We start from the raw sequence: 72,089 nt of genomic DNA, 5'->3' as shown, positions 1-72,089 counted from the left end.
TGCTTCTCCCTCTGCCTATATCTTTGCCTCTCTCTCTGTGTCTCTCATGAATAAATAATAAAATCTTTAAAAACAAAAACAAAACAAAACCACAAAGCAGTTGTAATTAAAACAGTATGGTGACAGCATAAAAATAGAAGCATAGATCAATGGAATAGAATAAAAAACACAGAAATAAGACCACAATTATATGGTCAATCAATCTTCCACAAAGGAGGAATGAATATCCAATGGGAAAAATGTGTCCCTTCAACAAAATGTGCTAGGAAAACTGGAAAGCTACATGCAAAATAATGAAACTAGACCACTTTCTTTTACCATACACAAAAACAGATTCAAAACAGATGAAAGACCTAAATGTAAGACAGGAATCTATCAAAATCCTTGAAGAGAGCACAGGCAGTAATCTCTTTGACATCGGCTGTAACAACATTTTTCTAGATTGTCTCCTGAGGCAAGGGAAATAAAAGCAAAAATAAACTGTTGGATGTGCATCAAAATAAAAAACTTCTGCACATCAAAGGAAACAATCAACAAAACTGAAAGGCAACCTACAGAATGGGAGAAGATATTTGCTAATGATGTATGTAATAAAGGGTTAGGATCCCAAATGTATAAAGAACTTATATGATTCAACACTCAAAACACAATTCAATAAAAAAAATAGAAGACATGAACAAACATTTCTCCAAAGAAGACATACCGATGGCCAATAGATGCATGAAAAGATGCTCATCATCACTTATCACCAGGGAAATGCAAATCACAAATTCAATGAAATATCACCTCACACCTGTCAGAATGGCTAAAATAAAAAACACAAGAAACAACAGGTGTTGGTGAGGATGTGGAAAAAGGGGAACAGGGATCCCTGGGTGGCGCAGCGGTTTGGTGCCTGCCTTTGGCCCAGGGCGCGATCCTGGAGACCTGGGATCGAATCCCACATCAGGCTCCCGGTGCATGGAGCCTGCTTCTCCCTCCGCCTGTGTCTCTGCCTCTCTCTCTCTCTCTGTGACTATCATAAATAAAAAAAAAAAAAAATTAAAAAGGGGAACACTGTTGCACTGTTCATGGAATGCAAACTGGTGTAGTAACTCTGGAAAATAGCATGGGGGTTCCTCAAAAATTAAAAATAGAACTACCCTATGATCCAGGAATCACACGCACCAAAAGAATACAGAATATCCAAAGAATACAAAAATACTAATTCAAAGGGATATATGCACTTCTATATTAATTTTTTTGGTTTTTTTTTTAATTATAGAGATAGTGGGAGCGGGAAGAAGCAGAGGAAGAAGTACAGGTAGATTCCATGCTGAGAGCAGAGCCCAACATGGGGCTCGATCCCACAAACCTGAGATCATGACCTGAGCCGAAATCAAGAGCCAGACACTCAACAGATTGAGTCACCCAGGTACCCCCTTGTACTCCATGTTTACTGAAGCATTACTTACAATAACCAAATTATGGAAGCAGCCCAAATGTCTATTTATGAATGGATAAAGAGAAGTGATATATACATATACGTATATATTAAAAATAATGAAATATTTGAAATATATATTGAAATATATGAAACAAAAATATATATATATGAAATACATAATAATGAAATCTTGCCATTTGTAACAACATGGATAGAGCTAGAGAGTATAATCATAAGCAAAATAAGTCAAAGATGAATATCATATGATGTTACTCATATGTGGAATTTAAGAAACAAATCAAATGAGCCAAGGAAAAACAAATAAAGAGAGACAAACCAAGAAACAGACTCTTAACTACAAAGAATGAACTGATGGTTACCAGAGGGAAAGGGGGGTGGGGCATATAGGAGAACTAGGGGAGGAGGATTAAAGAGTACACTTTCTTTAAAGATCGTATTCATTTATTCATGAGAGACACACAGAGAGAGAGAAAGAGAGAGAGAGGCAGAGACAAAGGCAGAGGGAGAAGCAGGCTTCATGCAGGAAGCCCGATGGGGGACTTAATCCTGGGACTCCAGGATTATGCCCTGAGCCAAAGGCAGATGCTCAACCACTGAGCCACGCAGGTGTCTCGGATTAAAGAGTACACTTATAGTAAAGGGGAAAAACAAAAAAAAACAAAAAACAAAAAACAAACAAAAAAACCCTAAAAATTTAAAACAAAATAAAAAACAAAACAAAACTTGTCTCATACCAATCTGGGATGACCTGCCTCTTTCTTTGGTCTCTCCTTGCCCTTCCCATACAAGAACTAGTGGTTGCAAACCAACAATGTTCCTAGTCATCTGCAAAGGGGCCCAACCTGACACATTATTCTCTTGGAAGCACAGCTTTTTCTGAGATATCAAGTGTCATTGACCTTAAATATGCATGTTTTGCTACAGCTTAAAAAAATTTTTACTAAGTGTGTACAATATTCCACTAATGTTCTCTTTTGCTATGATGTTCCACTATTCTTTTCAAGACAATTACTTGATATCCTACTACTTACATCTATTAAGTTAGTTCCATTTTCTTCTACCACAGTTGTGGCTTGGAATATTTTTTTAGAACTAAGCCATTATTTCCTTTTCTATCCTTTGCCCTCTGAATAACATATTGTTTTTGCTCTCTAACATATTTGTCTAGACTTTGTCTTAGGATCTCTCAGAGTATGAGAGCTATTAAATTGTAAAATCCTAATTGACCCAAAATCAAGAATGATTTTTTTTTAAACTCCCATCTACATTCCCCTTCTTCAGCTGGATAATACTGCCCAGGAATTTTTCCTATCAGATTAATAGATAAACCAGGTCTGGCTTCAATATGATCTTGTCACCAATCTGATCTGACCTAAAATCTAACCTCATTTTAACTTAAATAATGATTTCTTGATCATATTCCTTTAAAGCACAAGAAATATTTGGTGTTTATCTTATAAAAATGTGTCCGAATCTTAGCCAATAACTCTTTGAATATATTCTATAAATATTACTGTATTTCTTCTCAGATATGTCCAGATTACTTAAATACTACCAAGTGTTTACGGTAAACTCTAAAGTCAAAATATCAAATCATCTTGAAAATTAAAGTTCAAAAGTTCCAAGAGGACATCCCACCTCCTCTTACTATAGAATCCCATGTGCAGCATTAATAATATTTTAGAGTTTGGTTTATTATATGGATCAAGCATATAGTTAACAGTCAAGTCTACCTTGTAGAGCTCTTGACTGGGGGAGAGTAAGGTAAGTTGGTAAATTTCCTACTTATGGGAATCAAAGTCATATATCTAATTGTTATACGACTCAGTTAAGTGTAGTTTTCTTGGTAAATGCAGCGTGTACCCACTGGTATCATCGATGATGTCCTTCACTAGCCTTCTAGATATAATTGAACATATTTGTCTTCATTGCCTTTGTGAATTTTGAACGTCTATCAGAGCAACTATAGTAAGTTATTACCCTTGTTTATTTTCATCCCTTTTAACTAGCATTTTTGTTAAAAATATCTAAAGGTTAGTATCAGATAGTATTAGAGGAGTTCTTACTAATTCACTTTTACAAACAGCAAAATAATCTAAACCTATGTTGAGTCAATAATTGATATTTGATAATATGTTTATAAAATATAATATTAATATTCAATATTGTATAGTCATATATTATATATTCTCAACATTATATGGTAATAAAATAATATGCATTATTGTTATTATATCAACATGTTAATATAATTATATGATAATGTATTTTATATTTTATATGTATTTGAGGTCTGAGTTTTTAAGTAGGTTTTAGGTTAAAAGAAAACATAAGCATTATAATGTATCCTTGATTTCAGTGGAAAATCTTCAACTGTTATGCTAGTGTCAAAATTGGTCTTTTCTGGATAAATACCCAGAAGTGCAATTGCTGGATATAATGGTAGTTCTATTTTTAATTTTTTGAGGAACCTCCATGTTGTTTCCATAGTGACTGCACCAGTTTACAATCCCATCAACAGTGCATAAGGGTTCCCTTTCTTCCACATGCTTGCCAACACTTGTTATTTCTAGTTTTTATGATAACAGCCCTCATGGTTTTTTTAATTTTTTAAAAATCGATTTTTATATATTTATTTTTAAATAATTTTTAAATTCCAGTACAATTAACACACTTACTGTGGTTTTGATTTGCATTTCCCTGGTGATTAATAATGTAAAGCATCTTTTCATTTATCTATTGGCCACCTATATGTCTGTTTTGAAAAAATGTCTATTCACATTTCATTTTTTGGTCTGATCATTTTCTTTTTTTCCACTGAGTTGTTTAAGTTTTTTATATCTTTTGGATATCACCCCCTCATCTGATACATGATTTACAAGTACTGTCCTACATTCAGTTGGTTGCCTTTTCATTTTGTTGATAGCTTCCTTTACCATGCAGAAGCTTTTTAACTTGATATAGTCCTATTCGTTTGTCTTTGCTTTTGGTGTCAGATTAAACAAAATCATCATCAAGATATATGTCAAGGCCTTTACTGCTTTTGTATAGAGGTTCCTCAAAAAGCTAAAAATAGATTTACCATATGATCCAGCAATTTCACTTCTAGGTATTTATCTGAACAAAACAAACATACTAACTTGGAAAGGTACATGCATCCCCATGTTTACTGCAGCATTATCTACAATAGCCAAGATACAGAAACAGCCTAAGTGGATGTTAGATAAATAAATAAACAAATTGTGGTATACATATATAATGGAATATTATTTAGTCATAAAAATAATGAAATCTGGCCATTTGCAGTGACATGGATGGACATCAAGTGCATATGCCAAATGAAATAAGACAGACTGAGAAAGACAATGCCTTATGATTTCTCTTATATGTGGAATCCAAAAAATAAAATTTAAAGAATAAACTTATGGACAGAGAGAATAGAGAACACACTAATGGTTACTAGAGATGGAAGGGTACAGGGGGGACAAATGGGTGAACTGCTTTTCTTTCATCTTGTTTAAATAAACTGTATTAAAAACAAAACAAGGGGATCCCTGGATGGCTCAGGGGTTTAGTGCATGCCTTCACTCCAGGGCATGATACTGGAGTCCTGGGATCGAGTCCCACATCTGGCTCCTTGCATGGAGCCTGCTTCTCCCTCTGCTTCTCTCTCTCTCTCTCTCCCTCTCTCTTTCTCTCTCCCTCTCTCTCTCTGTGTCTCTCATTAATAGATAAATAAAATCTTTAAAAAAAAAGAAAGAAAGTCAAATCAAACAACCACCATTACCACCAGAACAAAGACACTAGCCCCTTGCAGTAAATACCTGAAAGAAGGAAATAGACTGATGACTTTCACATTTTTTTAAAATTTTTTATTTATTTATGATAGTCACAGAGAGAGAGAGAGAGAGGCAGAGACACAGGCAGAGGGAGAAGCAGGCTCCATGCACCGGGAGCCCGACGTGGGATTCGATCCCGGGTCTCCAGGATCGCGCCCTGGGCCAAAGGCAGGCGCCAAACCGCTGCGCCACCCAGGGATCCCGACTTTCACATTTTGTACGTCATTCTTCCTGACTGCAGGCCACAGACAGTACCTTACAGGGGATTTAAAACTCATAAAGAAATCTGCACTCTTTTGAGTTTGAATAATAACACATAAAAAAGAATGAGGATAGCCTATCTAGAATGGCTAATGTTGGCTAACTGCAGACTCAATTCCAGAAGTTTTCCTGGCCAAGGCTGGTAACATCAACGCACAATAGTCAAGGGGGCTGAGAGTAGTTCTTGGCAATGTATGGTGGAATCAAGAGCTCTGAGGAGGAAATGGCATGTGTCTTGCCAACCTTGTTTCCAAAGCGACAGAATTTTCTCCTCATTGTTCTGGTCTCTGGCCACAGTTCCTCCTTTAAAAGACCAGTAGCCCAGAAAGGCAATAATCCTATTTAATTTTGTTGCTTACTGAAATAATTCATTTTAGTTACTATGTCTCGTATGCAAGAGACATGAAGCAATACAGCTTTTGTCTTCATGCTGGCTTAATACAAATCCATGACCTTTGATTTAAAACCCAAGCCCTGTAGCCATATTAATCCCCAAAGCAACTTGATCACCTGCTCTTGAGTCTTTCCTTTTTTATAGGTGGAAGTTGCTAATAACTACTACGCATTGGACCTGTCTTGTCGACTCTGACATCTTTTTATTTACAGAGAAATCAGGAACTCATTATATTTTCCTCAATGGTGATAACCAAAAACAAAACATTTACAATTGTCTCTTTTTTTTAAAAAAAATTATTTATTCATGAGAGACAGAGAGAGAGAGAGGTAGAGATACAGGCAGAAAGAGAAGCAGGCTCCATGCAGGGAGCCCGATGTGGGACTCCATCCCGGGTCTCCAGGATCACGCCGTGGGCGGATAAACCGCTGAACCTCCTGGGCTGCCCTGATCATCACTTTTCATATTTACGGGAAGAGTTGCTGGTTTGTGTAACTGGACCATAATATTTCAATACATAATCATTAGGTTATTATGCACTCTCTTCATTGGTATATATTAGCACCTGCAAAGTATTAGCATTTGCAAATCTATAAGCAACAAAGCTGAGATCTTGATAACAATCTACATCTAATCACATGGTCCCCAGTATTAATCCATCTTGGTGTCCCATGTTCTAAATTAAGCATTGCCTGGAATACTTTGCTATCATGGTTATAAAGTTATATATATATATATAACTGTATACATATTTATATATTATAAATTGTTATAAAGTTATATATAAAGTTATATATATAACTTTATATATATTTATATATTTATAACATATAAATATATAAATATATTTATAAAATATTTATGTTTATATAATATATTATAATAAGTAAATAGTATGTTTATACTCTTTTCAAATACAATTTAAATAATATAAATATATATATTTTAAGCATGTTTATATATTTATATTATTTATATATTTAACTATCATTATATATGATATATAAATTTATTTATTTATTTATTATTTATTTATTTATTTATTTATTTCAGTTAATACTGTATTGCTAAGATTTAGGAGTATTATGTGAGTCTTTGTGGTTTATTCATTTTGAGTGTCACATTATATTCGCATTATATTCGACACAAGCATTCAAGCTCGAGAGCAACAGCATTCTGACTGCTTGAATATACTATAGTTAATTTACTTATTCTCCCTTTGATAGCCATTTAAATTGTGTGATAGACTTTAAGTTCGTCCCTATGGTGCCTATACCATGTATCTAAATATGAGAATGAACTTATTTTTAATAAATAAAATATGGTAAAAATGATCCTCTGTCAGCCCCAAAAGTAGGTTATAAAAAGATTATGACTTTTGTCTTGCCCTGTTTTTCAAAGCCTTCATTCTGGGGAAGGCAACCTGTCGTACTGGGAGTACCCCAATGAAAGATTCACCTGGTAAAAACCTAATATTTTGGGATCCCTGGGTGGCTCAGCGGTTTAGCGCCTGCCTTTGGCCCAGGGCGCGATCCTGGAGACCGGGGATGGAGTCCCACGTAGGGCTCCCGGTGCATGGAGCCTGCTTCTCCCTCTGCCTATGTCTCTGCCTCTCTCTCTCTCTCTGTGACTATCATAAATAAATAAAAATTAAAAAAAAACTAATATTTTAAGCAAACGATTGAGGACCTAAGAATTGCCGAAGTTCATATAACAGACACTGAAAACAGTCCCTTATTTAAGCCTTTAAATGACCGTAGCTCTGACCATCATCTTGATTTCAGTCTTTTGAGTGACCCTGAGCACAAGCATTCTGACTCAATCATAGAAAAAATACCACATAATTTCTAAAGAAATACACAAATTTATACACTTCCTAAAAAATGTAAAACACAATACGGATAACATATTTTCCCATGCCATGTATGTCAAATTATATCTCTTTATTGTCTTGATTTGTATTTCTTGGCTATGGATAATATTTAATATCTGGCCTTATATTTATAAGTATATTTGCTTCCTCTTCTGTTAAATGTTTATTTATGTTTCTTACCCATTTTTCTATTAGTTACATGAGTTTTTCTTATTAATATAGGACTTGTGAATAATTTCTTGGTAGCCAATCCTTTGCTAATTATGGGTATCAAAACCATATTTTCTGATTCTTGTTATAGTTCTACTTTCTTTGAAGGGGCCCTTAGGTAAACAAGAATGGTGAACTTCTGTTGTTTTCTTTATATTCAGTACTTTTGGGTCATATTTAAGAAATCATTGCATACTCCAGATTGTAAAATATATTAACCTACATTCTCTAATGAGAGTATTCAAGTTTAATTTTAACAATGAATTCCTTAATTTTCTGAGGAAGATATTGTCATATTATTTCAATATAAATAATCGTTATAACTATTTTATTGAAAAAAAGCCCTTCCCCTCACTACTTTTACATAACCCTTTTGTCCATTTACCAAAATTCAAATCCTGTACAGCCCTGTTTTGAGGCACTTATTCTAATCCACTTACCAATTTGGTGGTTGATATACTAACATCACACTTAATATGTCTTAATAAACACAACTTTTTGATATATCTGGTAGATAAAGTCTTGCTTTTCTTCTTCAGATTTTTGACAATAAGTTGGGCTTTTAAAAAATATATAGAATTACGTAATCAAGTTCCATAAAAAATCTACTGGGGATATTACTGAAATTATTTTGAATCTCTTAAAAAAAAAAAAGATTTTATTTATTTGTTCCTGAGAGACACACAGAGAGAGAGGCAGACACAGGCAAAGGGAGAAGCAGACTCCCTGCAGGGAGCCGGATGTGGGACTCGATCCTCAGACCCTGGGATCACGCCCTGAGCTGAAGGCAGACACTCAACCACTAAACCACCCAGGCGTCCCTATATTGAATCTCTTTATCAATTTGACATTAAATAGCCACTTTATAATGTGACTTTTCATTACTAAACACTGTATATCTTTTCCATTAATTAAAATTGCTAATGTTATTTAAATTCTATACTTTCTGGGGACCCCTGGTTGCTTCAGTGGTTGAGTGTCTGCCTTTAGCTCAGGCCATGATCCCAGGGTCCTGGGATCCAGTTCCACGTTGGGCCCCCCGCAGGGAGCCTGCTTCTCCTTCTACTACAGAGGAAATGACTCTAGAAGTCTAACATGTGACTCAGAATAAATGGCTATTCTCTCCCTCCCTCTCTTTCTCCCCAAACCTGTGATGGGCACTGTGCTTGGCCCTGCCAGTGCTTATTAATACAGCCAGTGCCCAACCTAAAATCAGACCCTGGAAATAATAGCCTTAAACTGGGGGAAGGTACTTGTTATTTAGGTGAGATTGGCTGGAAAAGATCATAATTGTTGAAATTAGAAACTTGACCCCATCAATAATGGCAATCTTGTATGCTACAGCCAGAACTGTCAGTCATAGCCTTTGAGAGCTTTCACCAATGCAGTGATCAGAATGCTGAGTAGTAAACCAAGAGAGAACAGATACCAACAATTACAAAAGAAGAAGAAAAAATGATCTTTTGACAGTACATGTATAACATATCCAATATTGTTTCAGTGATATTGCTGCTGAAAAACATTGGACCTGTCTTGTCGACTCTGACATCTTTTTATTTACAGAGAAATCAGGAACTCATTATATTTTCCTCAATGGTGATAACCAAAAACAAAACATTTACAATTGTCTCTTTTTTTTTTTTTTTTTTTTTTTTTTTTTTTTTTTGTTGCTTACTGAAATAATTCATTTTAGTTACTATGTCTCGTATGCAAGAGACATGAAGCAATACAGCTTTTGTCTTCATGCTGGCTTAATACAAATCCATGACCTTTGATTTAAAACCCAAGCCCTGTAGCCATATTAATCCCCAAAGCAACTTGATCACCTGCTCTTGAGTCTTTCCTTTTTTATAGGTGGAAGTTGCTAATAACTACTACGCATTGGACCTGTCTTGTCGACTCTGACATCTTTTTATTTACAGAGAAATCAGGAACTCATTATATTTTCCTCAATGGTGATAACCAAAAACAAAACATTTACAATTGTCTCTTTTTTTAAAAAAAAATTATTTATTCATGAGAGACTAAAAAATTCCATGTGTTTAATAACCTAGAACAATAAATGTCATCCACTGCTATTATTTGCTATTATTATTGTTGTTATCATGATCATTATTATTATCATATCAGTGATATGTGGTAAGACAATAAGAGACTACAACTGACTTATTCTGTCTGATGCAAATATATTAAATCCAAAGGGTTTTACATAAAATGGGCTTTTAAGGAGGCATGGAGTCCAGGTAAATCATATTCTACATTAAGTAAACATGAAATGGTAGTTTTAAGAAAAAAAAATCTGTTTAAAAAGCAGGTTAAGGAGTTAATAATTTAATATCAATTACTTTTTATACATCACTATGGACTTTGTACTTTTTTTCTTTATAACAACTCTTAGACTGCAAAACTGTTATCCTCAAATAAGTGTGCAAAGAACACTGATACTAGTGAAAGATACTTACTTGCTGAAATGCATAACAAATCACAGGTGATGGACTCAAAGTAAAACTAAAAATTGATATAAAAACTAAAATTGGACTCAAAAACTAATACTGGACTCATAGTAGTAAAACTACTATGCCTAGAAACAAAACCAGTACTTTTGACAGACTATATTGTTGGGAATGATAGGGGCTTCAGTTGACTTTACTGTGATTATTAAATGGCATGAGCCCTTGGTAGCCGTTCTTCTCCCTAAAATCTAAGTCACTGCTCAGATTCTTAGGCATGGCTTTGGCTCATATTTACAAGTTTAAAACAATAATTAAAAGGGGATGGACAAAATGGGTAAAGGGGAGTGGAGTTACAGGCTTTCAGCTATGGAATGGATAGTAAAAGGTACAGCATAGGTAATATAGTCAACAATACTATAATAGTGTTGTTTGGTGACAGATGCTAGCTACACTTGTGAGTATAGCACAACATATAGAGTTGTCGAATCATTATGTTGTACACCTGAAACTAATGTAGTATTTATTGTGTGTCAACTATATTTCAATTTTTTAAAAAGGGTCACATTATATTTATCACCATATGTATTCTATATTTTAACTACAGGGCAGTGTTACACTTGGGCCAAAATTTATCACGTGTGTGTATTTAATTTTAACTATTTCTATGCATTCATCAGAAGGAAATTATGATTTTGGGGCTAAAATATTTTCTCTTTAAAAACTTAGTTTTTAAAAAATTGTCCAGTTATGCAGTATGAAAAATTGAAATAATCATTGGGGCACATAAAGCTTTACTTTGGATGATTTAAACCTGGCAAAGCAATATGTCTTCATTTGAAAATTAAATACATACCTGCAAAATGGAACTTCTGGAGATGAGAAATTTGATTGGGTTGAAATTATTCTGCATACATAAGGTATGCATCGTCATTATTATCATCGTTATTATTATTTTGAATATAAGACAAGTTTTTTTCAGCCATAGTTCACCTAAATTAATTAGAGCTCATTTTATTTGGTAGAAGATATACTTTCTACCTAAATAGCTATTAATCAGAATTTATAGACTTGATATAAATATTATGCAAGTCATGCAATAAACATAATTAAACTAGTAATAATAAAGAGTGAAATATTTGCACATATTGTCTTTTCCTTGAAAATATTTTATACTTTCAAAAGTATAACTTCAGCTTCTTGGGATGCCTGAGCTCAACGGTTGAGGGTCTGCCTTTGGCTCAGGGCATGATCCCAGGATCCAGGATCAAGTCCCACATTGGGCTCCCTGCATGAAGCCTGCTTCTCCCTTTGCCTGTGTCTCTGCCCTCTCTCTCTGTCTCTCATGAATAAATAAATAAAATCTTTTAAAAAACACGAAATTATAGCTTCAGCTTCTTAGCATGATTCCAGGAAGGGAGGCTATAATAATAACAAGACTCACCAATGCTTACCAGTAAAAAGAAAAATCATTGAGTCCTTAAAGCCTCCTCTCTGCCCTTCCCTGAACCATAAATATTAGACTTAATCTTTCAGATGTAATTTATTAGATTAATTCAGAAACTTAATTAAAATTCCTATTAGATTATTTGCATATAATAATGACATTAATTTGTCGTATGTGGGTTGTATCTTCATGTTATGATATTTATATTTATGAAATACAAATATTATTCTTTTTAAAAGATATCACAGCTTAACTCTAGTCTACTGGAGCTCTTTGTCTATGTTTCTCTTTTTACTATTAGTATTATCAACAGAGAAATATCATAACACTCATATCTGAACAATTTAAAAGAAATATAATCTCTTCCTAAGAAAAGGTAATATATGTACAAAATAATAAAAACAAAAATAAATAAAAAGCCATTTCCCTGAAACTTGTTCCCATCATCCCGCAAGATTCAGATGATGTGGGAGGGAGAGAAACATAGCATTTCTGTTTAGCTCTACATAATGCAAAATCAATGCCAAAGTTACAAAACTTCTCTTTCTACTAATCGAGCATTTTCCCAGTGGATTATTTTATATATTGGGTTGACCTTGAATAATTTTCAGGGGTAAATATAGAAAATTTATATTGGCTTTAGGGAAGATCTTGATATGTATATGAATTTTTTATTAGTAAGATATAAATTGTGTATATAATAAACATTTTTAAATTTGAACATTTTGATTATATAGTGAGACCTGTAACCTTCTATACTCTGTTTACTATCTACATCAACAGCATTTTATTCTTCAGCCTTCTTCACTAATAGGATTCTACAGTCTTCACCAATACAACTTTACTATTCCAGGACATTCCTGTCTAGCAAAAGGTCATAAATAACATTCCTGTTTGTCTCAGAGACTTTCTGAATAATCCACTTGAAAATATATAAGATTGTTCACCTTTTCAGTAGATAACGTGAAACAACTGTTTACTCTCTAGAAAGCTTCTGAAATGAATGCCTTGCTATTGTAGCTATCAAATCTAAAATATAGTATCATGTTCCTTATTCAATCTTAATCTAACTCCTTCATTGAAACAGCTACTTTGAGCTAGACTCCCAAACCTTATAAATATCTCCCCAATGATACTGAAACTCTGTCAAGGTACAAGTCTCCCTTACTGCAGCATTCCATGAACCCAGCTTTGACCTGTCAACACGTTGCCTTGGTGGTATTTCTGAGAAGTGACATTTGACAGAAGATTGTTCTCTTGTAATTTCTCTTACTATATGTATAACATGTATTTGAAAGTAAACAAAAAATTTATTTTGAATAATTTTGAAAGAGAATCTATTAACAGGATTTCAGTGTGATGCTTCTCCCAAGACTGATGTCTACAAACAATGTCTATAAATTATTATTAATTTTCTGTATAATAGTTTGACTTCTATGTTAAACACCAAATCAGGAAAATCATATTAGTTAGGGAATATTTTATTGTCGCATTATCTTCATATTGTAATGAAGAAGGCTGATCCTAGGCAATAGATATTTTTTTTCCCAAGGTTACAAATCAAGCAAATCAAAAACAAGGACTTAAACCCAGGTGTTTGGACAACTGTATCAGTTGTAGTCTATCTTGAACAGGTGGTAGACATTATTTCCATCTGTGGAATTAGTCACCCATGAAATTACTTTTGTCCATTTAAAACATTTAATCATCAAAAAGATAGACTCATGTGTTACACATATAAATTAAAGAATCCTCATTTTTAGATGAAAACATCTGATCCAAGGGCACTGTATCACTTCAGGGATTTGAAACTGTCTCAACTGACTTCACCTCTCCATTACATATTTAAAAATAAGAGTAGTAAAACCATGTGCTTTATTGATTTAATTTCCTGTTTGAGGAAATTCTGTTATTTGTTGCTGGATTCCTCTTAATTGAAAACACATTGCAAAGTAATGTTAAGCTCAGTCAAGCTTGACTGTATCATTTATTCATAACAGGTCATGCTGTTTAATATTTGCTAAAATTAATTTTTTAGGAAATCATAATTTTTGGTTAAGAAAAAAAGCCCTACCAACTATCTTGTTAGAAAAAAGCAAAAAACCTTTATCTTAAATTATGAATTATAGCAGTGTGCCTGGCACATGTCATGAAAACTTACAGCAGTTAATTTTTGGTAATTGTTAAATGAAGGGTGAATAAATCTGGTTGTAGCTCTTTATAATACTAAATCTACTTTTTGAATTATTAAAACCAATAAGATAATGATTAATCTTGACAAGGCAAGATGGAATAATGAATTGGGCATACAGGTGAACCAATTAGAGAAGAGGAAGAATTAAAATGGGTACTTCAATATTAATTTTTTTCTTTATATTATTCATGTCAAGAACATTCCTGCTTGGGCAACCCAGGTGGCTCAGCGGTTGAGTGCCTGCCTTCGGCCCAGTACATCATTCTGGAAATCCCGGATGGAGTCCCACATCGGGCTCCCTGCATGGAGCCTGCTTCTCCCTCTGCCTGTGTCTCTGCCTCTCTCTCTCTCTCTCTCTCTTCTCTCTCTCTCTCTGTCTCTCAAGAATAAATAAATAAAATATTAAAAAAAAGAACATTCCTGCTTGTATTTGAATTTCTTAAAAGTGGTTACAAAGGCGCTGAGGCTTGATGACAACTTAAAATGCAGCTACTCAGGCTAGAAAATTATTCAACTCAAGATATCTCTGGCAAATGCGTGCACTATCAAGGCTGAGTTAATTAAAATTATTTGTATTATTGAATGAGGTTCTAAAGAAATTATAATACCTGTTAGATTAATTAGTAGGGCAATGAAAGAAACTGAAGATAAATTACAAGTCAGAAAAAGATGTATTTAGTGACAGTAGCCAGTAAGGTAAAAAGTTACTTTGAAGAAACCCAAACATTTTTAAGTATTTCCTCTACTAAACCAAAATAAGAGTACTTTGAAGAATTGCATTCTTTAAATGATGTGCTCCTAAACTTTGAACAATTCTTCAGTGTGTTCATATTGTAAAGATGAAACACATTTGAAACAAACAAAAAAATTTTTCCCTCCAGCTTTTTCTCACTGTGGCTGTAAAACATCACAACATATGAAGTAATAATTAGGCTAAGATATATTCCAATTCTGAAATCAGCTTATGCACCTATTTTTCCCCAGCACAGCATTTTTTTTCTATCTTCGAAAAAGAAGAGATAGCTCTTCTGTGGCTAATATAACAGACTACTAATGAGCGACACAAGTCATACAGGGGGGAGAAAAAATATCACAAGATGGAGAATGACAGGGAGTGAAAATCCAGGGCTGAGGACTTAGGAAACCAAAATGTGCCTGTGTTTGTCATAGTTATTGATTGTAAGCATTAAAAACTATTCTGGTTATCTTAAACTTAAAAAAAAACAAAAAAAACAAAAAAACAGATGTAGACAGCCTATCAGGTTCTCCCAGAATGGGTAGTTGCCTAGAGAACCAGAGTTGGGAAATAGGTGGGAAGAAAGGTAACTCTGGAAGATCATGAAACATAAAACTCTATAACTATCTCACATGTGAAATAAAACATTTATGCAATCCTACAGACACAGACATAAACAGACACATGGACCTAAACAGACACATGGACACTTGTGTATGTGAATATGGACATACACCTGAGCTTATTTTTTACTGATTATTTTATGTAAAGGAATACTATATAACCTTTATTATAGTTTTCTCTCTCATCATGCCTTGTTATAATTCCTTCCTGCCCAGTCTGATTAATGCTTTCTTTTTCCAATGGCTACATAATATTCCATGTATCATAATCTATTTATTTCCTTTATGGGTATTCATATTTTTCAACTGTCCTAAATTGATGTAATAAATATCTTTGCTCATGTTTTTATGAATTGGCTCTTTTATTTCTATAAAATAGATCCCCAATAACAGAATCATTAGAATTAATATTATATATTTTAAGTTTTAAACATTCACTATGTTAGTTTCTGAAACTTGTTAACACTTTATATGCCTACCAAAAATTTACAAAAATATAAACATATGCTTTACTCAATTCCCTCCCCTCTCTTGCCCCTTGAGCACCAGAATCTCCCTGATTAAAGTAAACACTTTCTTTTTGTTTCTTATCACCTAGCGTTCCAGAGTCAGTGTCTTGACTGTATCAGGCACCTGACTCCTCTGTGCTTGTAGAATGGGGACAGGAAGCATTTTTCTATCTCAGCTTTCTTATTTTATAGCAGGCATTGAATCTCATCAACACCTATAATATATAATAAATGATGTAACAGATAGGAAGCTAATTTAAGTTCACCAATAAGATGTATAGCCAGGCATAATTAGTTTAGAAATTTCAAATTTCCTAGAATTCGAAACGCTATGTACCTATACCTAAACACCTCAGTCCAAAGGACACTGCTTTCCCTAGTGGAATGTCAGACTTTGACTTTTGAACTAAGCAGCTTAAAAAGATTTGAAGGAAATGAGGATATTCAAATCCTGAGTATGGCATGATCTTGAAGTTTAGTAAAAGCTGAAGCCAGCCACTGAGACAGTTGTGCTATTAAAAATAGCAAAATTTAGTTTAATTAGCTGACCCTATCTCAGCACTACAGACATTTTATTTTTATAATTTTTTTAAAGATTATTTATTTATTTATTCATGAGAGACACACACAGAGAAAGGCAGAGACACAGGCAGAGGGAGAAGCAGGCTCCATGCAGGGAGCCCTTTGTGGGACCTGATCCCGGGTCTCCAGGATCATGCCCTGGGCTGAAGGCAGCACTAAACTGCTGAGCCAACTGGGCTGCCACTACAGACATTTTAATAGCATAATTCTTCATCTGATGGAAGTCCTGTGTATTATGAAATATTTAACAGCAGCCCTGGCCTTTACCCTCTAGATAACAATGGCTGTCCCTACAAAATTGTTGCAAACTAAAAGGTCCCCCAACATTGCAAAACATCCCCTGGGGAACAGAATTTTTCCCTAGCGAAGTCATACTGCTTATTCTAAATAAAAAGAGAAGATTAGAGTTTGAAAATTTGTCCTATTAGGCCAATCTAGCTCACAATGTATAGTAATTCAGTTATGAATATTGTTAAATTTTGAGTTAGGGAGTACAGCTTGTTAAGTGAAAATCTACAACACTGCATTATTCTTTAAACAGACAAGCGAAACAAACAATAATATTGCTTTAGTTTTGTAAGGATTTTTATTTCCAACCGTTTTCTTATTTCTCTACAAGGCATTTGTAGGAAAGATTAAATTTTAAAGCAACATCACAAGCACTAATAATTTGAGCAGCTTTGGCTTGAAAGATGGCCAAATCTGAAGGATTTATAGTTAAGAAAGTCAGAAGAGTAGTAACTCTAAAGTCTATCGTCAGCAGAATTTTATTAAAACTTGGCAATGCATCTTGCCAAATACCTTGAAGGTCTCCATTCTGTTGTAAGATGAAGACTCTATGGACAAAGATTTATACAATAAAAAATTGATGATGAAGGCTGGGTATAAATGAGAGTAGTTTATCCCATAGTTTATTCTTTTATATTTAAAGACATACAAAAACAAATTTTAGTATATATATACAATTAATCAATAGTTATTTACTGAAAACCGTGTAAGTGCAGGTCAATATGATAGCTACTGTTGTTGTGGGGTCTGAGTAAGAAGATATAAGAAGATCTAAAATATCATATACTAGAATGTTCCCAAAGTACATATACAATGTCAAGGTGATGGCAAATGTATCTAAAGATAATGAATATATACTGGCCTTTACCATTAACTCAGATAAATGTCATCCAAAATTCTTAAAGGTAGCAGATATAGACTCCTTTGCAATTTCTTAGAAGTAAATATTTATTTTTATTTAAATTTTATCTCAGAAATAAATATTATTAAGAAAATAAATGGATTAAAACCATTGCATATGATATATAATCTGTTTATGTATCAAAAATTTTAATTTTGTTATCCCTAAGACACTTGACTTACAAAGTTTAAGTATCCTTTTATAATTATATTCTGCAACATAAATGCAAGGCAACTGGTAAATTTATATATGTTTATGCATATATATTTGGTAAAATTATATATGTATATATGTAAAATATACATAATACCTACATGTATATAAATGTATTGCTATTAATTTTCTGGTTTCCTATATGCAGAGTAAATTGCTAACTGCATAGAGCTAAGCTCTTAATAATACCACCCTTTTAATGAATTCAGTTAAATAGTTTGTTCATGGGACGCCTGCCTTTGGCTCAGGTCATGATCCCAAGATCCAGGATCGAGTCCCACATCATGCTCCTTGCAGAGACCCTAAATCTCCCTCTGCCTATGTTTCTGTCTCTAGAATAAATAAATAAAATCTTAAAGAAAAAAAAAAAAGGAAACACAGTCTTAACTTAGGCCCATGGACCTGAAATTGATTCCTGGACCAACTGGCTTTTGGCCACCAGAAAACCATCTCCTTTATCTCCTCATAAATATAGCTCAGTGAGACAGATCTGTATCTGGAAAGCTGTAGGAAAGGGTGTGTATGGGTCCATTTAGGACTGCAGATGTATCACAATCTGTGTAGTATAATTTTTACAATTGCCACAAGCCAGAAAGGAAGCATAATGAGAATTTTGGCAAAGAATTAGTGACATTAATTATTGATTTATTTATGTGTTCAGAGTTAAGCAGTAGAAGTCTATATTTCAAACCAACGAAATTACATTAGATCAAAAACAGCTACAGGAACTTGGAACTGGCAAAAAGTCATTAAATATATGCCTTTCATCTCTCTAGATCTAATAAAGAGATCTGATCAGTACTTACTAATCAGAGTTACGCCAAGGGCAATAATCAAACCCTATTTATAAGCAAAATTGATGCAGAGGGTTCATCTTACTGAATATGAAGAAACACAAAATAACCTAACAATATAAGGCTTATTAAAAATCAATACAGATTGAGGAAAAAAAGCATGTCATCATATACTAAGCAGAAGCAGATAACTAAAATAATTCACTACAAAAACAAACAAACAAACAAAAGACATGTAAAGGCATCATCTTTGTAGAAAATCACAAGTTGGAAACAAGAGAAAAAGTCAATTAGGTGAAATTAAAAGATAAGAATGGCAAGAAATTATAAACACCAAAATCAAAATAAAAAAGTCTCAACACAAATCAAGAGTTAACTTGTAGCTATCACTTAGTAATGGAATCTTGACTTAAAGAAAGTCTCATTTTTTGAAGATTTTCTCCAGAAAATCATCAGAGTATGCTTGATATGGTAAAAAAGAAATGAACTAAATTAAAATAATAATCATCATTGTAAAAAAAAAAATTAATCATCATTGTAATATTACAAAAAAAACTTCCTAAAATTCCTGATTATATCAACTAAAAGGGTTGCTCACATCCAAAGAAAAATAATACAATAACTATATCTTGTCATATTTCAATGTTTTTAAAAGCCATGATTACAAAGACAAATGCCTTTAGATATCTAGACATTAAACAAAGAAAATCAAATGTCCTACAAAGAAAATTAACAAAGTCAGCTGACATCAGACTTCTGATTATCACTCCATTTTGGGAAGTAGGAAAGCATCTCCAACAGATTCATGGAGAAAGATTGTATGCCAGTAAGTTTTCAACTAGTAATGTTCTCTTTCAAGTATGAAATCAACAGAAGTGAATTTCCCAGATGTGCCCTGTGTGAAATAAATACTCAAAGAAGTGAGTTAACAAGATATGTATGATAAAACAATACTAGAGAAATGATGAAATAAAATTCATTGCAGAAATTCCTCTTTTACTCCATTATTTAATCATACATCCTTAATATCCAAACTAAAATGTTTAGAATATTTGACATTATTCTTACAAAAGAGCCCTGTCCTCTTTATTTGACATCAAAGTAAATGGGCTTTCTAATATAAGTTATACCTATTATCTACATGTGACCAAGTGGTCACATCTCTGGAAACAAGCTGCAAAATTTTCCCTTGTCAGTATATTGCTTAATATGCAGTTACAGTCTGTATTAGTCAGAGTTCTCAAGGGAAAAAGAACCAATAGGAGGGATATATTTATTTTAAGGTGTTGGATCACATGATTTGGGACGGGCAAGTCTGAAGTTTGGTATACAGGCCGAAATTCTGCCAGCAGTAAGTACTGCAGTCTTGAGTCCAAGGCAGTCTGGAAGTTAAATTCCTTCCTTTTTGGGGGTCCCTCAGTCTTTTCTGTTAAAGCCTTCAACTGACTGGATGAGACCTACCCATGTTATGGAGATTAATCTAATTTACTCAAAGTCTACTTATTTATGTGTTAATCACATCTAAAAAAATACTTTTACAGAGACATTGAGACTAGTGTTGGACCAAAAAAAAAAAAAAAAAAAAGGTAACACAGGCTAGCCAAGCTGACACATAAAATTAACTATCACAATAGTTATATGATTCATAAGTCATTTTAAGTTTGATAAAAGAAGGCCTTGGGGATCGCTGGGTGGCTCAGTGGTTAAGTATCTGCCTTCGGTCCAGGGCCTGATCCTGGAGTCCCAGGATCAACCTACATCAGGCTCCCTGCATGGAGCCTGCTTCTCCCTCTGCCTGTGTCTCTGCCTCTCTCTCTTCCTCTGTCTCTAATGAATAAATAAATAAAATCGTTAAAAAAAATAAAAAGCAGGCCTTCTGATTTGTTTTTAGCACTCTTTACCCCCAGATTTATACATCCCACATAATATGCTATAAATAAGTATGTGTTGGTTGTCTGAATAGACAGAGGTTAACTATATGTATTGCCATAGAGTATTTTCATTATGCTATAAGAAATTCATAGGAGACAAATGAGGCTAAGTCTTTAAATGTAATTATATTTTCAATGCAAAAATTTAAACTAGGCAAACTTTTAAAATCAAACCTCTTGCTTTGCCACTGTAAACGATGGAAGTCATACGCAATGGGGTTTATTCTATATAAAGAAAATATATTCACACATCATACACACAGTTTCCCTACATTTCAATTTGTGATCATTCCCAAACCTTCATTTTGAGCTACTGGTATTCTGTGGAATGTTTCAATCTGATGGTACTCCTAGAAGCAAGTTTACATTTAGTTTCCATGGAACGAAATGAAGGAAGAATGAAACTTGTGTAATATTTATCCCACAACTGTTGAGTGCAGGAAGAACAGGAATTAGTTTAAGAAGAATGAGAAAGAAAGATTTTTTTTTTTTTTAAGTAGGCATGGAGCCCAGAGCAGGGTTCAAACTCACAACTATGATATCAAGACCTGAGCCAAGATCAAGAACCAGACATTCAACCAACTGAGCCACCCAAGCAACCCAAGAGAAAGGACAAATATTGATAAGAGTGGGAATACCTAGAATGTTTCGGAGCTTGACTACTGGATCACATGGTAAGAGTATGCAGCTTTGTAAGAAATTGCCAAAGTCTCTCCTAAAATGATGTATGATTTTCCATCTCTACCAAAAATGAATCAGGGCTGCCACTATTGTGTCATCTACTTGGCAACCGATATTACAGTTTTTAGGATTTTAGCCATTCTAATAGTTAGGTTGTGGTATCTCATTTTAATTTGCATCTCCCTAATTGTGAATGATGCTGAGAATTTTTTCTTATTCCTATTTTTCCATCTCCTTCGGTGAAGCATATGTTCAGATATTTGCCCATTTTTAATCGAGTTTTTCATTTTCTTATTGCTCAGTTTAAAAGATTTCATTTATTTATTCATGAGAGATACAGAGACAGAGGCAGAGATACAGGCAGTGGACGAGGCAGGCTCCCTATGGGAAGCCCGATGAGGGACTTGATCTCAGGAGCCTCAGATCATGCCCTCAGCTGAAGGCAGTGCTCAACCACTGAGCCACCCAAGAGTCCCTTACCATATAGTTTTAAGAATAGTTTACATAGGTCCTTTAACAGATAAATGTTTTGTAAATACTTTCTCCTAGTCTGTGGCTTATCTCTTCATTCTCTTGTCTTTCATAGAGAAGTTTTTAATTTTAATGAAGTCCAATTTATTAATTTTTAGGCATTGTGTTTTAATGACATATTTTAAAATTCATTACCAAACCTCAGGTCATACAGATTTTCTCATAGTTTTTTTATAGAAATTATATATTTTTTCATTTTATATTTAGATCTAGGATCTGTTTTGAATTCATTTTTGTGAAAAGCATAAACTCTGTTTCTAGGCCTTTTTTAATATATTATTTCCAATTGTTCTATCACTGTATGTTGGAAAGACAATCCTGTATCCATTGCATCATCTGTGTGCCTTTGTCAAAAATCAGTTCACTATGTATGTGTGAATCTATTCCAGGGTTATTTTGTTCCATACATGCATGTATTCTTTCACCACTAAAATGGTATCCTCATTACAACAGTTTCATAGTTAGACTTCAATTTTTTTGTGTGTGACTCTTCCAGCTTTCTTCTTTTAATTGCTGTTCTACTTTCCACATGTAGGTCTTTTTTTTTTTTTTTTTAGGTCTTTTTTTAGAATAAGTTGTTGATATATATTAAGTGGCTGTGATTTTGGCTGGAATGGCACTGATCCCATTGATTGATTTGGGAAAACTAATGCCTTGATAATACTTGTAATATATGAACATAGAATATATCACATTTATATCTCATTTGATTTATTTCATTTGTCTTTTTTTCTGCATACGTATCCTGTACATATTGTCTTTTTTCTGCATACAGATCTTGCACATATTTTGTTAGATTTATAGCTAAATAGGTCAATTTGTGCTGCTATTGTAAATGATACATAGCCTTCTAATTTCAAAGCCAGCTTGCTTATTGCTGGTAAAAAGTAAAGTGACTGGTATTTGTATATTGATCTTCTATCCTGTGACCCTGATAAGTCATTGTTTCCAGGAGTTTTACTGTACAATCGCTGATATTGTCTACATAGACAATAATGTCATCAATTAATAAAGACAATTTTCTTTCTTTTTTCCAATCTGTTTACCTTTTGTTTTCCTTGTTTTATCATGCCAGTTAGAATGCTCAGTACAACATTGAGTAAGAGTACTGAAAGATCTCTGTGCCTTTGTCCCTGTCTTAGATGGAAAATGCCTAGTCTTTTACCAAGAATGATGCTAAATGTAGGTGATTTTGCAGATATTCTTTATGAAGTTGAGAAAGTTCTCATCTATTTCTAGTCTGTGTATAATTTTATCATAAATATGTGCTGCATTTTGTCACATTTTTTTTGTCTGCATCAACTGGTATGATGGTATGATTTTTCTTCTTTAGATATGGTGGATTACATTAATGTTGAACCAGCTTTGCTTATCCCACTTGGGGTGTATAATTCTTCTATATTGTTGATTCTGTTTACTATTTTTTTTGAGATTTTGCATATATGTTCATGAGGAATACTGGACTATAGTTTTCTTGGAAATCTTTATCAGGTTTTGGTTTAGGAACTATTTCCTCTATTTTCTGGAACAGATTGTAGAACTGGAATTTTCTGGAATAGAGTGGGATTTTTCTGTAGAAAATTCATACATTATTTTCTATAAATGTTTGGTAGAATTTATAAGTGAAATTACCTGTGCTTGTTTGTTTTATGAAAGAAGGATATTAATTAGTGATTCAATTATTTTTTTTTCAATTCTTAAATAGATACAGCATACTGAAGTTATCTATTTCTTTTCATCTGAGTTTGGTAGTTTTCTTCAGAGGAATTGTTCTATTTCACATAGGATATCAAATTTTGGTTGTAGTTGTTCATAATACTCCTTCATTATCCTTATAACATCCGTTTGTTGAACAGTAATGGACTCATTTTTATTTTACTCCTTTTTTTCTTGGTTAACCTTCCTAGAGGTTGATCGATTTTATTTATTTTTTCAACAGAATATGTTTTGGTGTCTTTATATATCTCTATTGTTTCCTATTTTCAATTTTATTGATTTCTTCTATAAGTTTATTATTTCTGTTCACCACCTGCTTTAGGCTTAATTTTATCTTTATTAGAATTCTTAGAAATCTTAATAGATTTGGGTCATTAAGATATTGTAAGGGATAAAGATTATTTATATTAACTATGGAAGAGTTTAGAATTTCAAGCTTTATATTTTGAAATTTTAATTAGTAATATCAAATTCTTTTGGCCTCTTGATCTTTTTTTTTTCCAGCCACTATAAAGTATTCTTTACCTTTCTTTAAAAAGTTAAGATGAATAATTTCCTTCTCATTGAATACATAGTGCTAAGTATAGAGTTCTGTCATATCTTGACCGAACTATTGTATATCTCTGCTTTATTACTCAACTCTGTCTTCAACGTTGCTGCCCAAGTTTATGTAGACAAGAATGAGTTTTTTATTGTGGAATGTTTTTTGTGGAATGTTTTGCTAACCTCTGGTCTCTGCTACAGAGGTTAATATCAAGTATCTTGCTATGGTATTGATACATTATTTATGACATTTCCTTTTAATATGTACTGACTATTTCAGTGTTATGCCCCACTGTTGTGCATCACAATACTGTTCTGCTATAATGAATGTATCAAAATGTATACACTTGATTTTCACTTTTTTGACATTACATATGTAAGCCCTATGGTACATCACTCTCTTCTACCCTCTCCTTATCAGTCTTAAATTTCATCACTGAAGAATTACCTCAAGTGTCCCCTTATTTGTAAAGCATTCCCTAATCACTTTCTTCTTTGGGCAAAATGCTCCCTTTTCCTGATATCCAATATATTTGAAAAATATTTACATATCATAGGAAAGCAACCTATTGTGTTGTTTCTCCTCCCGAAGGTGATAATCTCATTTCTAAAGTATGAAAATTATGTAGATAGTAATCTTGGTATATATGATAACCTATATTTAAAGTGGAATATTCCCCGAGTCTTTATTCTTTCAACAGTGGTATTATTGCAATTTAGAAAGGCCTGATACAAATGATTATACAGTTTTATTGTATGGAATATGCTTAGGAGCTTCAGAAAGCTTCTTCTACTTTTCCTGAGTCCTTTTAAGTTCCTGATCAGAGTGAATGAATAAGCTACGTAAGTCACAAAACTATCCTTCAAGCATGGTATAAGAGTTCAGATTGGAAAGAGGAAGTGCACTGACTTAATTGTACATTAATTGGAAATTACCATTATAGATTTTCTGAGATAGGATATAGGGAAGAGAAGTAAACACAAGGACTCCTATACATAATTATGGGTATGAGGCACAAAGCATTGCTAAGTGATAAATAAAACAGTGAAATTAGGGAGACAAAAGTTTACATGGTAATTTCACTGGTTATTTCAGAAAAACCAAGACTGAGAAAGAAGAAAGAATAGAGATTATATTTTCTCTAATGGATTCTGATTCTTTTTTAAGTACACATTTGGGTATTAAAAAAAAGACAAAAATTGAACTAGTATCATCAACCTTATCAGTTCAAAGTATAAGAAAAATGTTCAAAGTGTTTAGTTGTTTCTCTTTTTTATAATAACGTAGTAACTCTTTTATTCAAATGAATTCTACACTTGACAGCACAGCTCCTATTCCTAGTTATAAAACAAATGCAGAATTAGTGTGTGGTCATTTGTACCTCATTAGATTAGTCACTAATGCCTGTCCTTTAAATTAAAAGCCATATAATTACTGTTACCATTTAATGAAGTCACATAATATGTTAGTCATTCAATTAATATGCTTTCTGTTAAAATCACCAGGGGTTCAACATAAGGTATTCTGTCTCATTTATCTGAGAGAACACATGGCTGTTAAATGGACAACTGTGGAGGTATGTAACTCAATGACCCTCTGTGTGGTCAATGAATTATTCATTGCAGCGGAAAAGATTACTTTAAATGGATATTAAATCCCATGGAAGGGACTAAGGTTTTCAAAATACTTCACAGATGAAATAAGACTTCCTATCAAGTCACTGGCAGTGCCTGATTTACCAACTGGTCTATGAGATAAGAGTTGTACTCTATTAATTCAAGAGCCCACTCACTATAATGTAATTTCTGAAAGAAAAAATAATGCTCTTCCTATTTTTTTATATTTCTCCTGACTCCTTAACTCAGTTTCCTACATTTACAAATAAACCACACATTCTACAGATATTAATAAAAGATCCCTTCTCCATTTCTTTATATTTGTTTCTTGATAAAACACTATCATCTTTCAAAACATAGGTCAATTATTGCCTTCATAATACTTTCCTATGAATATAACCAGTTTCCAATCTTGTGTGTGCATGTTTGTGTGTGTGTGTGTGTGTATAATTTTCTTGCTTATCATTTAAGGCATCACTTCTTTCTTTTTTCTCCACATCCAAGCCAACACTTGTTTTTTCTTGTCTTTTCATTCCAGACATTCTGACAGGTGTAAAGTAATGTATCATTGTGGTTTGGATTTGCATTTCCCTGATGATTAGTAATGTTAAGTACCTTTTCATGCATCTGTTGGCTATGTCTATGTCTTCCTTGGAAAAATATCTATTCTGATCCTCTAACCACTCTTTAATTGAATTATTTTGGGGTTTTTGGTGTTGAGTTTTATAAGCTCTTTACATATTTTGGATATTAACTTGCTATCAGATATATATCATTTGCAAATACTTTTACCAATTGAGTAGGCTGGCTTTTTTGTTTTATTGATGGTTTCTTTCGCTGTGCAAAGGTTTTTTTTTTAAGATTTTATTTATTTATTCACGAGAGACACACACAGAGAGAGAGGCACAGACACAGGCAGAGGAAGAAGCAGGCTTCATGCAGGGAGCCTGACATGGGACTTGATCCCGGGTCTCCAGGATCACACCCTGGGCTGAAGGCAGTGCTTAACCACTGAGCCACCGAGGCTGCCCCTGTGCAAAGGTTTTTAATCTTCATATAAATCCCAAGAGTTTATTTTTGCTTTTTCCCCCCCTTGCCTTAGGATACATATCTAGAAAAAACGTACTTATCCAAAGAAGACAAGAACATTAATTCTAAAAGACAAATTCACCTCTATGTTTAGAGCAGGATTATTTACAATAATAAAGATACAATGTAGCTCAAGTGTCCACTGGCAGATGAAGGGATAAAGAAGATGTGGTGTATATATATGCAATGGAATATTAGCCATCAAAAAGGATAAGATCTTGCCATTTGTGACAATATGAATGGACCTAGAGGGTATTATGCTAAATGAAATAAGTCAGAATATGATTTCACTTATATAGAATCTAAAAAAATAAAAACAGAATCAGACTAGAAATAAAGAGAACTGATGGTTGCCAGAGGGGAGAGAGATAGGCAGATGGGCAAAATTTGTAAAGGGGAGTGGGAGATACAAGCTTCCAGTTATGGAATGAATTAAGTCATGGGAATAAAAGGTACAGCATAGGGAACATAGACAATGGTATTATAATAACACTGCATGATGACAGATGGTAACTACACTTATGGTGAGCACAGCATAACATGTAGAATTACTGAATCACTATGCTGTACTTCTGAAACTAATGTAACATTGTGTGTCAATTATATTATCAATCTATCAATATCTGTAGATACATATCTGTAGATAGATAGATAGATAGATAGATAGATGCAGATGTACTACGCATTACTCCATGCAAATGCTTTAAAGTTGATGTGCTATGGGTCTCACTCTCACCCTTCTACTTACTTTCTCTCTCTGTCTACTGCCATGGTAATTATAGAAGTACAAGTCAAGAGGAAATGCTACTAGGCTGAATCCTTGATGGATTAAAATGAACAGAGCTAGAGGGCCAATTGCTGTTCAACTTGTGGTTTGAGTGGGAAATAAATACTGTATTATTGTGGCACTGAGATTTTGGGGTCATTTGCAACATAAAGTGGCTTAGCGAGGTAGCCACATATAGGTTTACAACCTAATATTACCTATTTCTCATTCTGTTTTCTTTTCTCTTTAGCTTAACAACTTTATAATATATGAAGCATTTCTTTTTAATTAAAGTTTTCTTATTTGTTTCTCATTTTCTCTCTAACAGCAAGAAGAAATTGAACCAGAGGGTGCACAGGCTATAAGGAAGTACTAGAAAGTAGGAAAATATATAAAATATACTAGGGAATTTACCTAACTATTGACTGTAAAATAAATTTATATTTTCATTTATGGTTTTATTTTTTCCTCCAAAGAAGGTAAACTAAATTTCAAGGCCAGTAGTGTTTAATATGAGAGATGCTAGATACAGGTAACTATTTCAATTTAATTATAACAAAATAAAATTAAATTAAAATTCATTGCCTCAGTCACACATTTCAAGTGCTCAGTAGCTATATGAAGTCAGTCAGTGTTGACTGTATCAGTCAGAATTGAAGATACAGATTATTTCCATCATTGTAGGACATTGTATTGGACAACATGGTCTTGATAACAATAGGAGAGACAATAGGAGAGAGGAAAGAATGCTTATCCAGGAGTTGAAGCAATTTCATCATATTGTAGGTGGGGTATTATAAGTGCTAAACACATTCAATTTCTAAGAAATAATTTATCGTTACTGTAAAAATTGAGCGCTGAATACCAAAAGAACAGAAATTACTTCTAAAGTGATGAATTCTCTTAAAATTAGAAACTTTAGAGAGATAGCATAGTACAGTGCTTAAAACTGTAAACTCTACTGCTGTTGTGTCTGGTTATCAGCTCAATAACCTTTGGAAATTACCCTTCTATGCCTTGGCTTTTTTGTCTGTAATGTGTGATGACAGTGGTACCTAGATCATAGGTGCATGTGAGGATTAAATTATGCGCAAAACTCTTAAAACTGGGAGTATATTGGTATCTGAAGAAGGAGGCAAGTTGTATACACCATTGAAATTGGATTACTAGAGTTTTGATAGCATTAAATGGGTCATTCACTTTCCTCTGGCTTTGTCCAAGCAACCTCCCTACAATGAATGATTAGGAGTAAGTTGATGTGATTATCATATCTTCAAATGAAGAGAGGCCACTGCATTTATGAGATCAGCAGATGATTAGGTGCCTTGGGAACATCTAATTGAAGAATAAAGAAGACTTAGTATGCAAATGCTCTATTACCCATAGGAAGAGGGAAAACAGAGACATCAGGAATTCAGTTCAATCTTATAAAATCTCCCTAACATAAACTGAAAATACCAATCAATCCATCTTTTCAGTCAGTTAAATGATTTTATGAATCTATTGTGACAGTTTTAAATAATTATCTCATTCATTTATTAAATACACATGTGAATATCTCCTTTTTAAAATTCATTGCAATAAACATCTACAAGTCCTTTATGTAAGCTTCTGTTTCAAACCCAGATTAGACTTGGAATGGAATCCTAGATGTCAAAGTAAATATATGGTTCTGTAGTTTTAATTTTTGTTATCAGAGAGATTGTACAATCTACTGTAAATACTTCACTGTGTCTAGAACTATATTTATGCAGACATTTATTTTGTAGGTTATTTATATAGGGTTATTTATATAGTGCTTAAAAATAAGCACTGCTACTAAAACTAAAATTCAGATTTGAAAGAAATTTAATGTCTTTGTGTAGAAATCCTTATTTCTGTCTGTTGTACATGGGGGTAAAAGAAAATAAGTAACTAATAGTAGAATAAAATCACAACAGGGAATGCTGAATAGAGGCTGAATCACCTCTTGAGAAAAAGTAGATGGCTTGAAGAAATATCTTATTTATCATCTCCTACTGACTACAAGAACATAAAAGCACACATAGTTTGTGATAATCACTCCTGCTTCCCACATATTTGGCTTACAAAGCACAATCATGAATAGCAAATATACCCAACAATATATGTTTATGTCATATACTTCTTTCAAACATCTTTTGGTAATGTGTCTATGTATGTAGAAGTCAATAATTTAAAATTGTGCATTTGTAAGCCTGGATTGATACTAAAATTTTATATTTTCAGAGATTTCCAACTGAATGAGTTTTGGAATAGAATTATACTGACTTTTATCACCCAGAAGCTACTGAAGAAGGACTACAGCCACTGCAGAGGAAATGTAAAATACTTGAAACTTCTGGGTATTCTGAACTGTATCTTTCCTATTTTGATTGTCTATGAAGTGCAAAAGAAAGAATAAACATTTATCAAGAATGATTCAACACACACACACACACACACACACACACACACACACACACCCCAAAACCAAACAAACAAAAATATCTACTCTATTTCTATGGAGAAGAAAGTTGCTAGTTTTGATCATTCAAATTACTTATCTACACAATACACAATTTTTAATAGTGGTCCCTCTATTACATTTCACTGATATAGACATAAGTATGAAATAAATAACTTTGTAGTTAAAACATGTAAATATGTTTTATGGCTCAAAGTGATTGACTTATTTCTTATCCATGCTGTAATAGTTTCTGGCAAATCAGAGAGAGGTACAATTATGGTGATACTGACACGAGTAAATAATCTCAACGATCTAACAAACATTTTGTTAAGTCCCTTTGTAATGGATTTTAATTCTCAGTGAAAATATATTTAATTTAATATTAAAATAGAAATAAACTGTTAGATACTTCTGAGGAACAAGACAGGTTAAGGTATAATTCTCTTTGTTCAATGTTGCCACAGCTCTGGGCATGCTAGACATTTAACAATTTTGATGATTATGAAGACGAAGATGATGATATATCAAATCATAAAGCAAATATTGAACACTCTGTGTACAATTGTACATATCAAAAGGACATAGTATATGCTTATATTTGTGTAATCAAATATTCCACAAATCATCTGGTTTTCCATTTCTACCAAGTGTCTATATGTTATATATATATGACTCAGTGAAAAAAAAAATCGGGAAAGATATATAGTGTAATTTATCAGTGTAGTGTAATTAGTGTAGTTTATTTTTTTCTGAATACCTGCAATAATCAAGTATAATCTAATAGAAACCTAAGAAATTAAATAAAATAAGTTATTGACTTTCAATAAAAATGAAAAATTGGCTTACAAAACAGACTTAGAGTCAAATTAATAACACAGAGTTATAGTCCTATAAACTGATTATTAAATGATTCAGAAATTATTGTTTCCAGAAGAATTTTGAGAGAAAGAATGTATTTTGGAGGAAGAGAATCAGTAACAGGAGCTAAGTACATCACTTGAATTGATAAAGCATGAAATGACAGTTATGTTGCCTAGAAATACTTAAGTATATACCCTAAGCTGCCGAAATATTGAAAGATGAGGATGCCTAAGTGGCTCAGTCAGTTAAGCATTTGCCTTCTGCTCAGGTCATGATCTCAGGGTCCTGGGATCCAGCCCCACAAGGGGCGCCCTGTTTAGCGGGGAGCCTGCTTCTCCCTCTCCTCCCTGCTTATGCTCGCTCTTGTTATCTCTCTCAAATAAATAAAATCTTTTTTAAAAATGTGGAAAGCTATATATGAGAACTTAGCTGCCAATTCAGTTGCCTCTACTTCTATCCTCAATCATTCTTTATTCTATCATTCCAAAAAAAGAATATAATCACATCCATGTTGTTAATTCTGACTAGACTGGGAAGGAATAGGGAATTCCTACTTTGATTTTGTGCTTCTTATTCTTTTGCAAAAATTCTGCAAAATACCTTAAAAAGTAAAGGCAAAATACAAAAAGTGGAATTTGAGTGTGTTCGTGTAAAAACTTCAGAAAGGTAAGAAATGAATGAAAATTATCCTTTTTAATAAAAGTGAATTTAAAAAAAAATAATCAGAATGAGTTTGTGTGTGATTTCGAGGGAGGAAAAAGTGTCAATGAAAAAACCAAGGATATGACTTAAACTAATTTGCAGAGTTGAAAAATAAAAGAGCAATGATGGATATAGCTATCAACTTTAATAACTGGTGAAACTCTAAGAAAGAAGACTATGATGATCAAATGTGAAGAGAGGAGATTGGACAGCATGATTGTGGGAAGATGAGTGGGCATGTGCTGTTTACCTGGCAAAATGGAAGGAAAGGAGACATAATATAAGTAAGGCTGTAGGTGGAACGGCAGGTTGTTGTCTAGGAATTAGAGTCATATCCTCTATCATTTTTCTGGGACATATGTTTTGGAATTGTTTTCTATTATAAGAGAGGAATTTGTGATTATGAATGCTAAGAGAAGAAATATAATCTGAAGACTCCACACAGGCACACTTGTGGCCATCCTATGCTTTTGTTATATCTCAAGAGTGTTATATCATATCTTGCATATGGGTGCTCAAAGATGACTATATAAAAAGCAAAACCTCGGGATCCCTGGGTGGCGCAGCGGTTTGGCACCTGCCTTTGGCCCAGGGTGCGATCCTGGAGACCCGGGATCGAATCCCATGTCGGGCTCCCGGTGCATGGAGCCTGCTTCTCCCTCTGCCTGTGTCTCTGCCTCTCTCTCTCTCTCTCTCTCTCTCTCTCTCTCTGTGTGTGTGTGTGACTATCATAAATAAATAAAAATTAAAAAAAAATAAAGATCTTTAATAAAAAATAAAAAGCAAAACCTCTTAAAGAAAAAGAATAACTAAATTGGACTTTCCAAACCCTAGTAGGTTTGTTGACAACACAGAGGCTTCCATTCTTCTTTATTTTCTCCATGATATTTGTTTCTATCTTTCTATAACTCTTACAAATGTTCTGAAAGTTAGAGAGAGACTTGGCATCATGGACATGGAATGTGTACACAGCTGTCCAGGATCCTGTGAGCTCAGATAAACTGGAACTCAATATAATGTTCTGCTGTTGCAATCCTGAAATTCTTTAAAACAATTTTTGAACCAGAGGTCCCACACTTTCATTTTACACTAGGCCCCACAAATTCGATAGCTATTCATTACTAAGGGATAAAGAAGAATGAAGTTTCTTCAGGTACCTGCGTGTCTCAGTAGATTAAGCCTCTGACTCTTGATTTTGGCTCAAGTCATTATCTCAGGGTCATGAGACTGAGCCCTGCATCAGGCTCTGAGCTCAGTGCAGAGTCTACTTGTCCCTCTACCTCTGTTCTTCCCCCTCTTCTCTGCATGCTCTCTCTCTCAAATAAATAAACTCTTTTAAAAAAGAGAAACAAGTTTCTTGATATTAGAAGCCTCTTTTCGTTGTTATAAACCGTTTATAAATCAATACTATTTGTATTAAATTGATTAACCAAGGATTTTTCTTTGTGCACCATAACATTTCATATCTTTCAATCTTATTAACAAGAACAAAATGAATACCATTATTATCAAATGTATCTCTCCATTATAATGATGTTATGTAATTAGAGGTTAATGTCTTAATTTGAACAAAGATCATAGATATACTTGGCCAACATTTGAAGATTTCTCATTTTCTTCTTCCCACAACCATTCCTCTGCCCACCACAAAAGGTTTAGTCTGCATATCTAGACTGAAATTTTAACATTTTGTGTCATGAGTCCTTTTGAGAAAAAGATTGAGGATACTGAGCCTCTCCCTAAATACATGTATACATGTGTATGACTAGTATATAGTTGATTCAACATTTGGTAGAACCCAAAACATGAATTCACATTTACAAAATTTCTAATGAGAAACATCCATTATTCCTTCTGATCATGTGCTCCATTCTTCCCTATACCATATTCACTCTAATTCTGCATTAAACTGAAATAAAAAAATTGTGCCTAACCAGGACTCAACGAGAGGGGAAAAATTCAGGTTACAGAGATGTGTTTTATGTTACCAATCACAAAATGCTGACTCAAAATAAAAACTGACAAGCACCTAATATCTATAGCTTTCACATCTTCCCCAACCTATTCACTAACTTTTCACCACTTGTAAACAATTACACTGTTGAGTATAAATACATTTCTCCCCAAGAAACCTGAGATTTTGAACTGCTGCTGTCTTATAAAATATATTTCTACAGAGAGAATGGATTTGGGGGGGAAGGTAAATCCTTTCTGAGGAACTGCATTTTGTCACATGCAATGATTTATTCTGTCAGGAAAATAGATTCTATGAAGTACTATAAGCCCCTTTGGCAAGAAAATTCATTTAGTCAAAACCTTTAATCTATCCTGGTGACAAAATTCTCTCTTTAGTTTATTGCTTAAAAATTGAGTTCTATAATTTCCATGCACTTTTGCAAAAAAAATGATAATCATACAGTGATCTTGGGTCATATAAAAAGAAATTGATCACTATGTAAGAAGTGAGATTTTATGTATTAAAAATGGGTGGTTACTTTTGGTGTAAATATACATCTTTCTCCAAAATGTTTGAGCATTATAATTTATTCCCCATAAAGTCTTCTTTAAGTCTGCATATCTCAAAACAAGGGCAATAACTTTAAATGGCACAATTGTCATTTAATGTTTCTTATGCTAAAACTAACTTTTCTAATTTCCGTAAAAAAATACCAGAACATGGCCAAAGAGTAGGGGTTCTCATTTCCTCTGGTCTTCCAAATTTAGCTAGATAATTTTCAACCTATCCTGAACAGCTATGAATTTAACCTGAAATGTACAGAAAGAACAACTGGAATGGTACAAAGAGAAGTGTCCACTTTTTGCAAGGTAGGAGTGCGGAGAAGAGAAACAGAGCGGATATATCAGAAGGTAAACGTTGGGCAGTGGGGCAGCCTCTGCAATCTGGCTGCAGGAAAGTGATAGAGCCCTGGGGCACAAAAGCGGAACCTTTAGAAACTGCTCCTGAAAAAGTCTTCCCCACCTGAAAAGTGCTCAGTGATGAAACAGGGCAGATTCTCAGGAGGGGAAGTGAGGTCTTGATATTCCCAGAGGCACAGAAAGAACAAGGGCTCCTAAACCGACAAAATTCTCAAGCATTGTAGTGGGAAATAGGTTTAGGTCAGTGAGCCTGGGAGAAAGTTCAACATATGCCATAAACCAAAAAAACCCAGTCAGATCTGGGGACAACTGTTGGCTGTGGGTCCCTGTAATGGACTTGAATGCAGCAACCCTCTGACTGCATCTGAGAGAGGCAGAGTGAGTGTGCACTGGAGCAGGTGAACGCTCTCCACCCAGGGCCTGGCAATGGAGGGAAGTGGGCTATCTTCCATTCCCTCCAGGAGGGATGGAACTGATGACTGTACAAGGCGGCAAAAGCTCTCCTGCCACCCGACATCCATCAAATTCTACAGATCAGTGCCCCTACTCTTGTGCCCAGGAGGATCTGAGCCAGTGTGCATTAAGACTGCAGTTCTGTACACGCTGGGAGCTCCTGGCTCCCAGCTGGAGATCTGGCTGCCACCACTTTTTTTCCTCCATCCACCCTGGAGTGACATGGCCTCCAAGGAACAAAGGCCTCCCAAGGCAAAGAGCTCACACTGAACCTGGCCACCTGGCAAGAGGTGGGGCAACTCAGCTCAGGCACAGACACCTGAGAATCCGTGCATTAGGTTCCTACCCCAGAAGATCAGCTGGAAGAACAAGGGAAGAGTGAGTTTATTGATCAAGCAGCACTGGGAAGCTCCAGAACTGAGGGAAAATAGTATGTAGAACTCGAGATTCTTTTTCTTATGATTCATTTATCTTTCAGGTTAAAAATTTCCAATATTCTTTCTTTTTTCCTGTCTTAACTATGATACTTTAACAACTCTTCATTTTTAGATATTTTTCCTTTTTGACTTTCATATTTTTATAATTACATGTCATAGATATATTCACTTTTGGCTTCCTTTCAATGTATTCAATTTAATTTTTGTCAACATATAAGTCTGTTTTTTTTTTTTTAATTTTGGAATTTAGTACCTTCTAACACATAGACCAAAATACACTCAGAACCAAGTGGAGCACTCTGTGAGATTATATTCTCTCTTTCTTCCCATTTCTTGTCTCCTTGTCTTTTTATTTTGTTTTGTTTGTTGTTTTTGCTATTGTTTCTTATATAAGTTTTGCTTTTTTAAGTAAATTTGGAATTTAGAACCTACTTACATACCAACCAAAACACACTCAGAACCAAGAAGATCACCATCTTGGTCCATTCTGTGAAACTATATTCTCTCTCCCACACCATCCCCCCTCTTTTTTGAAATTCTTACTATTGTTTTTTAATTTTTTTCTTCACTTTTGTTGTTGTTTCTCTGATTTTCTGGACCCTAACCCCTTCAAAATTGTCTAGGGTGTCTTTTGCTTAGGTTTGTGGTTGATGTTTTTTACTCTGTTCACTCATACAGCGATTCTGCACTGAACAAAATGACTAGAAGGAAGAAGTCACCACAAAAGAAGAACTGGAAGTAATACTTTCTGCCTCAAATCTAATGGGTATGGAGTTAAGTAAAATGTCAGAAATAGAATTCAAGATTACAATTATAAAAAAGCATAAATTATGAAAATTATGAGAAAAGCATAAAAGACTAGAGATTCTCTTACTGCAGAATTGAGATCTAAGCAGGCCAAAATTAAAAATGTTTTAACTGAGATTCAGTCTAACCTGGATGTTCTAACAGTTAGGGTTAATGAAGCAGAAGAGCATGAGTGTCATAGAAGACAAGTTCATGGAAAGGAAGGAAGCTGAGGAAAAGAGAGAAAAACAACAAAGAGCCCATGAGGAGAGACACTGAGAATTGTGATAGTTTTAGAAATAATAACATCTGTTTTACTGGGATTCCAAAGGATAAGGAGAGAGATATGTTTAAACAAATCACAGCTGAGAACTCCCCTAATCTGGGGAAGGAAACAGGCATTCATATCCAAGAAACAGAGAGGATCCCCCCACCAAATCAACAAAAACTAATCAATACCTGGACATATAATAGTGAAGCTAGCGAACTTCAGAGATAAAGAGTAAATCTTAAAGCAGCTTGAGACAAGAGATTCCTAACTTTAATGAGAAGAAATATCAGATTAACAGTAGACATATCCACAGAGTTCTTGCAGGCCAGAAAGGGCTGGCATGATATAGTCAGGGTACTAAAAGAGAAAAAAATATGCAGCCAGGAATACTGTCTTCAACAAGGCTGCCATTCAGAATAGAAGGAGAGATAAAGAGCTTCCAGGATAGACAGAAATGGAAAGAATATGTGATCACCAAACCATCTCAGCAAGGAATATTAAGGGGGACCCTGGGAGTGAAGAGGGAGCCCAAAGAAACAACCTTCAGAAATAGGAACTGTATAGGTAGTACTATGACACTAAATTCATATCTTTCAGTAGTTACTCTGAACATGAATGGGCTAAATGATCCAGTCAAAACCAACATGGTATAACACTGGATAAAAAAGCAAGACCCATATATATGCCATCTAGAAGAGACTCATTTTAAACCTAAGGACTCCTTCAGACTGAAGATGAGGGGGTGGAAAACATTTACCATGCAAACGGACCTCAAAAGAAAACTGGGGTAGCAATCCTCATGAAATAAATTTGATAAGCCAAAACCTGTATTAAGAGATGAAGAGGGACACTATATCATAATTAAAGGGTATATCCAACAAGAATACCTAACAATTATTAATATTTATGCCCCTAATGTGGGAGGAGCCAATTCTATTAACCTATTAACAACTGAAATAAAGAGACAAGTAGATAATACATCAATAGTAGGAGACTTCAACATGGCACTCTCAGCAAAGGACAGATAACCGAAGCAAAACATCACCAAAGAAACAAGGGCTTTGAATGACACACTAGACCAAATGGATTTCACAGATATATACAGAACATTCCATCCTAATGCAACTGAATACACATTCCTCTCAAGTGCACATGGAATTCTCCAGAATAGACCACATACTGGCTCACAAATCAGGTCTCAATTGATACCAAAAGATTGGGATTGTCCCATGCATATTTTCAAACCACAATGCTTTGAAACTAGAACTCAATCACAAGAAAAATTTGAAAGGAACACTTGGAGGTTAAAGAGCATCCTACTAAAAAATAAATGGGCCAACCAAGAAATTAGAGAAGAATTAAAAAGATTCATGCAAACTAATTAAAATGAAAACACTATTCAAATCCTTCAGGATTCAGCAAAAGTAGTCCTAAGAGAGAAATACATTCCAATACAAGCCTCCCTCAAAAAATTGGAAATGTCTCAAATACACAAGCTCACCTTACACCTAAAGGAACTGGAGAAATAGCAGCAAATAAAGCCTAAACCAAGCAGGAGAAGAGAAATAATAAAAACTAGAGCATAAATCAATGAAATAGAGACCAGAAGAACTATAGAACAGATCAACAAAACCAGGAGCTGATTCTTTGAAAGAATTAATAAGATAGACAAACCCCTAGCCAGACTAATTAAAAAGAAAAGAGAAAAGACTCAAATTAATAAAATCATGAATGAAAGAGGAGATAACACAACCAATACCAAGGAAATACAAACTATTTTAAAAACGTACTATGATCTATTATATGCCAACAAATTAGGCAATCTGGAAGAAATGGATGTGTTCCTGGAAATCTACAAATTACCAAAACTGAAACAGGAAGAAATAGAAAACCTGAACAGGCCAATAACCAGGGACGAAATTGAAGCAGTCATCAAAAACCTCCCAAGATACAAAAGTCCAGGGCCAGATGGTTACCAGGGGAATTCTACCAAACATTTAAAGAAGAAATAATACCTATTCTACTAAAGCTATTTCAAAGGATAGAAATGGAAAGAATACTTCCAAACTCATTCTATGAGGACAGCATTACTTTGATCCCAAAACCAGACAAAGCTCCCACCAAAAAGGAGAATTAGCAATATCCCTGATGAATGTGGATGCAAAAATTCTCAACATGATAGTAGCCAATAGGATCCAATAGTACATTAAGAGAATTATTCACCATGACCAAGCGGGATTTATCCCTGGGATGCAAGGCTGGTTCAACATTTGTAAACCAATCAATGTGATGTATCACATTAATAAAGGAAAAGAGAACTGTATTATCCTCTCAACAGATGCAGAGAAAGCATTTGACAAAATACAGCACCCTTTCCTGATTAAAATTCTTCAAAATATAGGGACAGAGACAACATATCTCAATACCATAAAAGCTATCTCTGAAAAGTCCACAGCAAATATCATTCTCAATGGGGAAACACTGAAAGCTTTTTCCCTAAGGTCAGGAACATGACAGGGATGTCCACTCTCACCGCTGTTGTTCAACATAGTACTAGAAGTCCTAGTCTCAGCAATCAGACAACAAAAAGAAACAAAAGGCATTCAAATTGGCAAGGAAGTCAAACTCTCCCTCTTCACAGATACTGTACATAGAAAACCCAAGACTCCACCCCAAGATTGCTAGAAATCATACAGCAATTCGGCAATGTGGCAGGACACAAAATCAATGCCCAGAAACCAGTGGCATTTCTTTTTTATATATAAATTTATTTTTTATTGGTGTTCAATTTGCCAATATATAGAATAACACCCAGTGCTCATCCTGCCAAGTGCCCACCTCAGTGCCCATCACCCAGTCACCCCCTTCCCCCACCCACCTCCCCTTCCACCACCCCTAGTTTGTTTCACAGAGTTAGGAGTCTTTAATATTCTGTCTCCCCTTCTGGTATTTTCCACTCATTTTTTCTCCTTTCCCCTTTATTCTCTTTCACTATTTTTTATATTCCCCAAATGAACGAGACCATATAATGTTTGTCCTTCTCCGATTGACTTATTTCACTCAACATAATACCCTCCAGTTCCATCCACGTCGAAGCAAATGGTGGGTATTTGTCATTTCTAATGGCTGAGTAATATTCCATTGTATACATAAACCAAATCTTTTTTATCCATTCATCTTTTGATGGAAGATACAGATGCAATGAAACACCGGAACACCTGCACCCCGATGTTTATAGCAGCAATATCCACAATAGCCAAACTGTGGAAGGTGCCTTGGTGTCCATCAGTGGCATTTCTATACACTAACAATAAGACTGAAGAAAGAGAAATTAAGGAGTCAGTCCCATTTACAATTGCACCCAAAGCATAAGATACCTAGGAATAAACGTAATCAAAGAGGTAAGGGATCTATACCCGAAAAACTACAGAACACTTCTGAAAGAAATTGAGGAAGACACAAAGAGATGGAAAAATATTCCATGCTCATGGATTGGAAGAATAAATATTGTGAAATTATCTATGCTACCAGGGCAATTTACACATTCAATCAATCCCTAAAGAAAAACCATCGTCTTTCTTCACAGAGTTGGAGCAAATAATCTTAAGATTTGTAACGGAACAGAAAAGACCCTGAATAGCCAGAGGAATATTGAAAAAGAAAGCCAAAGCTGGGGGCATCACAATGCCTGACTTCAAACTGTATTACAAAGCTGTGATCATCAAGACAGTATGATACTGGTACAAAAACAGACACATAGGTCAGTGGAAGAGAATAGAGAACCCAGAAATGGACCCTCAACTCTGTGGGCAGCTAATCTTCAATAAACCAGGAAAGAATGTCCAATGGGGGGAAAAACAGTGTCTTCAGTAAATGTTGTTGGGGAAATTGGACAGTCACATGCAGAAGAATAAAACTGGACCAATGTCTCTCATCATACACAAAGATAAACTCAAAATGTTTGAAAGATCTAAATGCTAGACAAGCATCCATCAAAATCTTAGAGGAGAACACAGGCAACAACCTTTTTGAACTTGGCCACAGCAACTTCTTGCAGGACACATCCATGAGGGCAAGGGAAACAAAGCAATAATGATCTATTGGAACTTCATCAATATAAAAAGTTTCTGCCTAGCAAAGGAAACCGTCAACAAAAAAGACAACCTACAGAATGGGAGAAAATATTTGCAAATGACATATCAGATAAAGGACTGGTGTCCAAGATCTAAAAAGAACTTACCAAACTCAACACCCAAAAATAAACAAGCCAGGCAAGAAATGGGCAGAACACATGAACAGACATTTCTTCAAGGAAGACCCACACATGGTCAACAAACATGGAAAAATGTTCCACATCACTTGTCATCAGGGAAATACAAATCAAAACCACAATGAGATACCACTTTACACTGATAAGAATGGCTAAAGCAAACAAGACAGGAAATAACAAATGTTGGCAAGGATGAGAGAAAGAGGAGCCCTCTTGCACTGCTGGTGAGAATGCAAGCAGGTACAGGCACTCTGGAAAACAGTATGGAGGTTCCTCAAAGAGTTAAAAATAGAGCTACCCTATGAACCAGCAATTGCACTACTGGGTATTTACTCCAAAGGTACAGATGCAATGAAACAAAGGGGCACCCACATCCCAATGTTCATAGTAGCAATGTCCACAGTGGTCAATCTGTGGAAGAAGCCATAATGCCCTTCGACAGATGGATTGATAAAGAAAACACACACACACACACACACACACACACACACACACACACACATGCAATGGAATACTACTCAGCCATCAGAAAGGACGAATACCTACCATTTACATTGATATGGATGGAACTGGAGAGTGTCATGCTTAGTGAAATAAGTCAATCGGAAAAAGGCAATTATCCTATTGTCTCAATCATATGTGGAATATAGGAATATAGAAAGGTACCATAAAGGAAGGGGGAAACTGAGTGGGGGAAATTTAGAAAGGAAGACAAACCATGAGAGTCTCCTAACTCTGGGAAACAAACAAAGGGTTGCAGAATGGGAGGTGTTTGATGGGGGTGGGGGTATTGGGTAACTGGTGATTAGCATTAAGGATGGCATATGATGAAATGAGCACTGAGTGTTATAAATTAATTTAAATAAAATTTTACAAAAACTAAAGTTAGGTTCTTTGTCAAAGTCACCTTTGTCCTCTAAATCACAGTATTCTTATCCATAGAGTGTATTTCAAATGTCTGGGTCTGGGATTCTAAATGAGGTAAAATGTGTGAACCTTTGGGGACTCTAGAGAATCCTCATTTCTCTACCCATCTCCAAGCTGATTTAGCTGGCTTATTGCTCTTAACTTGGGGATTAAAATATATTTGGATATTATTTTCCTTTATAATCCTACATATTTTATTTGAAGTATTTGAAAACATTGAGAGTAAGGGTCCACAGGTTTTATCAGACTGCTAGAAGGATCTGTAGAACAAACAGAAAAAATGATTAAGAACTGAAACTAAGGACTCTCTCTTTAGAATTAAGTGTATGAAATGGCAGCTGTGCTTGTTCTTCGGTGGAGATCAAAGTCACTTACACATTGCATTGGCTTCATTTTCTCCCTTCGTCTAGTCAATACCATAATTTTATGTAGGATGCCATAAATATATTATTTTCTTTTGGGACATAAAGCAATAACCACCTTAATCTTTGCTATTAGTCTCCTAGCTACCATCAAAGCTCCCAAAAGCCTAATAGCATCGTCTATTTGCAGATGTTCCTTCTCCACTAAGGGAGTTGTGAGATACTAGAAAGGTATCAGCTCCAGACATTACTCCTGACTCCAAAGAAATTTCCTCTGGCAGGGTTAATTCATCATCTTTTTTTGTAGACAGGGTTGTATTAAGACACACAAAGCATCAAGTTTAAAAAGGGCCATAATGTCTATAATTGTTCATTTGATAGAGGCAAGGAAAAAAACAGTAACTTTTCTGTGGTCTTGTGGCCCACTGTTCAAAAATTGTACAAACAGCAAAGCCACTCTAAATCCCATGTTAGTTGAACTAAATTGCCATAAATTTACCATAATGGTCCGCAGGCTCCACTAGGGCTTGGCTCAATGGTATCTTCTATAAAATGTTAGCTGATAGCTGAACTAAAACACTGATATTTGCAACACCAGTTTGTGAAAATGCTCAGAAATTCTCTTCAAGATAAACTGATAGAGCCACTTACCTACTCAACTTCTACTTTTTTTTTTTTAACGGTAAAGCAAGACTTCTGAATGAATTAGAACCATCCAAAGTCACAGAAATGTGTATATGAAGCCCATCACATGGTATTAATATACATACCACTTCTGTCACTTGGGCGTTGATCTAGCTGAAACTCTGTCCTAGCAAACTACAGAGGGACCAAATACTTCCATTGTATTGACCTCTGATATCATGTTTACTAATTTTTCCTTTGAGACAATTCATACTTGTCACCTATGCATGACTATTAGGTGAAAAGTTGCACTCACACTAAAGTAAAATATTTATTCTCTGGCAGCTATTTTTCTAATGTAAATGTTTAAAGTAAATCCAAGACTTTGAGAAGTATGTTTACCTTAATATTAAAAAAGAAATCCTAATGTAAAGGGTTCTCAATTCTTTGCCCAAAGACAGACCCACACCCACAGAAAAAGGAAAATTGTGATTCTGTTGGAAGTGACAACCTGATTACCATCGTGCCTCAGTTTCCTTTGCAAACTGGGATAATAACAGGACCCATTTTATAAGTTGTTCTAAGCCTTAAATAAATATCTATACTGTTCTTAGAAGTGTGCCTGAGGTATACCAAGTGTTTTATAATTGTTGACTTTGTTGTTTCTGAATTATTGTTGCTGTTATTTTGTTATTTATATATTTACATAAATTATTTATATATAATTATATTTATATATTTTTGTTGGTGGTGTCTCACTAATATGGGACACCCTGGACCAATGTCATATATTCTAGATGTTATTAAATTAGCTCCTCAGAATACTACAACCTTGTTAGTATCAGGCAACCTGGCCATCATGACTCACATGGTGTGACCAGATAGGTCTGGCGATCTACCAACTTTTATCTGAGTACCTTGGGTGGCATTTTATTTTTTATTTATTTTTTATTTTTATGTATTTATTTTTTGGGGGGTGGCATTTTAGATACTTCATATAGTCTATTGACTATCATTGGGATTTCTTCCAAAATAATCCTTTTATAATTCTTGGTGTTGAGAGAAGTTCAAATATATCCTTTAGCACTCAGTCCATGAATATAAATTCAGAAAGGAAAACAGGACAATCAAGGAAGAGATGCATCCTGCACCCATGTTAACGAAGAAATATGTATTTTCTGTTAACTATCATTATTGGTGTGTCCAAAAAAACCCATAGCTTATATTTATGTTTTTAAATTAACTCTGGGATTTTTATTATTTGAATAATTACATTTATTCTGCTTAAATTTATAAACATCTATTTCATTATTTCATGTTCTCTTAATCTTACATGATTTCTGTATTTTCTGTCTTTGTAATCTAGTCAGCATTAGATTTTTTTTCTATAACCCTTTTGGAAGGTACTTTGCCCTTATTCCCTGACACTGATCTTTAGAGCATTACATTATATATGTAAATCTACATATTTACATTTATGCACTTCATGTATGAATCTAGAAAAACATTTTATAATTTTAATATACTTTATATCTACCTTTCTAAAATAGTCAACTTCAATAATGTAATATATTTGGACACTAAAGATAAAGGAAAAATTATTGAAAAAGCCCTATTTTATGCTCACTCTTGGTATTATTTTTGTTAATGCAGTTATTATGGAATTTTGGCTTTGGTCTATTATTGTGGGAGTATAGTTATATTTTTTAATTAGGTATCCTACTGTATCATGAAAACTATACCAAATAACTTTTTTGTTTTTTAATAAAAATCTCACAAATCAATGCCATTATTTAAACTGAAGTATATCTTTAGCTACATTAAATATACTGAGTTAATTATTTCATACAAAATCTTCATGATTTGTTGACTTTTTTTGTTTCATTTTTCTTTATCTATACTCTCTACAGGAGTAGTAGGAGTGATACATTTCAAAATTTCTTATGTATCTGGTACTAGATAACTGTTAACTTTATGAAAAACAACTTGGTAACATATATCTTGAGACTTGAACTCCTGAAAGATACTTTGTTGTCAATTAATTGTGTAAAAGACTTAAAAAACCAGCTTAATTTTCTCTCCATTTTAAGTTAACTTTTTTCTTATAAGTCTTTCTTAATGTAATTATAAATAATATTTTCCATTTGAACTGTGGCTTGTTAATTGTCCTAGGGAGAAAGAAGCTGCATTTTTTAGCCTGCTAATATGCATCTTGTGTTTCAGAAAAATTCATGTGTACATATATGTGTGTGTGTGTGTGTGTGTGTGTGTGTATGGGTTTTTTTCACAAGTGATTATTTTTTATCTGATAACAGAGACTTCAGTATAAAGGATCTTTATCTCTGGCCTCCAGAATTATTATTTACTTTTTATTAGCAATGAGATTACTGGTCATTTATTTATAAATTGTTCCATTTATGGACCATGTTTTGGGTGTCAAGTCTAAAAATTTTATCTAACTCTAGATCCTTGATACTGTCTCCTGTTTTTTTCTAAAACGTTTATAGTTTTACATTTGGCTTTTAAGTCATGATTGATTTTTTTTAATGGAACAGGACATAGACCCCATTAAAAATGCACAATTATATGGTCAACTAATTTATTACAACAAAGGAAGCAAGAATACGCAATGGGAAAAAAGTCTCTTCAACAAACGTATTAGGAAATAGACAGTTACATGTGCAAAAGAATGAAACCAGAGCACTTCCTTATACCATACACAAAAATAAACTCAAAATATATTGAAGACTTAAATGTGAGACCTGTAAACATAAAAATCCTAGAACAGAGACCAGAGGCAGTAATTTCTGTGACAATGGCCTCAGCTGCATTTTTCTAGATATGCCTCCTAAGGCAAGGGAAACAAAAGCAAAAATAAACTACTGGGACTATATCAAAATAAAAAGCTTCTGCCCAGCAAAGGAAACAATCAAAAAAACTAAAAGACAACCTACTGAATGAGAGAAGATATTTGCAGGAGATAAGGAGTTAATATATAAAATATATCTAATAAGAGGTTAATATACAAAATATGTAAAGAATTTACACAACTCAACACCAAAAAAACCTCCAGATAATCCAATTAAAAATGAGCAAAAGACATGAACAGACATTTCTCCAAAGGAGATATGTGTGTGTGTGTGTGTGTGTGTGTGTGTGTGTGTGTATATATAACAGATGCTTGAAAACATGCTCATCATCACTCATCATCACTCATCATCAGAGAAATGCAGATCAAAACCACAATAAGATATCGCTTTGCTGGCCAGAATGGCTAAAATCAAAACACAACAAACAAGTGTTGGCAAGGATGTGGAGAAGAAGGAACAGTGGCATGTTGTTCATGGGAGTACACACTGGTGCATCCACTGTGGAAAACATTATGTAGGTTCCTCAAAAAATAAAAAGTAGAACTACCATATGATTTCAGTAATAATTCCACTACTAGATATCTTTCCAAAGAAAACAAAAGAACTAATTCAAAAAGATATATGTACTCACTTGTTTTAACTGCACCCCTTTATTTTCTTTCTATTAATTCCAATACCCCTATGTTTATTGCAGCATTATTTACCATAGCCAATATATGGAAGCAATCCCAGTCTCCATCAATTGATGAATGGATAAAGATGTGAGAATAGCTAGATAGCTAGATAGACACACACACAATGGAGTATTACTTAGTCATAAAAATGAAATCTTGCCATTTGTAAAAACATGGATGGATGTAGAGCGTATAAGGCTAAGTGAAATAAGTCAGTCAGAGAAAGACAAATAACATGACTTCACTCATGTGTAATTTAAGAAAGAAAACAGACAAAGAAAACAAATGGGAAAAGAGATTCTTAAGTATAGAGAAATGATGGTTGTCAGAGGGGAGGTGAGCTGGGAGAAATGGGGGAAAGAGAAGATGATGATAATGAAGTGTACTTTTGATGAGCACTGGTGATACATGGAATTGTTCAGGTGTTGTACATTATACTAGAATACTTTTTAAAGGAGGTAATTTGAGAAAAATGATTTTAGTTATTCTTTTGACTTTTTACCATCCTTTTTATTATTTTTAGGTGTTGTTTGGTAATTTCCATATCCATCATTCATTTAATACAGTGTACTTAAAATTAATGTTATTACCCTTCACATAAGTTGTACAGATCTTACAACAGTAAAATTGCATTTATCTGCAGATAAATATATAAATTCATAAACTCATGATTGATATTGAGTCAGTTTCTATATAACATGTGAGACTTACATCTCAATTCACTTTTTCTTGCTTACAAATATATAATTACAACCTCATTTGTTGAAAAATCAATCCTCATTCCATTGAATTGATTTTGTGTGTTTATTAAAGTAAATTGGGCATATTTATTAGGTTCTATTTTTTGGTTCTCTATTCTTTTCTGCTGAGTTACATGTCATGTAAACACACACAGTCTGAATTACTATACTGTAGTCATATAAATCCTGACTGTGGTAGATGATACCTTATACTTTATTCTTCCATTTCAAAAACTATTTTTAGATATTCTAGTGTCTTTGCCTTTATATGTAAATTATAGAGCATATTTGTCTATTTCTACAAAAAACTCACTGAGATTTTGATAAGAATTGTATTAAATCTGTAAATCAATTTGGACATAATTAGCATTTTATTGTGCTGAATCTTCTAATCCATGAAGATAGGATATTTGTTGATTTATGCTGGAACAAGAGATCCTCCCATGCTTATCTACATGACATGGAAATGGATCAGTGGAACCGATGTGGGACTCCAGAAATTTAATATTTCATATAGAAAAATAGGGAAAATTTATACAAAATATGTTGGAAAATTGATGCCTGTCATGCCTGAGTGGCAGGCAAGAGGAAGCTGATTCAGAAGAACATTGTTTTATCACCTGTAAACAGTCCTTGTATATAGATTTTCATCAAATCTCTGTTGATTAAATTAATAGAAGTCACAGATGAAAACAAGAGAGTAAATTATTCATCTCACTATGAGTTTTCTATAGCTACCGTAACAATTTATGACAAATTTAGCAGCTTAAATAACACAAATGTATTGGTTTATAGTTCTAAGGACTAGAAATTTAAAATAACACTCACTGGGCTTGAATCAAGGTGTCATTTGGGCTATATTTCCATCTACAGGCTCGAGGAGTAAATTCACTTCTTTATGTTTTCCAGTTTGTAGATACCACTGATATTACTTACATTATAGCTCTTCTGAATCTCCAAAGCCAACAATGGGTTGAGTCTGTCTCATATCACATCCTCCTGACTCCTCTTCTGCCTCCATCTTCTACTTTTTTTTCTTTTAAAGATTTTATTTATTTGTTCATGAGAGACACACAGAGAAAGAAACAGAGTCATAGGCAGGGGGAGAAGCAAGCTCCATGCAGGGAGCCTGATGTGTGACTGAATCCTGGGACTCCAGGATCACGCCCTGAGCCAAAGGCAGGTGCTCAACTGCTGGGCCACCCAGGCATCCTGCCATCTTCCACCCTGTGATTACAATGGGCTCACTCACATAACCCAAGATAGTTTGCTCATTTCCAGGTCAGCTGATTAGCAATCTTAATTCTATCTACAACCTTAATTCTTCTTTGTCATACAACCTACTATATTCAGTTTCTGGGTACTAGGGCAGGAATACCTTTGTGATACCATTAGTTTACCTGCCTGCTCACTGCCCCAGGGACTTACAGAAAGATAAGTAGCCTATTTTAATTATACCCTAATCTTACAAATTTAGCTTTTCTTTGAATTACCTTCTAAGCAACTGTTTCTTGTGAGAGCAAAAAGGCAAGTACTGTGATCCAATTTCAGAAAATTTGAAGAAAGGAAAGTGGAATTTTTTTTTCCATATAGCTCCTGATGAGCAAACTGATCAGACTGTAAATGATAGTCATTACGAAACTAATCAGGGCATTCAGATAATCACTGACCTATCTTCCAGGTTTAGGCAAGTCAATTGATACTTCAGAGCCAGTTTTCACATTTGCAGAAGAATAAAAAAATCCTGCCTTACATAATCACAATTCCTTTGTATGCATTTATGGGGAGAAATCTCAAAGTATGAAAAGATCAATGAAAATATACAATTGTATAATTAATATTGGCACCTTGTGTTCATATGGATAAAGATGTGAGGGGGTGGTTCTTTAATACTCTGTCAGTCATACTGCCAGAATGCCAGCAGAGGCATGCTTTTATTTCAAACTGACTCCAGTTTACTTTAGAGCTAGCAAAATCTTTACTGAATCCAGTCCTCCCATGCATTCAGCAGATTTAGCTAATGTTGCAGGCTGAACTGTGTACCCTTAACATTCATATGTTAAAATCCTAACCACCAGTACCTCAGAAAGTGATTTTGTTTGGAAACAAGAGTCTGAAGAGACAGTTAAAAGGAGGCCCACTACAATAGGCCCTAATTCAACATGAATGGTGTCCTTATAAGAAGAGGAAATGTGGACAGTTTCAGAGGGAAAATTATGAGAAGACACAGGCATCTAAGAGCCTGGAATTGATCCTTCACTCATGGCCATCAGAAGGAACTAACTTTGCCAATACTTTGGTCTCAGACTTCTAGCTTCAAAAACTGTGAGCAGTTAAATTTCTAAGGTTTAAATTACCCACTCTGCTGTACATTATTACAGAGTCCTAGCAAACTAATACAGGTAGTGAGGATACTGTGACAGATTTGCACTCAAACAGGACAATGAGCCCTGCATATATTGATGATTATTTCCCTCATGCACAGACAAAGCAGTGGTGCTCAGACAGTGGTTTATTTCATATAAGTATCTTATAGTAAGTATTGTCGAGATATTGATTATATTCATAGCCAGCTTCCACGTGGAGGGGCTTATAATTTAGTACATCGGATCAATGTAGTTTTCTCTCTTGTCTTTATCTCAAAATGAAATATGAGAGCTTTCTATCATATATAGTGTCAAATAGTTATTGTTCATTAAAAGGTTGCACACATGAACAATAATGGCATTCAGACATTGAAGAGAGGGTAGTTGGTATCACTTCTTGCCACTTACTTGCCTTTGAATATGACAAAATTATTTCATTAGTGGCTCTATCAGTAGCTCCCCTATAAACCAGGATCCCATGCCTTCTTGCAAGCATTATTTGTGAAGAACATTTTTTAAAAATGTTGTATCTCAAGTATATGAATATCATATATATTAAAGAGATATATTCATTACTTGGGAAGTGATGTTTTTAAAATCTTAATCCAGAGATGAGAGATTTTTTCCTCCTTTAAATGTTTGGTAGTAAAGAAATTATACCCTAAATCAGAATATAAGAAGTGCCAAGGAGAGGCAAAGCAAGTTTCAGAAGGTGATGAAGGAAGCAGCAATTTAACAATCTGAATAGAGATAAGGGAGGCTTTGGTGGGGGGTAAAGGGATTAGAACTACATTATGCAAACTGAAGCAATATAATAAAAATTAATTGAAACATGTAATCTGAACAGAATATATTTTGGATTTGGGTGAATTAAAAAAAAAAAAAATGGAACATTGGGCAGCCCGGGTGGCTCAATGGTTTAGCGCCACCTTTGGCCCGGAGCGTGATGCTAGAGACCCAGGATTGAGTCTCTCGTCAGGCTCCCTGCATGGAGCCTACTTCTTCCTCTGCCTGTGTCTCTGCCTCATTCTCTGTGTGTGTGTCTCTCGTGAATAAATAAATAAAATCTTAAAAAAAAGGAACAAGAATTTAATCAAAATAGTCCATGTTAGAATGAAATTCAGAGTTAAAAATTGTTATCTTTCTCTTTACAGCTATAAAGAAAATCGTAAAATGTCTAAAGGTGATATGAATATTTATGGCAACATTATTCAGAATAGTCAAAAAGTGAAAACAATGTGATCTCCATCAAATGATGAATGGATAAACACAATGTGGTATGTCCACACATACTTGTCTTTTACTTGCAATAGAGTATTTTTTAGCAATAAAAGTGAATTTTGTACTGATATGTGCTATAGCATTAATGAACCTTGAAAACAATGTGCTAAGAATCCAGTCACAATAGATCACATATTGTATGACCCTATATGAATATGAAGCATCCAGAACAGGCAAATTTATGGAGATAGAATGTAGATTACCGGCTGCCAGGATCTGGGGGAAGGGGAGACCTGAGGGATATAGGATTTGGTGTGAGGGTAACAGTAATGTTGTAAAACTGATTGTGGTGAGGGATGTACAAGTCTGTGAATATATTAAAATCATTTTAATTGTATACTTCACATGAGTAAAGTGTAAAGTGAGTAAATTGTAAGATAGGTAGGTATATGCTATGAGCTACAAATGGCTCTAGGTGATCAAGAAATTTTCAGTCTTTTGAACTTGATTACAACACTATGATACATATATTGGTATTATTCCTTTATACACACACATAAATACATTCATACTCAAAAGCTTGCTCGTTGGCCCCACACTAGGAAGTAATGCAATCTGCAGTTGAACCCAGTCAGCATACAGATTTCATGCTTTTCATTTTTACAGTATGCTATTTCTATTAGGCAGTAATTTTATTTACTCATTTATATAATAGCAAGAACCATTTGGCTATCCAACATCATGTGAAAAATAGCAATTGAATGTGTGTTTTGTTGTTCAGAAGGTACAATCGTATTATGAATACCATGTCTTGCTCTGGTCACAATGTGAACCCAAAGGATCTGTAACATGGAGAATAAAACATTGCTTTCCCACCACTGCATGTTACTCTTTTAATCAGAGTTTACTGTGTGCATCAATGACTTGAAACCAACAACAATAAGCAATCATGCCTACAATTGTCATCTCCTGAGCTTACTGGCTTGAAGCAGTGGTTTCTTTCTGTTGACACATATTGCTTAGCTGCTGGCATGACAAGTTGTTTTCTCACTGAAACTCCACTAAAACACTATTGATTTTGTCCGAATGGCTAAAAAAGAGTCACTATCTTGTTATCATCTCCCTTGCATGGGCCCTGGGACTGTAATTTTCCAACCCAGGCATAATATAACTAAAATACCTACCCTACACATTTAAAAAACGTGTAAACTGCTAATATTGTTTTTTTCTCTTTTATGATTTTTAACCCAGTGAATAGAATAAAATAAGCAGCTTTTCTCATGGGTGCACTTCTTAATGATGAGTTACTCAGCTGCATCGTAAAGTCCTTCCTAGCCAAAGAAATCTCAGTTTCTGGCTAAAAGGGGAAAAACTCTACTGAAATATAAGTGGAAAACTTCAGAAAGTCAGTGACAGTCACAGTAAATATTTCTACCTTATACTTTCACTCTTCTTTTTCTCATTGCCTTTTTTGAACATGATGAAGTAAGTCCATTAACTTTTCATACAGATATTTATTTATCTCAAGTAAAGAACAAAATGTGAACTGTCACAATTGAATACAGTCATTCTATACCAAAAGTCATGGCTATCGTGAAAGGGATTTGTACATTGCATTAGAGATATTATGAGTGTCTTCCTCCCTGAGAGACTACTCAGCAAGATGTCTTTATAATGAGACCCCCAATCCAACATTAGTTATCTTAGATGCCAGCTGAAGAGCAGGAGGGGAAATAAAGAAAAAGAGAAAAAAGCAGCCAGTGAAATGATCCACGCTACTATAACTACAAATGCCATTTATTGTAACTTTCTGCTTGTCACCCTCCTTAGCACACCTGTGCATTATCTTGTATATTCCCTAGAGAAACACTGTAAGATACATTTTAACTTCATTTTATAGATGAGAAAACCAGTGTTCAGAGAGTTTAAGGAACTTGCTTTGAATTGATCTGATAGTATGTAATATGTGATAAATTGAATATAGATCTATAAGATTTAAAATTTGTAACCTTTAAAGACTATGATATAATCCATGACCCTTCTCTGCTCAGTTTCTCTATTTCTAAGTTGTAAGTGTTGGTCATCTAGTGATGTTTAAGGTTAGCTTTACTCACAGAACAACCAACTAATGAGCAAATTAAAACAAGAGATGGCACCCTAAACTCAGAGCAGTGATAAGTGAAAAAAAGATGGCAATTATTGGAGAGAATATGCAATTTTTAGAGATAGCCCATTATTTCATAGCAGTTTGTGGATGTCCGAAACATGAAAGGTGTTCTAAGAAAAATAGGGAACTTGATCCAATGTAACCATATATTTCCTCATAATTTTTCTCAATACAGCTCTCTTGACAGAAATTAACAATTGTTCAGATTATCACATAACTTGAACATTGTCTTCTGTGTAGAAGTAATTTTGTAATGAAGGACTATACTAATCTAAAGCCTATTACCTACTCCTTGAGGTAGTAGGGAGAGAAAATTGAGACACTGAGCATTGTTTGTTTGTTTGTTTTAATCACCTTGTTCAAGAATGAATAAAATAAATGTGTGGCTCAGTGGTTGAGCATCTGCCTTTGGCGCAGAGCATGATCCTGGAGTCCTGGGGTCAAGTCCCACATCGGATTCCCTGCGAGGAGCCTGCTTCTCCCTCTTCCTGTGTCTCTGCTTCTCTCTGTGGGTCTCTCATGAATGAATAAATAAAATTTTTTAAAAAATGGATAAAAGAGGATTTTGTCTTCCTGACATGACACCTTTTTTTGTTATCAGGTTAGAAATCAATAAACAGTAAAAGGATACAAAGTGAATTTTGTCTAACATATCACTGGCCATATTTTAAGTATACTTTGTAACATTATTATATTTTTCAGACAATAATATTGAAATACAGATTTAAACTAATGACAGCAAATAAAAATATACTTATTTAAACATGATTCTACATGTTGGGGACTTAAACATCAATGATATTTCATCATAAAATTCTGATAAAAAATCTAGTGAGAATGAGATTATAATACAGAAAAAAAGATAATAGGCAATGAAAGTGTTTTTGCCTATAAGACAAAACAAGAATGAAATAGAAATACTAGTAATAAATGGAATTAGCAAAGTACCACCATACTATAAATACACAAACTAACAAATGATGATGAAGGGACAAAGGGATATAAAGAGATATATAGTTGTATTTTTATACATATACATTTTTATATATATTTTGGATGTTTATGAATAACATAACTATGAAAACAGTTTCTTTCTTGAATTTAGATTTAAAAAATTCTCATCAAAATAATAGCAAATCAAGTTCAATATATGCCATGACCAAGCAGAGTTTATTCTAAGTATGCAAGGCTCACTCAACATTCAAAAAACAATTAGTGTCATTGCACCATACCAAGAACTAAGGTAGAAAAGTCACATAGGTATATCAACAGAGAAAAATATTTGACAGAAATCCAATACTCATTCATGATAAAAAGTCTCTGGACATATGGGAGAATCCCCTAAACTTTAAGAACAGCTTAAGGGGATCCACGGGTGGCTCAGCGGTTTAGCACCACTTCAGCCCAGGGCGTGATCCTGGAGACCCGGGATCGAGTCCGCATCGGGCTCCCTGCATGGAGCCTGCTTCTCCCTCTGCTTGTGTCTCTGCCTCACTCTCTCTGTGTCTATCATGAATAAATAAATAAATAAATCTTAAAAAAAAAAAGAACAGCGTAAAAAAACCTACAAGCTAATATCATGAGATATGATATTATCATTATCACCTAATGATAAGAAATAAAAATTCCCCACTAACATTGGAAAGGTAAGAATATCCCTTCTTACCCCTCCATTCAACAATGTATTGGAAATCCTCATAGGAAAATAAGAAAAGGAAATATATATAGAGAAAGATTTGGAATAAAAAAAAATTAAACCATTTTAATGCCTTTGTTCACAGATGATGATCATGAATAGCATGAAAATAAGTCTAAATAACAGATTTCAGAGAGCTGTAATAAATGGTTATAGTAAGGGCACAGTATAAAGGTTATTATACAAAAATCAATCACTTTACAATTTGAACAATTGAAATTTGAAATTGAAAACATACTACCATTTATATTAGCACCAAAAAATAAAATAGGTATACAACTAACAAAGTTTACGTAGCGTTTATATGTGGAAATTAGAAAACTGATAAAAAGAAATCAGAGAAAAGCCAAACATATGGAGAGATATTCTATGTTCCTGGATTAGAAAGCCCAATATTGGGGCAGCCCCGGTGGCTCAGCGGTTTAGCGCCACCTTCAGCCCAGGTTGTGATCCTGAAGACCCGGAATCGAGTCCCACATCAGGCTCCCTCCTTGGAGCCTGCTTCTCCCTCTGTTTGTGTGTGTGTCTCTCTCTCTCTCTTTCTCTCTCTCTCCCCCCTCCGTGTCTCTCATGAATAAATAAATAAAATCTTAAAAAAATAAAGCCCAATATTGTTAATATTTCAGTTTTCCCAATTTATCCTATAGATTCAAGTTAATTCTAATCAAATCCCAGAAATCTATTTTCTGGATGTATACATAGTGATTCTAAATTTATACTGAGAGGCAAAACCTAGAAAAATAACACAGTATTAAAGAAGAAAAAACTGACATTAATTCACTTCAAGTTTTACTAAAAGGACTGACATTACTTGACTTCAAGTTTTACTAAAACAACATTGTATTCAAGACAGCGTAGTATTGACAATATAACTAAAGAGATCAAGGGAACAGAACAGATTCCAAAAACAGACTCATCAAAATAGAATCACCTTATTTTGTGCTTTGGAGTCACAAACTCTAAGAACTAGCAGTCATTTCAAAAACAGTGCTGGAACAACTGAAAATCCAAATGCAGAAAAAATAAAGAATTCTAGACATAAATCCTACAGTTGTCACAAGATAAACTGAAAATGGTTCATATAACTAAATATATCAAAACAGCACTATAAAACTTCCAGAATAAAACACAGGAGAAAATCTATATAATTTGGGGTTGACAATGAGATTTTAGATATGATACTAAAAGCACAATCCATGAAAGAAGAATTTAATGAAATTAGACTATTTAAAAACTAGAGCCTATTCTAGAGAAAAACATTGTTAAAAGAATCCAAATATAAACCATAAAGTGGGAGGAAATTTTTCAAAATTCATATCTGATAAAGGACTTGTATTCAAGGCACACAAAAAAGTTTGAAACTCAACAATAAGAAAGCAAACTATTAAAAATAGGCAAAATATTGGGAAAAGCACCTCACTAAAGATACATAGATGCAAATAAGCATATTAAATAATGCTCATTATAATCTGTCATCAGGAAGCAAATATTAATAAAATAATAATGAGAAACCACTACACTCCTATCAGGATGACTACCCTACCCCTATCCCATGAATTAGCAATGCTTTAGTGAGGTGCTTTTCTCAATCTTTTGCCTATTTTTAATGGTTTGCTTTCTTATTGTTGAGTTTCAAATTCTCTGGTGAGAATGCAAAATAACAGTAATTTATATTTATTGATGGAGGGAATGAAAAATGGTACAACCACTTTAGAACACAGTCTGATAGTTTTTTACAAAGCTAAATATAACAACCTATGTATATAAAAACCTAGATACAAATATTTATAATAGCTTTATTTATGATCACCAATATCTGGAAGTAACCAAGGTATCCTTTGATAGCTGAGTGGACAAACACAAAGATATACCCATACAGTGTAATTATTATTCAATCATAAAAAGAGCTGTCAAGCCATAAAAAGACATGAAAGAGGGACACTTGGGTGGCTCAGTGGTTGAGCATCTGCCTTCGGTTCAGGGTGTGATCCCACAGTCCTGGGATCAAGTCCCACAAAAGGCTCCCTGCATGGGGCCTGCTTCTCTCTCTGCCTTTGTCTCTGCCTCTCTGTCCCTTATGAATAAATAAATAAAATCTTTGAAAAAAGACATGAAAGAACCTTAAATATTTACTCACATTGAAAGAAGACAGTCTGAAAAAGCAACTTACTGCATGATTTCTATTATTGGACTTTCCAGAAAATGTAAGACTCCAGAAACAGGAAAAGAGCCAAATGGTTTCTCTCCTATGCAAGAATGAATGGTACCATGTCAAGATGACTGCACCTGTACTGTTTGGTCCAAATTAATGCTCTGCTCCAAAAATTATGAAAGTAGATAGTAAAGTGAAAGGTGACAGCTCACAGGAAAAAGTGAGAAGTGGTGCCAGGATAATGACCTGTACCCTCTAGTGGAAACAGAACAGTGTCTTTGTGACATATTTATTTATATCTAAACCTTATGAATACTAGCCAGATTGCATTCTTCTGGAAGGCAGAAGAGAATCTCAGACAGAATCACGCATATAAGTATACAGTGAAGGAAGTGGTGGAAGCATGTGCTTTCAAGCAATAACCTGCTCTGATGATAGTGAAAGGCTTGATAAGCCCACCCACTGCAGCAGCTCTGGTAAGGAGATGGATGAGGAGCAACAGATAAGACAATGACATGCAGTCAAGAAGGTTTGTCCAAGAATGAGCAGGTTTATTCGGTTTATTCTTTTAATATTGGTTTTATTCCTCCTTTTTGACAATACACTGCCTCTCAGAATATGGATGTATTAAAAAAAAAAAAGTCCAGGGATTCAGGGGGTAGGAGTAGGGAGAATTGTTTGCACCATAACATTTTTCTGTGTCATATTGTAATGGTGGATACAAGACATTAGGCATGTGTTGAAAACCATAAAAACTCTTCACAAAAAGAGTGAACTGAATATATGAAAATTGAAAAAAATATTTAGAAGATGGGGGGTTGCAGGAAGGAATATAGACTATAAGAAGAGAATCTAAATGCATGATAAATACATGAACCCACTTCACTAAAGGGGATGGAGGGAAGAAAAGTGACCTAATATTTATAAAAAGGAGTGAAGTCTGTAAAACTAAAGGGAAAAGGAATTAAACATAGATATTATACTCTAGTTGATAAAACCATTCCTCTTCAAGGTATGGTTTAACAATTCTGATACTACCATGTATGCATACTAGAATGAAATAAATAGATGGCAGATGGCAAAAACCAAATTTCCTACTGGTGGAGTGGAATTTATTAATAAATAAGAGGAGAATGCAAGAATGATCTATGTGGTAATGGATCAGATATGGAGACATTAGTGTGAACACGTTTAGCTTAAAATAGTTACATAATGAAATGTTTGTAGATAGGCTTATATACACAGGTTGATCAAAAGCCATATTTTTTGCTCTGTCAATTGAGAGATGCTAAAGACCTAACACTCCAGTAGCAACAAGCACCTGTGGCACCCATATCTTGTTTTTTAACACCTTTTTTTAAATAAAAAGAACCTGGGATCCTTGGAGAAATTGCTGATCTAGGTTTATAACAGGAAGCATTTAAGATAAACCTCAGGGCTACTGGGTGGCTCATTTGGTTAAGCAGCTGCCTCCAGCTTAGGTCATGATCTCATGGTCCTGGGATTGAACCCCCACATCAGGCCCCATGCTTAGAAGGGAATCTGCTTTTCCCTCCCCCTCCACTGCTACCCTTGCTTGTGTGCTATTTCTCTTTCATTAATTAACAAATAAAATCTTTAAAAAAGATAAGATAAACCTGAAGTATCTTGAAGAATCAGAAAGTAAGGAAGTACTCAATACCCCTGTCACATACACATATTGATGGGGGGGGGGGGTTTGAAAGTATCACAGGAGTCAACTGAAAGAGCTCCCACCAACCAAATCTGAAACAATTAAAGTAACAGAATTGATATAATGAGCACCGAGTGTGGTGTAAGACTAATGAATCACTGACCTCTACCTCTGAAACTGACAATACATTATATGTTAATTAACTGAATTTAAATTAAAAAAATAAAATCCAGCATAACTAAAGTAAAAACAATGAATATTCTTAAATTATTACTCAAAGTATAAAATAAATATCCATGTGTCCATTATAACTTAAATAAATGACTAAACAAATTAATAAAGAATAGAGAAATTTCCCATGCTGAAGGATTTCACATAACACTCCTTAGATGTTAGCAGCATGTTCTGACTTCATTCCAAAGTATACAGAATGGAAAAGGTAGAAAGGGAAAAAGGGCATTTTGCAGTGAACTTAACCTGACAAACACTAACAAAGACAGGTGAAAATTATGTTGATTGCATGTACACTTGATATGGTAGGACAAAAATGACACTTTACCTCTGTGTTCTTCTTCACAATAACCCACAGTCCATTATGAGAAAAACATTAGTGAATTCTAATAGTGGGCCATCCTTTAAAATACTTGACCAATACTCCTCAAAACTGTCGTGTCATGAAAAAAAAGTCAGTAGAACTGCCATAATTAGGAATAGGCTAAAGAAACACGCCAACTAAATGAAGTATGGTACCTTGGGTGAGATCCTGGAATAGAAAAAAGAACATTAAGTAAAAACTAAGGAAATCTAAATAGACAATTGACATCTGTTAATATATATATATTTTAAAGTTCAGTTGGTGCGGTGCCTGGCTGACTCAGTTGGTAGAGCATATAACTCTTGATCTCAGGGTTGTGAATTCAAGCTCCACATTGGGCGTGGAGCCCATTTAAAAAAAAAAAAAAAAAGAACAGCCAAATTAATGTCATTAAAAAAAATTAGAAAGTGTAGAAGTATTAACAAAAAAAAATGCTAAAGCCACAAAATGGAGAAAATATTTTATATTTAGATATTTTTATATATATGTAAACATACATAAAAATTATATATAAATACATATTCATATTTATATATAAATATACTTATATATAAATATCTATAATACATGTAGATATATATATCTAGTCAGATATCTGACAAAGGGCTTCTATGTATATTTTAAAATTATATTTCAAATTTTTTTTAAAGATTTTATTTATTTATTCATGAAAAACACAGAGAGAGAGGCAGAGACATAGGGAGAGGGAGAAGCAGGCTCCTTGCAGAACCTGGTGTAGGACTCAATGGCGGGACTACGGGATCATGCCCTGAGCCAAAGGCAAATGCTCAACTGCTGAGCCACCCAGGTGTCCCAACACTTCAAATTCAACAAGAAATGAGCCTTATATTTAACAAATATTTTCAAAAGGATACATATAAATTGTGAATGACTACTGGGAAATAATCTCAATATGATTAGTAATCAGGAAAATGCAAATGAGTAGAGTGCAGAAAGTATTATTCAGACACAAGAAGATGACAGTGACAGAAAACCAGGAATAAAGAATTGGAAATAATCCCTTACCAATGAGTTCTTCTGTCACAGGACATCATTATACTTATAGGAGCTTCAGAGTACTCATCTAAAAATTATAGAACTACACGATTATCTCGAAAGTCACTTTTAATATTTTGAATACTTCTAATATTCAGTTTATTTTAACCAAGAAGATGAATAGGTTGCATATTTTTATTCCCTTTTTTCCTTCCTAATGGCTGCATTAATTCAGTTTCTTTGAACAATTTCTGCAAAGTGGTAGGTTATCAGAATAGAACTGTGCATCAATAATTTGAGTACTTTTCATTTGCAATTTGTTGTGTGATCAAAAGTGCTATTACCTTCAAAAAAATTTTATCAATAGGTGGCAGGGATATGTCTTTAATTGTCTTTTTTTTTTTGAAAGATTTTATTTATTTATTCATGAGAGACACAGAGAGAGAGGTAGAGACATAGGCAGAGAGAGAAGCAGGCTCCATGCAGGGAGCCCGATGTGAAACTTGATTCCAGGACTCCAGGATCACACCCTGAGCTGGAGGCAAATGCCCAACTGCTGAACCACCCAGTCATCCTTGGTCTTTAATTTTCTAACATGGACTGTTATAATGCCACTGTTATTAATGTAAACATTATAAACTGGCAAATGTATATCCTGAATGCTACTATAACTTAAATTTTTTGCTTAAAATACATCCTAGAAAATTAAATTCACCTCTGAACTGGGCCCTGGGGGAATGATTGATTTAACTATAAATTTTACAGTGAAGATATAAAACTCTGGAATTGCTATTTTGTAATAAAAACACTGACAGAACTTTTAAACTTCATTCATCTATCCATGTTGTTATGCAATTAAAACTTCCAGTCAATATCTGAAAGTTTGGGTAGTAAAAAGAACTTCCTAAGATTATATCAGTGACCAATGCATATCAAGAGAGAATGTTTTTAATCTATGTGCACCTGAATTTTTCCTCCCAGAACAGAGTTGTAGATATTGAAGATGTCCCTGAACAGCCTAGAGAGAATGAAAAACTCTTCACATCCAAGTTGTTTTATGACACCAACATAACTTATACCAACCACAAACAAATATGAATATACACAAAGACGGCTTTCCAAACGTCTCTTCATGAAGATGTGAGATAACTTACAGTGAAATATCATTCTAGTTTTTCAAGATATACAAAGATATTTTAACACATTAAATCTGCATCATTCGCTTATCATCCATTCCAAGAAGCTGGTTCGATTTCCAAAGGAAGCACAGCTTTGCTGTATCATGTTGATGTATTTTACCATAAGAAGTCGTGGGGTATGACAGAGGCTAAACCATACAGATGAGCTAAACCAGGAAGCACCAGGAATATTAAATATACAGAGTAGCTGAGGTACATTAGGTAGGTTAATAATGGTAAAAACTAATATCCATCAGTGATTACAAAGCTAAAAGAATTCAGGAAGTGTTTATTTTTTCATTTACATCTCAAAATCACAAGAGGCAGTTATTGCTGAAATTTTGCTTTACAGATGTAGTAGACTGACTTTTAGGATACCTCCTTGACAATCCCCACCCACTAGGCTGACAATCTTGTTTATCCCCTCCCCCTGAGAGTGGAGTGGATCTCAAAATGCATAATAAATAGAATATGGAAAAGTGATGAGATGCCATGTCATGATTATCTTACCAAAGTCTGTGGGTCTATCCCACTCATACTCACTGTCTATTGGTTTCTTGTACTGTACACTTTGAGGAAATACGCTGTTACATAGAAGAAGCCCAGATTGGAAAGAACTGAGGAAGCTGCTGGCTGAGAGCCTCCGAGGCCCTCTATCCAAGACTGCAAGAACCTAAATCCTGTCAACAACTATGTAACTGAAATGGAGAGGATCTTTTCCCACTTGAGCTTACAGATGAGACCACATAATTTCACCATCATTGTGCTTTTGTGAGAGACAGTAAAGCAGATGACACAATCTGTGCCTCAATTTCTGACCTTCAGAAAATGCTCTAAGAAATTAGATTACTGTCAATTATTGCTAATAGGAACAGTATAGCCATCCATATCATGAAGAGAACTAAAGAAGAATACAGGCTGAACTGGTCTAGGCTTTTGAATAAATCAAGATTTTGCACAGAATCCCCTGAACCTATGTGAGTACAGACTATCTGAAGTAAAGAAGGTGATTTGACAGATAAATGGCACTTGAGAGAGAGGAAATAGAAACAAGTCAGTTGAAGTACCAGAATTTTTATAGTTGAAACTGTTATAATTATATACTTTAATTCAGGTACTCCATTTAGAAACTATTTAGAAGTATCTTGTGGATTTTTATGCATTTTTCTTTCTCATAGTGTTAATTGTCTGAGAATATGTTATTTTCTTTAAAGTAAATATATAAAAGAAATGGAATCTATCAACACCCTAGCCAATGCTGCAGCGGTAAAAACTGAGCACTTTCTATGCCACTGTCTGCCAAGTGGAAATATAATGGACTGCAGGTAAAAGTTTTAAGAATTTTGTAGCAAAATAAGTCATTCCTAAATTGATAACATTTGGATCACTCCACATGTTCAGTGTACCGTTTTGTTTTCTTTTGAACTATCTTTTGTTTCTATTCTGTCTAGATTTTGTATCTAGACTAACTAACTCATTCCCATAGTTTATTTTTTAATATTTGTATTAATGTTTCACATTTTTATTTAAATTAGTTGACATACAATTTGATATTAGTTTAAGGAGTAGAATTTAGTCGTTCATCACTTATATATAACACCCAGTACTCATCACGGTACTCTGCCTAATACCCATCACCCACTCATTTGTCTTCTAACTTCAGAGTTTTATTTTTTCCCTTTTGGGTTGACATCATTCAGTTCAGTGACAAAATTTCTCGCTTAGTCTCAGACTCTGCTTCTTGAATTTCTCCACTGAGACTGTCACAGTCCTCCTGAGATTTGGACACTCCACATCCAAGGTGCTGGGTATGATGCTCAGTCTGGTCAGAAGTATTAAAGAAAACCACATACAGAGCAAAATTAGAAAGATAGCAAGCATCCTCTTTGAATGTGGAGTATCTCCTTCCCATCTTTCTCATTGTAGGTAGTGGTGATCAGCATAAAATGTCATCCAGGTTCGCTTTAGTAGCTGTGTTACATCTCAAATAGAAGTCTTGTATACTCTGATCCTATCTTTCTGCTTTAAAATCCACTGTCCTCTGATTTAGAGTTGTTTCCTATAAAATGGGAATAATAACCACCCCAATAGGATTGATTGCAGAAAAGAGTGAAGACATGGTGTCTTTCTAATTAGGTTAAAAAATACTAAGGGGGAATTATTGTCTCCTCTCACCTCCCTTTATCTCATCCCAATGTGAATATATCTGAACATCATGGATACTAACTAACCTATAGATATACCTACCCAATATGATGGATCTGATGTAAAATTTAAGAGATTATGATGAACTGCACTACATATTGCTATAACAACAAATATTTAATTTCTTGCTATAATTACTTGGTTAAGTTTTCTTTTGTTACATTGTTTTGTTTTCAATGTATTAGGACAAACACACTGGTTTTGGTTTCTTAGTTATCTACAACTGTTTGCCATCTGAGAGAACATTGACTAGTGTTAAGGAATAGCTGAAGTCACAAGTGAATTTAGTTCAATATTCAAAAACATTTTCCAGAAGGCAGCTAAGTTCCATTGTAAAAATACTGTGTTCATATAGATAAGGAAGAGTTGTTTTATGAAAGAACCGAAGTCTTTTTCTATTGATAAGCATGCCCTCAGTAGATTTGATCCCAAATACAATGGTTTTCAATGTACACTGCTACCCAAGAGCCTTCAGGAAAGTTGTGTTATGCAGGATTGCAATGATGCATGAACGGTTGGGAATTAGAAAAGAAAATGGAATTTTGATTCTTTTTTAGAATTCAGAATTGCTTTGAAGGTTTCCTGCCTCTCCTGATTTTAAACCTAGACTCATGAAAATAAAATTTAGCTTATGCAATTTCTATGCACTATACATGAGGTATTCTGAAACTTTTAAGTGTGTTTTTTTCCTAAAGAAAATAATATTTAAAGTTTACAATATTATGACCCAGCATGAATTAACAGTCCATAGAGGCATTATGTAGATTAATGTTAATAAATATAGCATCAAATATTCATAAATGTTTAGCTAATATCTTATTAAAAAGCTTATTTTTCTTTTCTCTTATCACAGAAATCAGTTTTTCTTCATTTGTAGAAATGCCAAATAGAAAAGTCATATCAGATACTGTTAATATGGGTTAATCTAAACAGAATTGATCAGATGGTAATCTCCTAGGATTTCCAAGGCATCACTGCAATATATCATAGGGAATAGCTAATTCAATGTTTCCATGACAATTCCTCACAAAATTGTAAAATGTAAATTAGTCTGTCTCCCTTGCTAAACTATAAAAGGGAAAACAACTGAATTTAAAACAATGGAAAAAGCACACCCACATTAACAGACACAAAATCTCCTACTTGATCCATTTCTGTATAATGTGGTTCTTTGTACACATACACACTATAGAATTTATTGTCAGAAGTTGCAGGTACCTGATATTTTGACTTTGAATAATGCCTAACATAGTGTTCACTTAAAACTGGAAATTTGTTTTATTTTCTAAAATCTTGACCTTTTAGTAATATTACTCCCATGGATCTGTCTGTGTCTAACAATTTCAATAAAGATCAATATTGTTAAAAAGTAGGAAATATTTTGCCAACTAAGATTTAGGGAGGAAATGTATATACGGAACCAGTACATATTTCTAATTATATTTATATAAGTTCCTATATTTTTATGTTACCAGATTATGAATAGTTTGTGGATAGACACTGATTATTGTTAACCAAACATACCTATTCTCTTCATCTCAATAAAACCCCAGTATTTGAGAGGGTATCTGAAAGGTTTCTACTGTGGTTAGTAGCATACAAGCAATATGCAGGGAGAGCAAGTTTCTCTTATTCTGCCTCACGTTATCATGTCTGTATATGGTTCCAGGCACTATGACAGCCACTTTTCCTTCATATAGGAAAATTGCATGAGGATGACAGAGCTGAAAGCTGAAAAGGAACTGGATGAACATGGAGATGATTTACATAAAATAATAAAGTGAGAGTTGTAGCATGAACCATCAGATCCTAGCAACCCAGAACAAGGAGTTAGAAGGCTGTGAAAAAAAAAAAAAAAGGATTACTAACATTCACACTTTAAATTTAGAATGTTCCTAGCAATTTTTTTTTTAAGGGGGAGTTATGGGGGGAGGAGGAAGGAGAGAGGGAGAGAAAGAATCTTAAGCAGGCTCCATGCCCAGTGCAGAGCCCAATGCTGGGCTGAATCTCACAACCTTGAGATCATGACCTGACCCAAAATCAGGAGTCAGAGTTACCCAGGCATCCTGTTCCTAGAAATTTTTAAAGTGGTTCCATATATGCCATTACATTTGATCTTTCATATGAACCTCAAATATATATATTTTCTCCCTTTCTATTGGTGAGGAAACTGAAATTCTGAAGTCATACAAATTCTCTACTGCCATACAAATTAGAAACATGGTGAAGGCTGGAGCTCAAAGTTTCAAACTCTCAACATGATGTGATGCTTTTTCTAATTATTTATGGTAGGTAATCCTAAGAGTAAAAAAAAAAAAAAATCAGTTTGACATTATCAGTCCTTATTGACACAATGTCATAGAACCAAAAAGGGCAATAAGAAACAATAACCAAAAAAGAAGAAAATATCATCTTACAGTTTGTACTGGGGCAATTCTTTGAGCAAGACAGCCACATCTTTCACATTCAGCTTAACAGTTTAAATAAGCTTTTCTAATTCACTGCACTGTTTTATATATATATATATATTTTATGATAGTCACGGAAAGAGAGAGAGAGAGAGAGAGAGAAAGAGAGAGAGGCAGAGACAGGCAGAGGGAGAAGCAGGCTCCATGCACCGGGAGCCCGATGTGGGATTCGATCCCGGGTCTCCAGGATTGTGCCCTGGGCCAAAGGCAGGCGCCAAACTGTTGAGCCACCCAGGGATCCCTGTTTTATATTTTAATTATTCTTTACTTAAAAAAAAAAAAAGGTTTATTTATTTATTTTAGATAGAGAGGGAGACAGCGCATGTGTGAACCAGGGGAAGGGTAGAGAGAGAGAGAGAGAGAGGCATATTCCACTGATTGGACCCTGGACATGGGCTCCATCTCATCACCCTGAGCTGAAACCAAAAGTCAGACTCTTAAATGCTTGACCAACTGAGCCACACAGGCACTCCAATTATTCTTTACTTTTTAATGTCTAATCTTCCTAATTTTTTCCCCAACATCTCCCCTATGCCATTGTGTATTATATTGTCTTTATTTAGTATTTAAACTGGAAAAAAATGTATTTAAGTAATCCTCCCTCTTCTCTGTACATCTTGTTTTTATATATAATTAGTTCAGCTACTTCAGAAGCCATTTTCTATGAAATAGGTGACATGGATATCTCTGAGTGTGGTTTCTAAGGTAAGTATATTCTGTTTTAATAAGAGACATCCTGCCTGCCTTTGATTCCCTATTTGCCTCTGGCTATACAACACAGAGACTTCATATTCCTTTTGTCATTCCAAGAAGACACAGATAGCTGAGCACTGGGGACTGCTTTTGAGTAACTGTTAACGTTCTTGTCCTGTTAGTATGCCACAAGAAGGGCTTTGTAAAAGGAGTCCTGTTGTGAGAGGGAATCACGTGATCTAATCAGCTTTTGCTTGGGCCAGGTGAGACTCCTCTCTTAAAAAAGTCCTGCAAGTTGTGCATTATTTAAGTATATGTTAATTTTTAGTGAAAGAAGAAAGAAAGAAAGAAAGAAAGAAAGAAAGAAAGAAAGAAAGAAAGAAAGAAAGAAGAGAAAGAAAGAAAGAAAGAAAGAAGAGAAAAAAAGAAAGAAAGAAGAAGAAAGAAAGAAAAAGAAAGAAAGAGAGAAAGAAAGAGAAAAAGAAAGAAAGAAAAAAGAAAAAGATAGAAAGAAAACTTAAATGAGTTTCCTCTAAAAACATAAATCTGGGGTAATGTTCAACCACAGATATTTCCTATCTTCCAAATCTTTCCTTTTCTATCTTGCAAATGAGCCTTATTTTGCATTATCAGTTACTCCTTGGAGTAAATCCAATCAAGCTCAATTTTAATTTCGTTCAATGATTACAATTTCAGCTACTGTCCTTTACACATCTCCAACAGGGTTTGCTTCTAAACCTCACCTCCTTTTAATTCCATTCCTACCTTCATAGGTTTCACCACATTCATTGACAGAAACCAAAGGGTTTTATCTCCTAAGTCCTGATTGAGGATACATTGAAGGAAACAAGATGGTTTATGACCGTGTCCTGTCTATCTCTCTGCTAGCCCCAGTTTTTGATTCCTACATCCAATGTCGGTTCTTGTTTTGCTGGAAACTATTTACCTGTGCCTAGCCAGCTGCTATTTCCCTCAGTCTGGATAGTAATGAGGGCTGTTTAAGTTTTTCTGGTGAAGCTGGTAGGCTTTGAGCCTCACCTGGACACAGACTTATAGTTTCTGAAGTTAGGAAATCTATGGGAGTATAGTAACCATCCCTTCCTCTTTTGGGTTGTGTATACTTCAGAACATCTCATTGGGCCACTTTACCTGTTAGGCAGCCCTTCACTAGGAGGGATTGATAGCAACCATGACACTTTTTCCTGGCTCATATTTTCTACAGAATTCCCCAGACACACAAGGAATAAGGAGTCCTTTACACATAAGACTTGGCTCCTTTGGAAAACTTCATGCTTTTCCCAACTCAATAAGTACTGCCTCCATCCCAGAGTTTTTTTTACCTAATAGCTAGTGGCACCAGAGTCTGACACTCAGTGAACTCTAGGTGGGGGGCAAGATGCTCGCTTCCTCAATTTCTAGGATGACCAACTCACCCAATGATTCCTAGACCCGGGAAGTTTATGAGATGTGGGGCTTTTGATCTTATAACCAGAACATCCCAGACAACTGGGCCAACTTGTTCACTCCACTTGCTTCCATTCATCCTCAGTCTTCATATGACTGAACCAGTAACTCAGAGCTGTACACAAGCTCTCCAAAACATTCTCTAACAAAGAAGTTTTCCCTCGCTTTCAGTAATTTTGAACTTCTCTAATGGCAAAATACACAAAACAACTTCTGTGATCCCCAGGTATTTGGGAGAATCTGCACCAAGAATAATTCAGGAGCTGAATTATACCTCTCCTTATTCCCAGAGGTGCGTTGTCAGGTAAAACAAAACAAAACAAAACAAAATGAAACACTTTGGTCTTTGGGAAACTAGGAAGATAAAGGGAATCTCACCTTACTTAACCTTTAGCCAACTTCACTTTCAGTTTTCTGGTCTCTCAAATGTATTATAATCATCGCAAGGGAAGATTACATTCTTTATTCTTTATTGTTATTGTAGAGTTTTGTTTTTTATTTTCCAGCCCACGTGATATATTTGTCAAAACCAACTTATAAACATATATTTTTTGTTACCCACAAGTATCTACCCAGATCAAGCTTCCTCAGGAGTCTCATCTTTGAATGCAAAGTACAGTGAATTACAGAAAGAATGTTTTCACATACACAGAGCAATTTATTCTCTCTCATTTTTTTTTCTTCACTCATTGCACTTCCTCCCTTTGCCAGAAACAAATTTTGCTGCTTCCAGTAATCTATAACAAACTTTTTTTACATATTTTGCCCCACAGTGGCCTTGCTTATCAGACTCTAAGGATGCTTTCTGATCTGTGGTCTGTTTCTAAAGGAAATGTATTGTGTTTATACTGGTGACTGTAACTGCCAGCACATGTCCATTAATAAACTGTAACTTTTAGCATATTTCACTGGGCAATTGATGTTTTTTTTTAATCTGTACAAGACAGACAACTGCTTTGTTACTGAACAGCACTGCGCTATAGTCAAGGCACTTTTGATGGCTTTATCTTTTTCTTTGCATTCTTTCAACTACTTCATCCCCACAGGCACAGTACTGTATATGTATTTTGTGAAAGTGAAGAAGGCAAAGATTTTAAAGCAACAATAGGGAAAGTATTTTACCTATTAAAGTCTTTCCTGATCTCCCTCAGATCCCTCCAGGCAGCACCTCTCTATTTTCACCAAAAATGAGGGAAATCCTGCTAGGTTGACAACATATAGAGAAACCAAGGATAAAAGAAAGAAGACAGAAATTGGATACTATTTAGGACATTTATATAGTTGATAACTGGCTAGTTAGTCTGAACTACCCCTTTGCCCAAAACATTGCTTTGCATAGATTTGGATGCCTTTTAAAAATTCTCTAGTTCTTCTTGAAGCCCAAAGGATTCAGCCTATTTTCTTTTGCTTTATGACACTATTAAACATCTCCTTCCTCATCTCTTCACTTTACCCATTATTCTGTTCCTAAACATAAGAATGCAAACATGTGTTGCTGCTGTGATTGTCAAGTCTTCAATGTGGGAATAAATGGCAACACAAACAACAAACTTGGAGAAGTTATACGGGTGCAGGAGTTTTCACAACTTATCTCAGACACGATTCTTGGTAATGTTTCTGTCTCCACTCAACTTCTCATTTCCATTTTTTTGGAGGGGGTAGATAAGCATTCCCTGTCAACCACTCAATTTTCCAACAATGCTTATTTTCTCTTACTTCCAGCACATGTCATGATGTCTCTCATGGCAAGATCATGCTTATGTTGTCTCCTATCCTTATAATTTCATCTTCAATTCCATTGGCCTGCACACCTATCTTAGTCTATTTGGGCTGCCAGAGCAGAATACTATAGACTGGGTAGCTTATAAATAACAGAAATTTATTCCTCACAGTTTTGGAGCCTGGAAGTCCAAGATCAAGGTGCCAGCATGGTCGAGTTCTGGTGAAAGCCCTCTTTAGGACTGCAGATGACCAACTTCTTCATTTTGTCCTCACATCATACAAGAAGGCTAAGAAACTCTGTCAGCCTTCTTTTATAAGGGCACTAAATCCACCCTTGTGGGTTCACCATCCAAAGGCCCACCTGCTATCAGTACCATTTTGGGGATGAAATTCCCAACGTATGAATTTGAGATGGGGAGAGACCTAAAAATTCAGACCATCCTACCTGGTCCTTCAAGAATCACTTAGATGTCACCTCTAGGACTTTTCTCACCCAAAGTTGGTCTAAGTGTTCTGTGCGTGTGTAACCACATCACATCACATCACAATCACATGTCCTTGTTCTTACTAAATCCTGATTTTTCTTCCCCGAAATTGGGAACTCGTTGATGGCAGGATTGCTGGTATTTTTATCTGGTTACCTCAAGGTCTCAAGTAACTGGATTCTTCAGTGTCTATGACAGTATTTTTAAAATATTTACTCTCTCATCTGAGTTTATTGGCTCACTTAGTAATCCTGCTGAACATTCTCCTAGTTCTTACTTCACTTTCCTTTACCTGGTGCCTGTTGAAAGCATAATCATCCTTCCATACTAAAGAGGAATTGTTCTCCACCCCTACACAAAATGAACCATATTACCTCCTCTTCATTTGTAATCAGTGAGACTGTTACATCCAATTTCTCCACAGTTTCCTCTTCTTAAGGCAAATGAGGTAACTTAGAAAGCTTAGGATTCCAGCTCTCAGTAGATTAATCAAAATCTCTCCTTCTTCTGGGATGCCTGGGTGGCTCAGAGGTTGAGTGTCTGCCTTCAGCTCAGGGTGTGATCCTGGGATCCAGGATCCAGGATCTAGTCCCACATCGGGCTCCTTGCAGGAAACCTGCTTCTTCCTCTGCCTATGTCTCTGCCTCTCTCTGTGTCTCTCATAAATAAATATAATCTTTAAAAAAAATCTCTCCTTCTTCTATGACCATCTGTATGTTCCATTCCTCTGATTTCCTCTTATCCAGTTCTTCTAAATTAGGAGCCCCACTCTATTCATAGCAGGATGAAATTGTTCCCCTTATAATATAGAGATTTTTGTTACCATGCTACCCTTTGGAAATATAACAAATAGAAAGGTTCTTAGAGAAGATAGTTGGTCAATTATTTCAAGACAGAGAATATGTATCTTGGAATGTCTAATTTCCTTCAATATTCCCTTTAAGAGATACAAGTAATTCACCTTTTGTGTGTGTGTATGGAAGCCTTCTCTGATCTTAAGATAAATCCCCCTAGGGTAGGCCTGCATAATACATATTTTTTATCCATACCTTTTGATACAATGCAATTTAACTCTTGTTATGGGACTTTGTGCTTAATAACTCTTCTATCATTACACTAAAAACTCCAAGAAAGCTTGGGCTATTGTAAATGGTAGCTTAGCATATAATGTGGTACAAATATTGGTTGAACAAAATTAAATAACTATGGGCTCAGTGAAATGGAATATTTTGAATCTTTATGCTATTCTCAAAATAAATCTCCAGCCTCTCTGTGCTTACCTTAAAGTATGGTACCAATCAGACATGTTAAAATGAAAGTGACATGCCCAGTACAAAGTGGAGCATGATCCTCTTTCCTCACAATAATACCTGTTAGTTTATAGTAGTTAAACCATACCACATAGTGAGCTACTCCCAAGCATATCTCATATTTATATTATTCCACTTTTTTTTCCCTTGGCCCATTATGCTGTCTCACCAAGACTTTGTCCTCATTGGGATATTAACTTTTATTCTCATGGATTCAAGCCATTGTAGCTGATGACTCCCACCAGTCCTTATCATGTTTCTAATCTTCAGAACTATACATATAAGTCACACCAAACATATTTAAATTTCTTATTTGTATAAGTAAAGAGTCCTGAATTATAATAGTCCTTCAAAAAAATCAGCTGTAATTATTTTTGTGTGTTCTGTCTTATTTTATCACATTATTTTCTATTACGGACAGAATTGGGTCGTTCCTCCACCTCCACAAATTCATATTTTGAAGCCCCAAACACCAGGTAGGTACCTCAAAGTATGACTTTATTTTGAGACTGGACCTTTAAAGAAGTATTTTTCTCAAAATGACACCCTAAGGGTGTTCCCTAATTCAATCCGACTGATGCACTTATAAGAAGAGGAAATTAAGAAACACACAAAGATAGTCTAAAGGCATTCCTGCACAGAAGGAATATCATGTGAAGAAGCATCAGGAGAATGGCAATCTGCAAGCCAAGTAAAGAGGCTTCAGAGAAAATACTCCAGCAAAAACTTTGATTTTTGGACTT

This window comes from Vulpes lagopus, chromosome 5 (genome assembly GCF_018345385.1).
Source record: "Vulpes lagopus strain Blue_001 chromosome 5, ASM1834538v1, whole genome shotgun sequence".
Lineage (NCBI taxonomy): Eukaryota > Metazoa > Chordata > Mammalia > Carnivora > Canidae > Vulpes > Vulpes lagopus.
This window is presented reverse-complemented; position numbering follows the sequence as displayed.